At 36.8% G+C, this 72,089-nt stretch overlaps 1 non-coding gene across 1 annotated transcript; it reads left to right on the top strand.

Moving 5' to 3' along the window:
* Positions 1–54,549: 54,549 nt before the first annotated feature.
* On the top strand, positions 54,550–54,656 carry LOC145633493 (small nucleolar RNA R71). Its single transcript, XR_014112816.1, has one exon. It is a non-coding gene; the product is annotated as a small nucleolar RNA R71 (small nucleolar RNA).
* The last annotated feature ends 17,433 nt before the right edge of the window (positions 54,657–72,089 follow it).

The following is a 72,089-nucleotide window of genomic DNA, read 5'->3' as shown; positions in this document are numbered from 1 at the left end:
AGGAAGGAAAATAGGAAGCATCGCAGGAATCATAATAACAATCTAAACATGATTTCTATATCATAAAAATCGTTAAAGCACTTACTTTGATGCCTCGTACCTCTTTCTAATAACAAAATACACACGTTAATAACTTTAAGGAAAATAATAAACAAAACAATTAAATTAAATAATTGAAATAGAGATTTGGGACCAAACCCTCAGAAATTAAACCTTTCACGTCTAGGGCGAAGGCGACTTCGAATATGGCTAGGTGTTTCTAGATCTTGCGAATGCAGAATTTTGTATGTAAAAAGCGAGTTTAGAAAAAGAGAGAGAGAATAGAAAGAAAATTGATGAGAGTTGGCGAATGATTAGAAGAGAATGAAAATGAAAACTGGTTGTAGGTGAATTCTGGTTAAAACTGGTGAATGAAAACGGAGTTTTTACGACGTTATTTATAGAGAAAATCAGCGAAAAAGATAAAATTATCAAAACAGAGTCTAGCGCACAAAAAAAGAACCAGCGCCAACAGGCGCCAATGCTGGCGCCAGGCGCTACAGCTGGCGTTTGGCGCTGATTCCGAAAATCACGCATTTTCTTAAAATCAGATAAAAATTGCCGTACAGGAGGATAAAATCGTATTTCCCTCAAAAATGCTCTTTGATTTTAATTAAAACTCTGAAAAGTCAACAAAAGTCAATTTATCAATGCTAATTGAATTAGGAATGAAAAGAACCTTATAGAAGAATCTAGAAGACTAAAACCATTCCTAATTGCATTAGGAATGATAAATCTATATTAGGCCCTCCCCTAGATCATTGAGCCGCATATAAGGCTCAAAACGGGTCCAGTTTAGTAAATTGGCCATAGCTTCCTCATCATTCATCGGAATTGGGCTTATAATATATCGTTGGAAAGATCTTGTCAAGCCCCATCCAACTACACTACTAATGAACCCATATCATGGACCAACCAAACTGTATTGTCTGTTTTTCTTAAAATAAGTTTTCAAAAAAGAGAGAAGAGAAAAGAAATTAAAACTATCCGCAACATTAAACTTTCCACACTTTCACTTCATTCGATTATGATTTGACGTGAAAGGTACTCATCACTGGGTTTGGTTTTGGGGAGACACAAATGGGTTTCTACAAAGAGTTAAATAGTTTATTAAACTCTAATATGAATGATGATTGAATAGACTTAGAAAATCATGAAATGTGCTTAAAGTAGTTAAGCAAAGCATCATTTTGAACCTTAGAGAAGTGTTCTAAGGGGCTCAAATGGGAAATGTTTAGGAATATATGAGGATTTCATTAAGAAGTTATAGGCTAAAGAAATGCAAACAAGTTGCTACTTCTCAAACCTAGAACTACTTACATGCTAATAAAAGTTGTTACGAACAAATTAAAAATTGTTTCGAATTAAATGGACCAATTCCAATTGATTAGAAACTACCTCATATAGTTGGAAGGTAAAAGAATGGAAATGTTCCAATTTAAGAAGTATATTATAGAAATTGATTTAGCACATTTCTACTTCTTGGACATATGATGTCATGTTTAGTTTCCTCTCATTGAAAATGTGGTTGAACTAAATGTAGAAGTATGGCTAAAGGAGAATTAAATCTACAAGTTTATAAGCAAATGTTGCTACTTCACAAGTAGAATCTACGAGTCTAGAAGCAAAAGTTGCAACTTTACAAGTAGAACCTATATTTCACCTTACCTTGTTATTGGCTAGAATTAAATAAATGTTATTCATTCTTGCCATTATCAAAAAATCATTCAATGTTAGTAAGGACTAAGCATCGAAGATTCAAAAACGTGGAATAAATGTTATTCAATGCTTCATTTAGTCATAATGTGTTTTGAGATTGCTAAATAGGTTCAAAGTTCTATATGATAGAAATAATTAAACCATTTCTATATATAAAAATTGTCTTTGAAATGTCAATTAATTCGAATGAAAATGAACATTGCATGCGGAAGATCCAAAGGGATGGACTTTCAATATCATTGGATTATGAATACATTAATATATGTAATTATCATTCTAATTTGAAATTTTGACAATGTCACCATTTAGAGAAATGATGATACAAACTCCAGGTTGAATACATATCGATGTAAGAAAACCAAAGGTTCAAAGACTAGAGATGCACAATAGAACTTCATTTGTGATATGATTACTTCTTGTGCTTAGTTGAAGCATAAGAGTGAAAATTTTGAAAAGTTCAAAATGTTCAGTATGAAGCTCAGTATCAACTTGACAAGATAATGGTTGCATTACAATATGATTATAATTGTGAAAAAATTTGAGTCAAGACATATACTTGGCAACACATTCATAGTATTGCGATACGATCGTAATAATGAGAATTTAAGACAAGACTTTAATGAAGATCCAAAAGTTGTGAAATCGTTTTACGACAAATTCCGAAAGAAAACCCTGTGAAGTGTTTATGAAGGGAGCTATCAATCTATATGAGATATATTTTGATAATGTATAAAATTACCTATCTTCCAACCATTATTTAGTGGATATACTTTTAAAATAAGCTAAAAAACTAAAGAAACTACATAGGTCAAATTAAATTGTAGCAAAGGCTTCATATGGGATATGGATAAGAAAAGTTCTTATTAAGTCTTTCTACAAAGCAAGGAATAAATGTTGTATTTAATCGTTAAATGCACGATAAATTCCTATACAGAGCACAAGGTACTACTACACAAACCATACTTAGCACAAAATGTTTGTTGCTCAAGTAAGTGCCCTTATGGAAATTGTTCCAAAAGGTCAAGTGGGAGTAGTATAAATCTCGAAAGAGTTCGAGAAAAGTCAAAAGAGTTTGAGAAAAGCAACAAACAAACATGGCTCAAACCATGGTTGGTTCACCCTATGCTAAATTTGCCTCCTCAAAAGGCAAGTGGAAGTATAATAATCTCGAAATGTTCGAGATCCTTGAAAGAGTTCAAGAAAAGCTAATTCGAATAAAAGCAACAATATGAGCATGATTCACCTCATGTTACAAATGACAACGCGTGGTCTCATTAAGTGTAATGGGAATAATAACCATGTGTCGAAGGTAGTACATTCCAAGTGTACATCCTCAAATTGTCGTTTCTCATTGAAAACTAAACAAAGTTGTTGTATGAGTCTTAATTGTTGCATAAAAACCCACAATGATGACTAGCATATGTAAAACTTAGCCAAAGAAATATGATTTCATATTGACTAAGAGCTCTAAAATATTTATTTTGGAACATGATGATTATGAAGTAATAAAGATGATTTGACAAGTTATGACTCCAAGTGGTTTAAAAACTAGGAAATCTGAAATAGATTCTAAGTCTGTAAGCAAGTGTATGACACTTGAATAATTTGCCTAATAAGGTGAGTCCCATCTTAAGAAAAACAGACAAAAAAGAAAAATGTTTTCTAACTAAAGCAAAGACTTGGTAGAGGATTCAACTAATTCATAATATGACTATGACTACGATGAAAACTTTATATAAGTCATGTTGCAAAGATCTATTAAAGATATTTTAGTGATTACTACCTTATGAGATTTGGTAGATGGATTTCAAAACACTTTCTTGAAATTGTTCAAGAAAAAAGATTTGTATACGATACAATCAGAATGGTTTTGAAGAGACAATAATCCTATGGATGCATAAAAGATCCTTAATGGATTGAAGTTAGCATCATGGAGTTAATGTTCTTATTTTTATGAGTCAAATCAAATCGTTTGATGTTCTCGTAAAATGAAGAAAAGGTCTTGTGTGTACAAGATGTTTTAGTGGGAGCTATGAAGTATTCTTGGTCTAATATAAAGATAAATTATTCGTTGCTTGAAGGGTCAGGTAATGGCTGATGCATTTTGCATGAAAAACTTTGAAGGAGGATAATGAGTACATTTGGGATTAAAGATCTATAGAGATAGGTCTCGATGGATGTTTGAGCTTGGTTAAGAAACTTATACTGATAAGATTCTTATAAGGTTCAACATTATATTGAAAGGAGTTTCAATCCCATGTAACATGGCACGTTGCTTAATACTTCAATGCTTTGAGAAAGGTTGATGAAATTAAAGTTTTGAGTGATGACCCTCATTCAATATGCAAAGGATGCATCATGCATGTCATGGACTATACTCATCTATTTGATTCACGTGTTTTAAGAACAAGTGATGATAGATTTCAATTGAAATCCAATGTAACATTGGAAAACAAATTAGAAATTTCTAAGTTCCTTGTGAAAGGACGAAGGAAAATTCTTAGCGCATAGAGATGAATTGAAAATGATTTTAAGATTTAGAAATTGCAAAGTTCATGTTTATGAGAATGTCTCATGAACTCTACTTAGTAAACCCCTTCCATTTCCAAAGCATGAGAAACATGCTAATGTAACTTGATTAAGGGAAATGATGTAATTAGAAGTAGTGTTTGTTTTTGGAGAAAAACAAGTTACATGTGTATCACATTCATTTGCAGAATTATGTTTATCAATTGAAACAAAGTTTCAATCTTATTTAATCGTGGTTTCAATATTTAATAAAATGTCCAAAATAATTATGAATTTATGGGTTCATCAGGTTGATGACCTGGTGAATGAAACCCTACAGGTGAACTAAATTCATATATTATTTAAGTTCCTAGTTCGAAATTATTAAACTGGACATAAATGATTTCAATTAATGGACTAGCATGTAAGATTGATTAGATAGCGCAGTTTCATGGGATATAGGAGCGTAGTGAAGCTCGGTCAATCACATGGGTATGCATGAATGATGCATGATCCAACTATAGACCTAATTTGAAGTTCAAGTATAGATTTTCCGGATATATTAGTAGATTCCTTTGACATGAGTGAAACACTTATTCCATTCAATGATTGATTTAACTGTGGTACACTCAAACGTCTAGCCGTAACTGGGGATTATAAAGGGTGATTCCCGGTTACATCAAAAGTTGAGTGGGAGCTTTGGTTGCCACAAGATTGAATAGAGTCTAAGCTACCTATTGAATTAGGAATGTGTCTTGGCCCCTTGAAGAGGGAGAATTTAGAAAATGCATGGCCATGCTCAAATGCATTACATAGTAATCATTTGTTTTGTGAATCTAACTCAGTATTCAAGAAAAGATTTGTAGACTAATATGATCACGACATGAGATGCAATTATATTATCAAATCGACCACACATTGACTTAAGGAATTTGAATATTGCGCACTTATCTCGGACAAGTGGGAGATTGAAGGAGTTATGTCTTCGATAATTGCAAATACTAGATATATCAAGGATCACTATTATGGAGATAATAAGTTCATTCTTTTGGGTCGCCATTGTTAGTTGCTAAATATGACAAATGATCTTTGGGCTAGTTAAATAGTCCAAAGCTCAATAGAATGGATCCTATGAGGTCATACACAAGGGTATTGGGTTAAACAAGTAAGAGGCCCATTAATGGGCCTCATGAGATTATGACATACAATGTAGAATGTTGGGCTAGAGTAGTGTGTTTGGGATAAGGTGTTTGGGCTTGACATGGACTCTTATTTAGAGATATGATCTATAAATAAGATCCATGCCTAGGGTTGCAATAAGTCATAATTAACTTACAGTATGTTTGACATTAAAGCAACCATGTCCCAAAAACCCTATACACTCTCCTCACCTCACGGCCCTACCCTCTCCCCTCACGTCCGTACGTGCGGCGCCCCCCTTGTGGTTGCTCGTGGGGTTCGTCGTGGTATTTGTGGTTAGCTTGTGTCTCTCTTCTCCGTTGAAGGTTGATTGAAGCGTTCAATTACGACTAACTAGCATTAGTGGAGGTTTAACTTGTTCCCGTGGACCAAGTAGAGAAATCACGCTTGGGGTTCTTTATCTCCCATTGTTCTTGCTCGGTCGCACATGGAATCACGCTTCAAAGGTACGATTATATGTTCTTTATGTGTTATGCATTAGATCTTGGGATTAGGTACTGTATGAATATGATTCATGTTTTTCCGCTGCGTAGTACCTATGAACTCCTTCACATTATCCTTTGGTGGTTTGCCACCACATATTCTAAGGTTGAAAGTTGGTTCACCAATCATGCTTCTGAGAAATATTGACACAAGTAGCAGATTGTGTAATGGGACAAGGTTAATATGTTTTAAGTTAAAGGATCATGTGATTGAGGTCAAATTTTGACCGGGAGTCACAAAGGGACACGAATATTCATTCCAAGTATTCCTTTAAAAACGGTAGAAGATGTGAAGTTGCCATTTTAAATGATCAGAAAATAATTTCCAGTAAAATTGTGTTTTGCTTAGACCATAAATAAATCACAAGGGCAAACCATTCCTCATGTAGGTATACATCTTCCCCAACATGTTTTCAGCCATGGACAATTATACGTTGCACTATCAAGAGGGACATCACAAGAAACAACCAAAGTTTTTGTTAGCAAAGGAGATATTAGAGGTAGATGTGGTGTATTTACAAAAAATGTAGTTTACAAAGAAGTCCTCCTGCCTCATTTGCCACAACCCTAATTATTAGGTATTATCATTTAAATTATACATGCACACATGCATAGCTTCCATTTTCATAATCATCTATGAAATTAATTAACTTCTTTATCTTCTTATCAGGGACCAATCTAAGCGTAATGAAAGACAACGACTGAGCATCAAAACTGTATATATAGAAGGAAATTCATATCATGATACTCTTTAGGATGTTTGTATTCATGGTTTTGATTTTGTAGTTTTGCTATTGCACTATCTCCAAGTAAGTACACTTAATATGTGTAAACTGTTTCGACTCTTGATATCCAAATAATAAGTATTATACATATCTTTCTTATTTTGTGCATGCATAGCGTGTATATCTTAGCTTGTGGGAATAATCCCATGCTTCACGCACCATGAAGCTCCATCATCATTCTGCCACCGCTCATCCTCATCATCTATCATCGAGCATCAAATCAAGACCGTTTGATCTCCATTAATAATCACGTGCAAAGCTCGTGATATGGTGTTTTAAACACCCCAAAGACCACGCCCGTGGAAGAATAGGCCACGCCGGCGGTGGCCTGAGCTGCGCCTTCTCCCAGGCATTTCCTCGGCATCTCCCACTTCAAATGTTAAGCTCTAATTGAAATTGGGCCCGCTGTGGAAGAGGTTGCACCCGCGGCGAACTAGGTGCGAATTGGGGCTGATTTGTGACAGTTTGCTAGTTGAATTCGGAGATTAGGGAGCTGTGTGTGATGGTCGGTTGTTGATGGTGGTTGCTGCTGTTAGAATTGGTGTAGGGGAGGCTGATGAAATAATGTTTGGTGGTTGCGGACTATTGTGGGTTGAAAGGTTGGTTTTGAGGGCTGGAATGCGGGCTAATTTATGGTATTGTGAGTGGAGGGAGGTGCGGTGACTGGTGTTATTGATGCCGCTCCTTTTGGTGGCTGTGTTTTGCGGATGCCTCACTGGTGGGTGATGGTTAGAGCGGTTGTGCGTGGTGTGAAATGGTGGGTGAGCGAAGTGGTGGTTGTGGTGTCTGTGAGATAAGGGGGTTTGTTGTTGCGTGGGAGTTGGCTGCTTGGTTTTTTTGGGTTAATTAGTGAATGGTGACGCAGGGGTAATGAGATTTGGGGCTGATTGGGATGAAAGGAGGAGCAGGGGAGATGGTGAGGAGTGTGTGGTGGATGTTAAGAATAGGTGTGGTGTAGGTTAGGGTGGCAGCAACATGGGCAGCAAGGTCAGCAACTTGTGAAGTTTGACTCAAACCCGCAACACCAAACACGACCTACAACAAAAACACGAGGGAATAATCATGAGATAAAATAAAATAAAATAAAGTAAAATAAAATAAAATAAAGTAAAATAAAGTAAGGATAAAATTAAAGTAAAATGAAATATTAAAACTAAAAGAAATAATAAAGAAAATTAAATTAGATAAAATAAAGAAAATAAACATGGAAATAAAATAAAATAAGAAAATGAGAGAAAAGAGAAATTAATAACTAAAAATACGAAATTAAACTAGCATCCATTAAAAACTACAAATATACTCAAAATAAAGAGACAAAAGAGGAAAATAAGGAAATAAGAGAAATAAAGATTAAAAAGAGGAAAATTATTGGAAAATAAATCGGAAAATAAGCATAAAATACTTAAAAAAAATGACATAAAGTCACTTATCAAACTCCCCCAAGCTAATCTTTTGCTCGTCACCAAGAAAATTAACACGAAACACAAGAGAAAGGGAGTGAATTATTCAAGCAAAGCTAATACACTAAAGGAAATGAGAATGTACACTAACTCACTTTCATAGGAATCACGGTCAATTTTAACAATAAAAGACAAGCCATTTAAACCTCTAGATTTCCCTAGAGGACGAGTGTGCTCTCGTGAGGGTTTCCTAAGAGCTTAACCCACAACTCTTGACAAAAACAAAGGCAAGGCAATAAAAAAGAAAAGAAAAAGGAACATAAGAAAGAGAAAGAAAACACAAGTTCATATTTGGACAAGAGATAAGAACAAATATCGATGAATGCAAACCTTTCTAAATATGCAAATGTATGCACGTTCCAAGATGTCAATGGTTGATTGAAACATAATATATGCGAAGCATAGAGAACAAATGAGGACTCAATTCACCCCCGTCCCAACAAATCGGGCCGCGTTTTCTCCACTAGTTTCAAATTAACCCTCAAGCTAGCTTCTCATGATTCCTCGAAGGAACCGCAAAAAGAAAAAGAAAATGAAAAATCTTGAGAAGTTAATCCCGACATCTTAGCCATGCACACTTTCTCCAAAGGTTTGACAACTATCTCCCTCCACCGATATTGACTCAACCCTCAAGGGTCTAAGGGTCTTTTATTGGTTGTAACGTAAGGCTAAGGGTAAAAATTTGAAAAGTTTGGTGATATTTCCTAAGTGAAGGAAAAGAGGGGCCAACTCTCAAAAACAAAAAGAAGAAAATGAAAATAAACAATGCCCTTGTCCTCCCCTAGAGTGGCTCGGTCACGATCTTGGGAGCTAGAGGTCAAAACAAGGATTAAGACATGATAGCTAAGGATCCTTAATTGCCGCTAAACAAGGTGATGGAGGCTAGAACAAATGAAACTCACAAGGGATATATAGAAATTACTAACCAAGGGTTTCAAATCCACTATGAAGAGCAACTCCATCTTACCCCATTCCCGTGAACTAAGGCTTCATGGAACCCAAAAGTTCTTAAGCCGACTACCTTAGCATATAATATCCTAGAGTTAACCAATGACACTCTCAAACTGTGCACACATTTTCTACTTAGGAAAAAAAAAATCAAGAATACAACTTCCAAAATAGAATGTCCAAAAAAAGAATAAACAGAACACAATTTGCCAAAATTACCTTTAAAGTAAACAAAAATCGTTTTAGATTTTTCGAAATATAAGAAAAGACAAGGAAATGCATATACTCAAGTGCACGACATAAATGAATTAACATCCCACCAAACACGATAGAATACCCTCCCTCAAGCTTGAATGAGACAATATGCTCAAACATAAACCAAAGAGTCCAAGGGAGGGGAAAAGAAAGAAATCAATCCAATAGACCAACAAATGTCCAATAAATCACCAACCATTAGATCGAGGAAGAGTAAGGAAAGATATTACTCGATATAGGTTGGTGTAAATACCCGCAAATGAACCAATTTAACCTTTCAAAGCCAATTTCCTCTTGAATTGAATCTTGGTTTCCATATGCTAACAAAAAGAGGCGTCAAACCAAACCATTGCATAAGAGTATATCATGTCATGTACCTAGCAAGAGACACACAAACATTTCCATGAGAGAAAATCTAATATAAAAGGAAAAGAAAATGAAAGCAATAAAAACTCGGGTTACTTTCTGAGAAAGGCTTATTTAAAGTCCAAGCGAGACCGCTCTAGTAAATAATATTGCAACGAACAAGAGCTTATCAAATGCACTACTACACATTTCATAGGATAACAAGTAGGCAAATGACGAAATAAGAACGTGTAAAAAGATTATTGCACGTAAGTGAGGAGGAAGATGCCAAAAGAAAGAAGAAAAATTAAGGAAGTAGGAAGAAGAAGAGGAAGAAGAAGAAAAAGAAGAATAAAAAAAGAATAAAAAGGCAAAACCTCCTCAAAATCTTTTTGGGTGGCACAATCACCCATTTCCTCAATAATTGCAGGATGAAAAGGAAGAAGCTCTTCAAAGAAGAGAGGGTCCTCAATAGGGTAATTTACAAAAGAGGGGAGGAACATAGGATAGTAGGAGATATGGTTAAACTTCCTTGAAAAAGGGACTTGAGAAAGGGGAGGGGGATAAACAAAGGTCTCACAAAGCCTCACATCACCATTGAGGGCATGAAAATCAATCATAAAATCCTCAAAAGAACACTCATGACTCACATCTCCGTTAAACAAAAACTTTCTAAGAGAAACAACATAATCACCCTCTCTATCACATCAATAAACAACAACTCCCTCAACAAGCTCAAAACCTGGAGTCTCTAAACCGTGCATGAAAGGGTAAAGGTTTCTCTCAAACTCATCCCTTTCTCATGAAGCATTGTCAATGAACTCTCTCAAAAGGCTATAATGCTTTGTGACTCCTTCTATTCCTAAAGGTTTCTTTAGACCCTACTAATGTAGATACGGAAGTAGGGTTGAATCCATAGGGAAACAATGTCTTTCTATTCCTAAATAATAAATATAATCTAAATTTTCAAGTAACCAAGTTATTTTTTGTGAGAATTAAACTAAGAAGAATAAATAAACTAAAGCAAATGAAAATAAGGGAAATCAATAAATTAAAGCCTTAGGTTCACCAATAAATAATATTCCAAGGTAAAGCATAACAATCAATTCTTAATGCATCAATTAATCAGGTCATAAAGGATTTTCGCAACAAATTACAATCACATAATTAACTTAGCGGTATTAAATCGCATCTCTCAAATCTTAACAACCATTTATAAATATCATGCCTAAACATCAATTCTCATTTATTGAATCTCGAATCAATATTGCAAAACTCATACAATTAAACAAGGCCTAATCTGATTGCATAACATTAAATCAATCAATAGAAGATCAATCAAAGCATTGACAATCAACAATAATAAATTACTCCTTCATATTATTTATGGATTCCTAGGAACCCTAGAAATAAACTACTCACACATATTGAAATCTAAACTAAGCAAAGTAATAAAACAAGACATGATTAATCAAAGAAATTAAATTACTGGGAATAAAAGGGGAAGAAATCATTACCGAAGTAAACATAAATATTGAATTACATAAACCAAAAGTGTTGAGAGAACAAAAACACTGATGACATAAGTGTTTCGCTTAATAAAAGTTTATTTATATTAAAGCTAAGAAATCCTCATCTAAAACTAATATTAATTGTCCTTAAAACTCCTTAGAAACACGTGCCTTGTCAGGCGCCTGACCGCCTGGCCGAGCTCGCCTTAGGTTGGTGCCTTTCTCTCGCTCGCCCAGTAGGGCGCGCCCCTGGGTGAGAGCTGCTTATTTCTTTCTGCCTCGCCTGGTTGGGTACGCCTCAAGGCGAGGACACTCCCCGATCGAGCGAGCATTCATGCAAGAATAAACTTCTTCGATTGGGCTCCTTCTTGGCTCAATCCAAAATTTCTCTTTGGGTCTTTATGAATTGGTCCATTGCCTTGGTCACTTCCTCTTCGCCGAGCCCTTTATTAACGGTTTGATTACTCTAACGTGGTCTTGGGCTCTGGAATATTGTCATATGAATTAAATCCATATCGAATGCTCGTAGTGGTCCAATTAAGTCCAAGAAAATGTTCCTAATATGCAATTCCCTATAAAACAATACCAAATCTATGAAAACACTGGAAAATGCATATCTATGTTACTCTTTAAAGTGAACTCCCTTTTTTGGTTGGGATTTTTTGTTTTCTAAAAATTTCCTTCCTTATCTACACTAATTAACTGACAATACTTTTTATTGAATTACAAATATAATATAGACATAATGAAATTATTAAAAAATATCCTAAATTTGACGATTACTTTACAACTGATTATTTACATAAAAAAATAATAAAAAAAGGGAAATCGTTGAACATAGCTTCCCCACTACTATCAGTTTTTTTCACCCACTACTATCTAATTAGCAGTGAACTTCCTTCTAAAAAATAAATTAAGAGAAAGTCATTAAATGTTCAACCTTCCCTCATTCAAACTCTAATCTTTTCACTCTTCATGTAAAAGTAGATCTTTTCAAACTCTAATACAGTACAAGATTAAAGACGAAGTGTAAAGTGGGTACAAGCTAAGGTAATTACTTATTTTTTGGTTTTTGTATACAATTATAATTTCGATAAATAAAGCCTAATCATTTTCATCTTCTTTTATATGTACGATGTCGGTTGCTGACAGGCTAAAATCGTATCAATTAATCAAAAGTAATTCCTAAAACCACTAACTAATAATAGAAAGGGAAGTAGGGTTGAATCCACAGGGAAAGTGGTCTTTCTATTCCTAATTAATTCAAGCAATCTAAATTATGATGTAACCAATATTTTATAATCAAAGGAAACTAAACTGCGGAAATTATAAGTAGGGAAGAATAAGAATAAAGGAAATCAATGAATAAAACACCTAGAGCATAGATTCACCAATAAAAAACATTCCAGGGTAAAACATAATAATCAATCATCAATGCATAAATTAATCAGATCATAAAGGGCTTTCGCTACGTATTACAACCACACAATTAATTTAACGATATTAAATCTCATCTCTCGAATCTCGACGTAACCATTTATAAACTAACTTGCCTATAAAAACTAGACCTAAACATCAATTCTCATCTCTCGAATCTCGAATCAATATTGTCAAACTCATGCATAAAAGATCAGGCCTAATTAAGTCACAGCTAGAGCATTAAATCAATTAATAGGAAATTAATCTAGCATTGATAATCAACAGCAATAAATTACCCCTTCATATTATTAATGGATCCCCATAAACCCTAGAAATAGAACTACTCACACATAATTAAATCTAAACTAATCAAAGCAATAAAATAAGACATGATGAAAGAATTAAAATAAATAACTGAGATTAAAGTAGAAGAAATCGTTACCAAAGTAATTCGGAATTAAAAGTAGAGTTAAGAACAAAGTATTAGAGAGAGAAAACTAATCTAAAAGCTAAGTAGAGAGAGAAAATCTAAGAAAAGAATTAAGAAAGAGTAAAAGAAGATACTAAACTCGCTTAACGGAAAAGTTTTATATTAAGCAAGAATCCTAAACTAAAACAAACTTAAATGACGCTAATCGTCTCCTAAAGCTGACACGCGCAAGATCGGGCCCGCCTTTTTGCTCATCAAAATGTTTCTTGCGCCCGGCCGGGCGCGAGTTCGGGCGCCGACTTAACTTCCCCCGCCCGGCCGACCGCGCCTTCGGGCGGGAGCTCCTTTGGCCGGACGGCACTCTTGGGCCACTCTTTGGACTTTGATTGGGCTCCAATTCTTTGGGCCAATCCGGATTTCCGCTTCAAGTCTTGAATACTCGGTCCAAATGCCCCGGTATCACAAATACCAAGCCCTTAATCACCGGTTCAATGGCTCTAACCGGCCCTGGGCTATGAAGGATGATCATGTTTCTCCAATGCTCATAGTTGCTCCATAATATCTCGGGAAAATGATCCAAAAGCACAAATCCCTACAAAAGTCAACCAAATCTATGAAAACACCAATTAGTAAAAAAAGTTGCTCTAAAGAGCCAAAAATATTTTGACCAAGGGACGGGGGTAAAATACTATATAAAATAGACATATCAAACTCCCCCAAGCCAAACCTTTGCTTGTCCCTAAGCAAAGATCTCATCAATGAATAAATAAATATGCTTCACCCCAAAAAGTAAAAATCAAGCACAAACAATTCAAGGTAAATCTAATAAACGTGCTTTAAAGTCAACCAATCAGATCCATCCAATTACTCTTCCTCCCTAAAAATTGTCAAATACAGCAAACTACAAGAGCATATAGAATTCAATACTAGTGCTCACACACTCAACTCTCATTTATGTGGCGAGTAAAAGATGTACTCGATCGCTCTCCATCCAACCCCTTTAATGTGAAAAATGCCCTCCCAACTCACACTCTCGTGTGTATAAAAAGATGTACACTCAACCTACTAGTCGACTCGAAATATATTAAATCATAACTTGCATTGATAAACAACACTTTCACATTCATAAAACTCTATGCACAAAGGACGGAAGGTCTTTAAAGCTTGTAATGTAAGGCTAGGGTAAAGGGTAGGAAACATTTGGGAATAAGTGAGAGAAAAGCTATGCTTAAAGGGAACAAATCCTAATAAAACCCATGATCAAAATAAATAATGATCAACATCTCCTACATAACCAACTCTAACAAAATCCACCAAATATACTCCAATCATAAACAACAATCCCAACACTAACAAATTTCACTCATAAGATTGGTAATGAAAAACTGGTGTTAATAAACAAACTTTATTTTCCAAACTTGAATTTTTTCATTAATGCTTAATTTTTTTCTTTCCTCTAATTAACCTCCAACTAGAACATTTGAACATTGAATAATTTTTTTCTTTTGCTCTTTTTTCTCTTTTGAAACTCACTTATTTTTTTCACTCTTTTTCTTTTCTTTGAATTTCTCTTTTTTTCATAACATCATACTTTAATTTTTCAAGAAGATTAAACTTTCCAACTCATCAAAAATAAACATGATAAAGAAAAAAATAACTTCTCAAAACCCACCCAAATTGTGCAAATAATAAGCACATTACAAACTCCCTCACCTCACTCACTAATAGCTCCCCCAAGCCAAGCTCGGGACTAGTAACCAATGGGGCAAAATAGGCTTGTAATGTGGCTAATAAACAACAAAAAGGGCATAAGCAACAACATGGGTAGCAAGAAGGGAACTATAGACACCCATTTGTGTCTCCCCTAAACCAAACCCAGTGATGAGTACCTTTCACGTCGAATCATAATCGAATGAAGTGAAAGTGTGGAAAGTCTAGTGTTGCGGATAGTTTTAATTTCTTTTCTTTTCTCTTTGTTTTTTAAACCCTATTTTAAGAAAACAGCCTATCCTGTTTGGTTGGTTCATATCAAGGGTCCAATAATGGTGTAGTTGGATGGGGATTTAAAAGAGCTTTTCAATGATATATTATAAGCCAAATTACTAAACTGGGTCCGGTTTGAGCCTTATATGCGGCCCAATGATCTACACGAGGGCCTGATATGGATTTATCATTCCTAATGCAATTAGGAATGGTTTTAGTCTTCTAAATTCTTCTAGAAGGTTCTTTTCATTCCTAATTCAATTAGCATTGATAAATTGACTTTTGTTGACTTTTTGGAATTTTAATCAGAATAAAAGAGCGTTTTTGAGGAAAATAAGATTTTATCCTCTTGTACGGTTAAATTTTATCTGAATTTAGAAAATGCGTAAAAAAATTGATTAGCGCTTAGCGCTAAGCTTGGCGCTACCGTTAGCGTCTGGCGGTAACTTCGTTTTTTCACGTCGAAACTCTGATTTTTTTTTTCTCTATCTTTTTGGCTGATTTTCTCTATAAAACTCCGTTTTTCATCATCAACTATCATCAATTCTCACCAACTCTCAAGAATTCTCTAATTCTCTTTTCTCTCGAAACTAAAGCTTTCTTTCTCTCTTTTCTAAACCAACCCTTTTTACATACAAAATTCCGCATTCACAAAATCTAGGAACACCAAGCGTTGTTCGAAGTTGCCTTCGCCCTAGACGTGAAAAGTTCGATATTTCTGAGGGTTTGGTCCCAAATCTCTCTTTCAATTATTTAATTAAATTGTTTGTTTATAATTTTCCTTGAAGTTACTAACGCGTGTATTTTGTTATTAGAAAGAGATACGAGGCATCCAAATAAGTGCTTTAATGGTTTTTATTGATATTATGATGTAGAAATCATGCTTAGGTCGTTATTATGATTCCTAGCGTCATGTTAGGGTGTTTTGATCTTTCTAGTATCATGTTTAGGGTAACTCTAATATCAAGTATGATTAAAAGTATGATGCCTTTTATATTCTTCCTAATATTTATGATTGTTAGTATCATGTTAGGGCTAAATATTTGATTTTTATTGCTTAGTGATATGCTAGGGTTTGTTATTAATCTTGTTAGTATCATGCCTATGATCTTGCTATTAATATTATGCTTTAACATGATTTTTTTAATAATGATTATTATTATTATGATAGTTATGAACATTATGTTGCTTGATTATATTTTATTGTTATTGCTTGATCACGCCTTTTATGCATGTTTAAAGGGAATTGGTACTTGTAATCACGCTTAATAAGATAATTAATAATCTTGTTTAGGGTTAATGTGATTATAATTCAAGTGATCGCCAATAATAGTTTTATTTGTGCATTAAAATGCAACCAACATAGATTAAACAGGTTTAGGGTTAATCCTATTGATTGCATGTTAGTCAGAAAGCGCACATGAATACAATTAGAATAAAGTTGAGGCCTATTGTTAGGGCAGGTTCAATCTCTTTTAGGTTGGATTTGTACCTTCATCCCCGAACTACCAGTCATGGTTCCAGAACTATTGGAGTTGACGATCTCCTAGATCGTTAAGGGGTGTAACCTTCACCTCGTGAACGGTTTACAAGTTCCTAAAACTTGTTGGCGACTCTTTTGCTCTATCTTCTTTCTCTTTGGACGCCATCGTACTTTAGTGTATGATTACTGTGGGGTTCGAGCTGGGGGTAATGGTTAAAATATTCCCTATAGTTTTTAGCGACTCCACTAGGGAGGATTTCTATTTTAATTCCTGAAATTTATTTCGGCAATGATTTAGAATGATTGGATGAGACTCGAAAAGTTCTAAGTATTTCACGTGCGTAATTTTGATTAACATTGTTGTCATATGCATAAAAAAGATCACATTGGAAAGACCATCCGTAATGAGTTAAAACATAGGATTTTTACACGTAAGAAATTTAAGGAATATCTTTCACAACTAGGATCGAAATAACGCTGCGCGAAACTGGAAAATTTTATCGAGCACCGAAAGCTTCTAAGGCATGTAGGAACTAGCGTCAGCGAACACAGACTAGCGCCAACTTTTTAACGTTAGCGCCAGGCGACAGCTTCTGTTGCCAGGTGCTAAAGCCAAAAGGTGGCGCTGGACTCTGTTTGCTGGCGCTTCTTTAAATACCGAGCCAGAAATATGCGTTCTAATTTTAACTAGTTTTTAGCACTGTTTGCTCGATCCTACTTCCTGATTAAGTTTTTCTCACTTTTCTGATACTCGTATGTGTTCTACATATGGACATAACCCTCTGGGAATTCATGCTCCATCTACCTGATTGAACGCTCTAAGCAACAAAGGGTACATCTGAGAATGTTGAATTCACCAAACCATGGAAGCGAGTCTTTCTAAACTCGCGGTGTCCCATCCACTCGCGCCAACCCTTCATGGTTGGGCTTCTGCGCGGTGCATCCGGACAATTAACCATGGACCCTCTATTGACTAACCCATATTCTGAACTTTAGCAAACTAGAGCCATGGTTAGGTTGCAAACTCATTGCATCATGTTGTGTCTACTTGACTAATTGTGCATTATTGGTTATGCATACTCTATGTGTTTTTCCTAACCCTTTATTTGACTTGTGCTAAGAATAAATAAATTGATTTATGACTGAAAGAACTTTGCCTAATTAATTAATTAATTAATTAATTTTAGTAAATAAATTTTAATAATTTAATCAGATTTGACTTAGTACGACTTTAAGCATACCCTGTAGAGTAATAATACCGAAAGCAGTTCTAGATCGACGTTTTAGCAATGACGCCAAGATTTGACCTGCAGCGCCACTCTGTGGAGCGTAGCGCCTGGCGACAGTCCTGTCGTCTGGCGCTACACTACAAATAGAGGCGCCAGTCCTGTCGTTTTGGCGACAATTCGGTTTATCGCTCGAGTCATCACCTTATGTCTAATTGAGCAGTTTTCTAGTCGATTCAGTTAATTTTTACTGGTAATTATACCTTGTCAAGTCATTAATCAAGTCTAAGCACTAAGTCCCGTGGTCTTACACAAGAGTCAAAGCAAGTCACTTACACTCACCATATAAAGCACACACTAATGTACACTTTGACCATGTCTAAGGGAGTCTTGTATGCGTGTATTTTCCGTCATTATTTTAGGGGGTAAGTCGGATATTAATCCTCCAAATGAATCAACTTGTTTAAACCCTATACTTAACTCCCAAAAATATAAACCTTATTTTTGCCAAAAAAATATGCACTTATTTTTGCTTTTTCTCTTTCAAACCGTAAAGTCAAGGTCAATTTGAGTTAAATAACTAAAAAAAAATGGTTTAATTTACAGCGCATGGTCAAGAAAGGAAGGGCGGTTGATCAAAGACAACCTTTTTATCCAAGTCCAACTTTTCGACAAACCCATTGCTCGTAAGAGGAAAGCTAAGACAATAATGGCAACACAAGAGGAAGTCAATGAGCTCAGGAACCAACTGATTGCTGTGAATGAGGCATTAAAGGTTTTAACCCTCAAGATTGATGATCCTGTGAAACAACAGCAGATAGACCTCATGAAATAGAGTCAGAGCAAACTGTCTAGTGACTACAAGTTTCAAGGGATTAGATCACAAGGGGACTCGGTGGAAAAGGATCTTCTTCCGCAGAAGTTCAATGCCAACGACATCCCGAAATTCAAAGAAACTAACAACCCTTACTTTCATTTAAGATCCTTCAAAACAATAATGAGTATTAAGGGTATCGAAAAGAAGGTATTTCCCTCTTTGTTCTCACTATCTCTCGAAACCGTTTGCCAACAATGGTTCTTTTCTCTTGAGAAAGAAAGAACCTCTACTTGGGATGCCATAGTAAACGCTTTCATTGATAGATACAAATTCAATTATTCAAGTTGAGACTGGCTATAGGGAACTTGAAATCCTCAAGCAGAAAGAGAATGAAGGTTTCACCTTTAACAAATGGAGAGAAACCTTAGCTAAGATGATTGAGGTGCCAAGTGAAAAAGAGTCTGTAAGGTTATTCATAAAAAACCTTCAAGAAAAGTACTCTAAGCATCTCAAATACCAGAATAATCTCCATACCTTCAAGGCCGTCTACGACATTGGAATTAATATTGAAGATGACCTGGCTAAGTTGAAAGCTGCTAACAATAACTCCAACAGTTGTTGGAAAGGCAAGAAGAACGACAATCCTTCTTCTTCTAAAACCACCCACTCAAATAATGTTGGTACCTTTAACTTAAGGGAAGTCCTTGCTATGAATAATCAAGGACAAAAGAAACCATTTAGGAGGAACTTTACTCCTATTGGTATGAGTTATGACACTACATTTGACTGATTAAATGCAAAAGGTCTTATAACTCCTATTGGACCATTTAGGGACCCACCAGTCGAGAAGAGGACGACTAATTGGAACCCCAATGCACATTGTAAGTATCACCAAGGTAGGGACCATCTTACCGAGAATTGTTGGAAGCTTAAGGAGGCTATCCAAGACTTAATCGACAATAACAAGCTACCATTGCCTCCTGCTAGTAAAAAGCCAAGTATTGATAATGCGCCTCTCTCTCACTCCTTGGCCATCTCTGATGAGTAAAATGAGGTTGATCCCTCATCTCTCATCAAACCTGTCAAAGAAATCCATGCTATCGAAGAAGAGGAGGAGATCTTTTTCGATGCCGTGGACGACCTTCCAGAATTAGCAAGTAAAGAGGACATAGAATTGCTTACACTGTCCATGTTGGAAGGATCAAACTTGCTACGTGAAGCCCTCAAAGTTGTGAAGAAACTTCATAAAAAGTGTTATGAGGTTCCACCCGCGAAAAATAAACCTAGGAAAGAGTTCACACCCATGGGAATGACCTATGATGCTATCTTTGATCGTCTCCATACCTCCTGTTTCGACACAACCTATGCCAACCACGCAGCAAGTTCCCATACGTATCATAGAAGACAATGACATTGTCAAACAGTTCAAGAAAACCAAGGTTGAAATGAACGTATGGAAGCTTCTGGCAACATCTCGAGAGCATAGGTTGGCTGTAATGAATGCCTTGGATAAGATAGGGATAGATTCTGACACCACTCCTGAGGGTTTGGCTAACTTCCTTACGAGTGATCTCCCTAGTCCTATCAACTTGATCACCTTTTCCGACAAAGACTTGCCTCCAAAAGGTGACAAGCATTATAAGGCGTTAAGTCTCACAGTGGTTTGCAAGAGAATGAGCGTCCCTATGACTCTTGTAGACAATGGATCGGCCATTAATGTCTGTCCACTTAGAACTGCGAGAATGCTAGGCATAAGGGATGAAGACCTAACCCCGTCAACGCAAGGAATAAGAGCCTACGACAACACTCGTTGTCAAGCTCTTGGTAAAATTACTACTAACGTAATGGCGGGAGCAATAGAACATGCTACTACGTTCCAAGTAGTAGATATTAAGGCTTCGTTCAATCTATTGTTGGGACGCCCTTGGCTTCATGACCTAAAGGTCGTCCCTTCATCACTCCACCAACAGGTAAAAGCCATAGTTGGAGGAATTCCCATTACAATCTCTACTTCACCCATGTGGATTAAAGCTATAGAGAATCCAATAAATAATGTGGAGCACGATGAAGATGATGAAGATTTGTGGCGCTTTAATGAAGAGGTCTCCTTAATCGAGGAGGATTAAAGGATCCCTCTCTGCCACGACCCCCACTCCAATATGATCGTGAACGCTATTCTAAAGAAGCAAGGACATTTTCCTGGGATGACCCTAGGAAAGAAGAAAGGAATAGAAAAACCATTGGAATCACCTGGCCTCCCTAAATTAGACACTTTCGGACTTGGTTTCAAACCGACTAGGGAAGATTTCAAGCGAGACCAAGAAAAGTCAAAGACACGTATGGACGCTCGCATCCATAAGAAAGCAATTTCAATGGATTAGTATCCTCTTACCCTCAATGGACAATTCATAAAAGAAGGAGAGGACTATCCAGGTTACGAATTTCCTGAACCATTTGTCGCAAATGGCATAAGGCAACCGAGATTCGAGATTTTCTTAGATTACTACTTCATAGACGAAATCCCAACTCCTGTCCACAAGGAGAAAGCACCCCCATGCTTTGACTTTAATGTTATGGGATTACTATTCGGGCAAGAAAAAGATGAGCCAACATACAAAGAGGATAACTCCTCGCTCATCCAAACAGTCCTACAAAGCAAAAGCTTTGATGCCTTAAAGCTCATCACTCAAGTGGAAGGATCACTACAAGGGTGCCGCAAGACCGTCAAGGTGACTACTCCAAGCGGAAGGAAAATCTCCATCACAACGAGGCAAGGACCAATGTTCGAAGAGTCGTCTGAGTCAGAGTCAGAGTCAGAGTCTCTCCCTATAGAGTCATCAAAGTCTTTAGTTGTAGCACCCCCTCCTTCTATCTCTTCCTCTAGGATAGTTAGTGATCCAGTCCCTGAGGAAATATCTCCCTTTGATGTAATGATCTCAGAATTTATTAATATGTCTTCTTCTCCTTACTCTTTGTGTTCTTCTTTAACCCAAGATGATGAGCATTTCTTAACTAACAATGAAAATGACAAAGACCTTATTAAAGCAATGGAAACACTTGAAAAGAAAGCACTGATAATTGAAGAAACTGAGACGGTTGATATCTCAAATGATTCAACCAATAAAAGAGAAGTTAAAATCAGATTAACACTTAATGAACAAGAAAGAACCGATTTAATTAACTTGCTTAAAGAATTCATCCATGTATTCGCTTGGTCATATGAAGATATGCCAGGCATTAATAGAGAAATAGATCAACACACCATACCATTAATTCCTGGAATGAAACCTGTAAAACAAAAGTTACGTCGAATGAAACGCGACGTATCTTTTAAAATAAAAGAAGAAGTTCAAAAACAAATAACTTCAGTTTTTATCAAGGTATCCAAATAACCCGAATGGGTCGCCAACGTCGTCCCAGTTCCGAAAAAGGATGGAAGTGTAAGAATGTGTGTCGACTATCGAGATCTAAATAAGGCAAGTCCAAAGGACGACTTCCCTTTACCATACATCGATATTCAGGTGGATAACACAGCAAATCACGCCCTCCTCTTGTAGACACCCATTGGTGTCTCCCCAAAACCAAATCCAGTGATGAGTACCTTTCACGTCGAATCATAATCGAATGAAACGAAAGTGTGGAAGGTCTAGTGTTGCGGAAAGTTTTTATTTCTTTTCTATTCTCTTTGTTTTTGAAAATTTTATTTTAAGAAAACAGCCAATCCATTTTGGTTGGTCCATGATATGGGTCCAATAATGGTGTAGTTGGATGGGGCTTGATAAGACCTTTCCAATGATATATTATAAGCCTAATTCCGACGAATATTGAGGAAGTTATGGCCAATTTATTAAACTGGGCCCGGTTTGAGCTTTATGTGCGGCCCAATGATCTAGGGGAGGGCCTAATGTGATTTATCATTCCTAGTGCAATTAGGAATTGTTTTGGTCTTCTAGAATCTTCTAGAAGGTTCTTTTCATTCCTAATTTAATTAGCATTGATAAGTTGACTTTGTTGACTTTTCAGAGTTTTAATCAAAATCAAATAGCATTTTCGAAGAAATTATATTATTTTATCTTCTAGTACGGTAAATTTATCAGATTTTCGAAAACGCGTTAAAATCCTGTTTGGCGTCCAACCCCAGGCATTGGCGCCTGGAACCAGGCTTGGCGCCAGGCACTAACCATTGGCGCCTGGCGCTAGCCATTGGTGGTTGGCGCCAGCTAGCCAGGGTTGGGGCCAACCTTGTTTTCTAAGCGTCAAACTCTGTTTTGTTAAATTATCTTTTTTGGCTAATTTTCTCTATAAATATCGTATCAAAAAACTCCGTTTTGATTCACCAATTCATCATCTACATTCACCGACAACCAATTCTCTTCATTCTCAAGCTTTCATTAATTCTTTAGCATTCTTTCTTTCATTCAATCTCTTTCTTACTTTTTTTCATACAAAAATTCCGCATTCACAAGATCTAGAAACACCTAGCCATATTCAAAGTTGCCTTCGTTCTAAACGTGAAAGGTTTAATTTATGAGGGTTTGGTCCCAAATCTCTCTTTCAATTATTTAATATAATTTCTTTGATTATTATTTTTCCTTGAAGTTATTAACGTGTTTATTTTGTTATTAGAAAGAGGTACGAAGCATCAAAGTAAGTACTTTAATTGATTAATTGATATTATGATGTAGACATCATGTTTGTATTTTTATTATATTCCTAGTATCATGTCTAGGTTATATTTAATATTAAATATGATTGTTACGATGCCTTTTATTCTCTTCCTAATATTTATGATTGTTAGTATCATTTTAGGGTTAAAGATTTGATTTTTATTGCTTAGTGACATGCTAGGGTTTTTTATTAATCTTGTTAGTATCATGCCTAGGATCTTGCTATTTTTATTATGCTTTAACATGATTATGAATATTATTATTGTTATTATGATTATTATTATTATTATTATTATTATTATTATTATTATTATTATTGATTATTATTATGTTGCTTGATTATTTATTATTTATTGCTTGATCACCTTTTATTGCATGTTTAAAGGGAATTTTGTACTTGTAATCACGCTTAATAAAATAATTAATAATCTTGTTAGGGTTAATTTGATTATAATTCAAGTGATCACCAATAATAGTTTATTTGTGCATTAAATTCAACCAACATAGATTAAACAGGTTTAGGGTTAATCCTATTGATTGCATGTTAATCAAAAAGCGCACATGAATACGATCAGAATAAAGTAGAGGCCTATTATTAGGACAGGTTCAATCTCTTTTAGGTTGGATTTGTACCGTCATCCCCGAACCCTTATTTGGTTCATGACATTATGGAGTTGACGATCTCTTGGATCGTTAAGGGGTGTAACCTTCACCTCGTGAACGGTTTACAAGTTCCTTAAAAACTTGTTGGCGACTCTTTTGCTCTATCTTCTTCCCTTTTGGACGCCACCGTACTTTAGTGTATGATCACAGTGGGGTTCGAGCTAGTGGGATTTAAGGCTTGAAATTATTCCCTACAGTTTTTTGGCGACTCTGCTGGGGAAGATTTCTATTTTAATTCCTGAATTTGTTTCGGCAATGATTTAGATTGAGTGGATGAGACTCGAAAAGTTCTAAGTATTTCATGTGCGTAATTTTGATTAACATTATTTTCATATGCATAAAAAGGTTCTCATTGGAAAGACCATCCGTAATGAGTCAAAAACATAGGATTTTACACGTAGGAAATTTGAGAAATGTCTTTCACAACTAGGACTTAAATAACACCACGCGAAACTAGAAGATTTTATCGAGCACAGAAAGTTGCTGAGGCATGTGAGAAGTAGCGTCAGGGGCCAGAGCTTGGCGCCACACTTTTAACCGTAGCGCCAGACACCAGTATTGGCGCCAGGCGCTACAGTTAAAAGTTGGCGCCAGTCTCTGTTTGCTGGCGCCAATTTCCCCCAATACCGAGCCAGAAATATGCGTTCTAATTTCGACCGGTTTTTCGTATTGTTTGCTCGATCCTACTTCCTGATTGAATTTTTTCTTACTTTTCTAAAACCCATATGTGTTCTACATATGGACATTACCCTCTGGGAATTCATGCTCCATCTACCCGATTGAACGCTACGTGCAACAAAGGGTACATCCGAGATGTTGAATTCACCAAACCATGGAAGCGAGTTTTTTCTAAAACTCGCGGTGTCCCATCCACTCGCGCCAACCCTTCACGGTTACGCTTCCGCGCGGTGCATCCAGACAATTAACCATGGACCCTCTATTGACTAAACCATGTCTGGAACTTTAGAGAACTAGAGCCATGGTTAGGTTGCGAACGCATTGCATCATATTGTGCCTACCTGACTAATTGTGCATTATTTGTTGTGCATACATATTCTATATTTCTCTTAACCGTTTGTTGACTTGTGTTGAGATTAAATAAATTAATGACTTAAAGAACTTTGCCTAATTAATTAATTAATTAATTAATTAATTTGAGTCAATAAAGTCTTTTTTTTTCAGTCGGAATTGACCTAGTACGACTTTAGGCATACCCCAGTTGACTAATAATACCGAAAACAGTCCAAGACCGAAGTTCCACTATTGGCGCCAAAGTCTGAGCTGTAGCGCCACACTATGGTGTGTAGCGCCAGACGTTAACTAAATTGTCTGGCGCCAACCACCACAGTGTGACGTCAGTCCTGTCGCTTGGCCAACAGTTCGGATTATTTGTCGAGTCATCATCTAAAGTCTAATTAATTAGTCTTCTGTTTAATTCGGTTAATTTTGCTGGTAATATGCTTAATTGAATCAATTATCGAGTTTAGGCACTAAGTCCCATGGTCTTACATAAGAGTCCAAACATGTCACTTACACTCAATGCACACACCAATACACATGTTTCGATCATGATTAAGAGAGTCTTGTGTGCGCGTTTTTTTCGTCATTTTTTTAGGGGGGTAAGTCGGATATTAATCCTCCAATATAAATAATAATACTTAGTTCCCTAAAAATATGTACATTATTGTTGCCAAAAATATGCATCCTTTTTTTTCAAAAAATAAACCATAAAGTCAAGTCGATTTGAGTCAAGTAATTAAAACGCAAAATGGTTTAATTTACAGCGCGTGGTCAAGAAAGGAAGGACGATTAATCAAAGATAACCTCTTCGTATAAGTCCAATTTTTCGACAAACCTATTGCCCGCAAGAGGAAAGCAAGAGTTACAATGGCAACTCAAGAAGAAGTCAATGATCTTAAGAACCAACTGGCTACTGTGACTGAGACACTGAAGCTTCTCGCACTTAGGATCGATGATCCCGTGAAACAACAACAAATGGACCTCATGCAAGAGAGCCTAAGAAAGTTGTCCAGCGACTACAAGTTTCAAGAACTCACATCCCAAGGGGTCTCGGTGGATAAAGATCTTCTTCCGCAGAAGTTCAACGCCAACGACATCCCAAAATTCAGAGCAATTGACAACCCTTACTTCCACTTAAGAGCATTTGAAACAATAATGAGTATCAAGGGTATTGATAAGAAGGTCTTCCCTTCTCTGTTCTCACTATCTCTCGAGACCGTTTGCCAAGAATGGTTCTTTTCTCTCGAGAAAGAAAAGACCTCTACCTGGGAGTCTATAGCAAACGCTTTCGTTGATAGGTACAAATGCAACATTCAAGTCGAGACTGACCATAGAGAACTTGAAATCCTCAAACAGAAAGAGAATGAAGGCTTCACTTCTTTCTTTAACAAGTGGAGGGAAACCTCAGCTAAAATGATCGAGGTACCAAGTGAGAAAGAGTCTGTGAGACTGTTCATCAAAAATCTCCAACAAAAATATTCCAAACATCTTTAATATCAAAATAACCTCCATACCTTTAAGGCTGTTTATGATATTGGAATCAATATTGAAGATGACTTGGTTAAGTCTAAAGCTGCCAACAATAACTCCAACAGTGGCTGTAAAGGAAAGAAGAACGACAATCCTTCTTCTTCCAAAACCGCCCACTCAAATAACGTTAGCACCTTTAATCTAGGAGAAGTCCTCGCTATGAACAACCAAGGACAAAGGAAACCATTTAGGAAGAACTTCACAACTATTGGCATGAGTTATGACACCGCATTTGATCGATTGAATGCAAAAGGTCTTATAACTCCTATTAGACCATTTGGGGATCCACCAGTTGAGAAGAGGACGGTTAATTGAAACCCCAACGCACATTGCAAATATCACCAAGGTAGGGGCCATTCTACTGAAAGTTGTAGGAAGCTTAAGGAAGCTATCCAAGACCTGATTGACAATAACAAACTGCCGTTGCCCCCTGCCAGTAAGAAGCCAAGCATTGACAACGCACCTCTAGCTCATACTTTGGCTATCTCCGATCAAGAAAACGAGGTGGACCCCTCATCTCTCATTAAGCCTGTCAAAGAAATCGATGTCGAAGAAAAAGGAGAAGAGATATTTTTCGATGTCAGAGATAACCTTCCAGAACCAGCGAATAAGGAAGACATACAATTGCTCACACAGTCCATGAAGGAGGCATCACAACTATTACGTGAAGCTCTCAAAGTTATGAACGAACTTCACAAGAAATATGATGAGCTTCCATGTCCAAAGGAGGAACCTAAAAGAGAATTCACACTAGTGAGAACGACTTATGAGGCAAAGTATTTTCCCTTACAAGTCACCGAAAAACCCAAGAAGAGCAATAAAGTTTACACTCCAATTGGGATCCCATTTGCACAAATGGTCGAAATGCTCTCCGAGAGTGGCAAGGTCAAACCTCTCAAATCGAGACCATTCGAGTCATTAAAAAGGACAGATAGATATTACTGTCAGTACCATCAATCAGGGGGGCACACCATAGAAAACTGTTTCAAATTCAAGGATTTGGTGCAGAAAATGATTGATGAAAAGGAATTAATCCAAGTTCAACAAGAAGAGGACATAACAGTTAATGGAGTGTGGGACAGTGATGAAGAAGATGTCTACCTAAAGGACATAGTAGGACCTTCACCTTCTGTATCATACACCGCTGACGACATTTGGGCTGAAGAAGATTCATCAATAGACGTCCTCACAAGATCCTGGAGGATGCAACCTCCCATTTCAACACAACCTATGCCTACTATACAAAAAGTTCCCATGCCTATCATCGAAGACAACGACATCGTTAAACAGTTTAAGATTGAGATGAATGTGTGGAAGCTCCTGGCAACATCTCGAGAATATAGGTTGGCTGTAATAAATGCCTTGGATAAAATCGGGATAGATTCTGACACTACTCCTGAGGGACTAGCTAATTTCCTCACAAGTGACCTTCCTAGTCCGATTAATCTAATCACCTTCTCTGACAAAGATTTACCCCCAGAAGGTGACAAACACTACAAGGCAATAAACCTCACGGTAGTCTGCAAAAGGATGAATGTTCCCATGACTCTTGTAGACAATGGATCAGCTATCCATGTCTGTCCTCTTAGAACTACGAGGATGCTCGGCATAAAGGATGAGGATTTAACTCCGTCCACACAATGAATAAGAGCTTACGATAATACTCATCGTCAAGCTCTTGGCAAAATAACCCTTAATGTGACGGCAGGAGCAATAGAACATGCTACTACTTTTCAAGTAGTAGATATCAAAGCCTCATTCAATTTGTTGTTAGGACGCCCTTGGCTCCATGATCTAAAGGCCGTCCCTACATCTCTCCACCAACAAGTGAAAGCCATAGTTGGAGGAATTCCAATCACTATTGATGCTTCGCCAATGAGGATCAAATCCATAGAAAATCCAATCATCAATGTAGAGCACGACGAAGATGATAAAGACCTATGGGGTTTTAACGAAGAAGTCTCCTTAATCCAAGAAGATGAAAGGACATCTCTTTGCCACGACCCCCATTCCAACATGATTGTCAACACCATGCTGAAGAAACAAAGACACTTCCCTAGGATGACCCTAGGAAAGAAGAAAGGGATAGCAAAATCAGTGGAGTCACCTGGCCTCCCTAAGCTAGATACTTTCGGGCTTGGTTTCGAACCAACTCGGAAAGATCTCAAGCGAGCCCAGGACAAGTTGAAAGCACGTAGAGACGCTCGCATTCAAAAGAAAGCAATTCCAATGGATCAGTAACCTCTTACGCTTAATGGTCAGTTTATAAAAGAAGGAGAGGATTATCCATGCCATGAATTTCCCGAGCCTTTTGTTGTAAATGGCATACGAAAACCAGGATTCGAGATTTTCTTGGATTGCTACTTCACTGACGAAATCCCAACTTCTGTCCATAAGGAGAAAGCACCCCCATGCTTTGACTTTAACGTCATGGGATTACTGTTTGGGCGAGAAAAGAATGAGCCAGCTTATGAAGAAGATAACTCCTCACTCATTCAAACGGTCCTACAAAGCAAAAAATTCGACCCCTCGAAACTAATTACTCCAGCCGAAGGATCACTACAAGGGTGGCGCAAGACTATCAAAGTGACTACTCCAAGTGGAAGGAAGATATCAATCACGGCAGGGCAAGGGCCGATGTTCGAAGAGTTGTCGGAGTCAGAATCTGAGTCAAAGTATTTCCCTTTAGAGTCTTCTAAGTCTTTAGCAATAACACCTCCCCTTCCTATTTCTTCTCCTAGGATAGTTAGTGATCCAGTCCCTGAGGACATATCACTCTTTGATGTAATGATCTCAGAGTATAATAATATTTCTCGTTCTCTTTACTGCTTGTGTTCTTCCCTAACCCAAGATGACGAGCATTGCTTAGCTAACGATGAAAAAGACAAAGAAATTATTAAAGCAATGGAAACACTCGAAAAGAAAACACCAGTAATTGAAGAGACTGAAACAGTTGACGTCTCGAATGACTCAACTCAGAAAAGAGAAGTTAAAATCGGACTAACATTGAATAAACAAGAAAGAACCGATTTAATTAACTTACTTAAAGAATTTATTGATGTATTTGCTTGGTCATATGAAGATATGCCAGGCATTAACAGAGAAATAGCTCAAAACACTATACCACTAATCCCAGGAATGAAACCTGTAAAACAAAAGTTACGTCGAATGAAACCCGACGTAGCACTTAAAATAAAAGAAGAAGTTCAAAAAAAAATAACTGCAGGTTTCATCAAGGTATCCAAATACCCCGAATGGTTCGCCAACGTCGTCCCAGTTCCAAAGAAAGACGGAAGGGTAAGGATGTGTGTCGACTATCGAGATCTAAATAAGGCAAGTCCAAAGGACAACTTCCCTTTGCCACACATCGATATTCTGGTAGACAACACGGCAAATCACGCGCTTTTCTCATTCATGAACGGATATGCAGGGTACAATCAAATTCTCATGGCAGAAGAAGACATGGAGAAAACGACCTTCATCACACCATGGGGCACTTACTGCTACACGGTAATGCCATTTGGGTTGAAAAACGCAGGTGCTACTTACCAACGTGCAGCAACCGCTTTACTCCATGACATGATGCATAAAGAAGTCGAAGTATATGTCGACAACATGATTGTAAAATCAAAGGACCGTCTAGGCCATCAAGTAGCCTTAAGGAAATTTTTCGAAAGGCTAAGAAAATATAATATGAGGTTGAATCCATCAAAATGTGCTTTTGGAGTCACCTCGGACAAGCTCTTGGGATACGTCATAAGCTCTAGAGGAATAGAGATAGATCCAACCAAGATTAAAGCAATCATGTCGATGCCACCGCCCAAGACCAAGAAACAGATTCGAGGATTTATTGGCCGGTTGCAATACATAAGTAGATTCATATCAAAACTGACAACGATATGTGAACCAATCTTCAAAAATCTCAAGAAGAATGTACCAGTAATATGGGATGATGAGTGTCAAAAAGCCTTTGACAAGATCAAAGCCTATCTCGCAAATCTTCCCGTATTAGTGCCAACACTTCCTGGAATACCTCTTAGGTTACACCTGACGGTTACCAAAGAGACAATGGGAGCCATGCTAGCACAAGAGGTAGAAAGCAAAGAGAATGCAATCGATTACCTAAGTAAGAAGATGCTCGAATACGAAACACGCTATACACCGCTCGAGAAATTGTGCCTCGCTTTGGTGTGGGCCACAACTATGTTGAGACATTACATGTTGGTACATACCGTTTTCGTAGTCTCCCGATTGGATCCACTCAAGTATCTGTTCGAGAAATCAACACTCAATGGACGTATTTCAAGATGGATAGTCAACTTAGCCCAGTTTGATGTACGGTTTATGCCACAAAAAGCTATTAAAGGATCTGTGGTGTCAGACTTTCTGGCAGACTTTCCAATAGAAGACTCGACACCAATACAGGACAATGAATTTCTAGATGAAGATTTGATGGTCACCGAAGATGATACTTGGACCTTGTATTTCGACGGAGCCTCAAACCAAAAGGGATGTGGCGTCGAAGTGTTACTAGTATCACCTAAAGAAGAGCACGTTCCAATCTCAATAAAGCTTGATTTCGACGTTACCAACAACGCTGTTGAATATGAAGCATGTGTGGTAGGCCTTGAAACAGCCCTGGCATTGGGAGTAAAGAAGTTAAGGATATTCGGAGACTCTTCTTTGATTATCAATCAGATATCTAAAAGGTGGAAAGTAAGGAGCGAAAGCCTAGCCCCTTACCAAACTTATCTGGAAACTCTTACCGATCAGTTAGAGAAGGTAGAATACACATATCTACCTAGAGAAGAAAACCAATTTGCTGATGCCTTGGCAAGATTAGCCTTAATGGTTAGGATTCCCACGGAAATCGAGCAAATGCCTCTAACTATCGAAAAAAGGCATAAACCAGCATATATACAGGCTATAGAAGACGACGACTCAGTCCCAGACGAAGAAGAAGAACCATGGTACACAAACATACTCAACTACGTCACCAATGGAGAATACCCTCCTCATGCTGACAAAAGAGCAAAGCGAGCATTGAGACTTTTGGCTTCTCAATATGTACTCATAGACAACGAGCTACATAAAAGGGTACCTAAAGGTCGAGCTCTCCTATGTGTAGGAAAGGTGGATGCACAAAGAATAATGAGAATAGTTCACGAAGGAATCTGTAGAACTCATATAAATGGTAAAATGTTAGTCCAGAAAATAATGCGAGAAGGGTATTATTGGACTAGAATGAATAAGGATTGCCATCAATACGTGAAAAGATGCCCTAAGTGTCAAATTTATGCCAATTTACAACATGTCCCTCCATCTTTGCTCTACACCTACACATCGCCATGGCCATTCTCTACATGGGGAATTGACATAATTGGCAAAATCACTCCCCCAGGGACAGGAGGCCACGAATTTATTCTAGTAGCAATTGATTACTTTACAAAGTGGGTCGAGAGAAATATTATTTGTCGATATGGAGTCCCACATGAAATGATAAGTGACAATGGAACTCACTTTCAAGCCAAATGTGAAGAATTGCTACATAAATATGGTATCCAAAATCATCATTCGTCCCCTTATAGACCTCAAGCAAACGGAGCAGTCGAGGCAGCTAATAAGAATCTAAAGACTATCATCGAAAAAATGACAGAAAATTACAAGGATTGGCCTGACAAGCTCCACATCGCACTGTGGGGTTATCGCACGTCAATCCGTACATCAACGGGAAATACACCATTTTCTTTGGTATATGGAATGGATGCCGTACAACCTTTCGAACTGGAAATACCATCTCTCCGCATTGCACTAGAGAGTAAACTTGATGAAGTTGAATGGACTAGGGCAAGATATGAAGAATTGATCCTACTCGACGAAAAACGACTAGAAGCTCTACATCACACTCAGTGTTATCAAACTCGTATGGCTAGACATTTTAATAAGAAGGTCAAGACAAGAAATATCAAAGTAGGAGATTTGGTATTAAGAGCACTAAGGAAGAATGTTTTAGACCCAAGGGGAAAATTTAGAGCTAACTGGTCTGGCCCCTACATTGTCAAAACAATCCTGTCAGGTGGTGCAGCAAAACTAACTGATATGGATGGCAACGAATTCTCAAACATGACCAATCTTGACCAACTTAAAAAATACTACCCATAATTACTTGAGTAGGATACTCAAGAGAGCTACGTTCGGCCAGATTCCTTAGGAAATGATACGTAGGCAACCCTTTACGGGTGCGGCCACTTTATTTTTCGACATCTCCGCGTTCCAGAATCAACTAAAAATTCAACACAAAGTCGACAAATCGTTGGCGTCGCAGAACAGAGCCTGGCGCCAGCCATAAGTCATCAGCGCCAGCCGATGGAATTGGCGCCTGGCGCCAGATTTCAATGGCAGGCGCCAAACCCCAATTACTGGCGCCAATACAGGGATAAAATCTGGGCGAATATTGAGGAAGTTATGGCCAATTTATTAAACTAGGCCCGGTTTGAGCTTTATGTGCGACCCAATGATCTAGGGGAGGGCCTAATGTGATTTATCATTCCTAATGCAATTAGGAATGGTTTTGGTCTTCTAGAATCTTCTAGACGGTTCTTTTCATTCCTAATTTAATTAGCATTGATAAGTTGACTTTGTTGACTTTTCAGAGTTTTAATCAAAATCAAATAGCATTTTCGAAGAAATTATATTATTTTATCTTCTAGTACGATAAATTTATCAGATTTTCGAAAACGCGTTAAAATCCAGTTTGGCGTCCAACCCCAGGCATTGGCGCCTGGAACCAGGCTTGGCGCCAGGCGCTAACCATTGGCGCCTGGCGCTAGCCATTGGTGGCTGGCGCCAGCTAGCCAATGTTGGCGCCAACCTTGTTTTCTAAGCGTCAGACTCTGTTTTGTTAAATTATCTTTTTTGGCTAATTTTCTCTATAAATATCGTATCAAAAACTCCGTTTTGATTCACCAATTTTCACCAATTCATCATCTACATTCACCGACAACCAATTCTCTTCATTCTCAAGCTTTCATTAATTCTTTAGCATTCTTTCTTTCATTCAATCTCTTTCTTACTTTTTTTCATACAAAAATTCCGCATTCACAAGATCTAGAAACACCTAGCCTTATTCGAAGTTGCCTTCGCCCTAGACGTGAAAGGTTTAATTTCTGAGGGTTTGGTCCCAAATCTCTCTTTCAATTATTTAATTTAATTGCTTTGATTATTATTTTTCCTTGAAGTTATTAACATGTTTATTTTGTTATTAGAAAGTGGTACGAAGCATCAAAGTAAGTACTTTAATTGATTAATTGATATTATGATGTAGACATCATGTTTGTATTATTATTATATTCCTAGTATTATGTCTAGGTTATATTTAATATTAAATATGATTGTTACGATGCCTTTTATTCTCTTCCTAATATTTATGATTGTTAGTATCATGTTAGGGTTAAAGATTTGATTTTTATTGCTTAGTGACATGCTAGGGTTTGTTATTAATCTTGTTAGTATCATGCCTAGGATCTTGCTATTTTTATTATGCTTTAACATGATTATGAATATTATTATTGTTATTATGATGATGATGATTATTATTATTATTATTGATTATTATTATGTTTCTTGATTATTTATTATTTATTGCTTGATCACCGTTTATTGCATGTTTAAAGGGAATTTTTTACTTGTAATCACGCTTAATAAGATAATTAATAATCTTGTTAGGGTTAATTTGATCATAATTCAAGTGATCGCCAATAATAGTTTATTTGTGCATTAAATTCAACCAACATAGATTAAACAGGTTTAGGGTTAATCCTATTGATTGCATGTTAATCAAAAAGCGCACATGAATACGATCAGAATAAAGTAGAGGCCTATTATTAGGGCAGGTTCAATCTCTTTTAGGTTGGATTTGTACCGTCTTCCCCGAACCCTTATTTGTTTCATAACCTTATGGAGTTGATGATCTCTTGGATCGTTAAGGGGTGTAACCTTCACCTCGTGAATGGTTTACAAGTTCCTTAAAAACTTGTTGGCAACTCTTTTGCTCTATCTTCTTCCCTTTTGGACGCCACCGTACTTTAGTGTATGATCACAGTGGGGTTCGAGCTAGTAGGATTTAAGGCTTAAAATTATTCCCTACACCTCTCGTTCATGGATGGATACGCGGGCTATAATCAGATTCTCATGGCGGAAGAAGACATGGAGAAAACAACCTTCATAACACCATGGGGTAGTTACTGCTACACGGTAATTCCATTCGGGTTGAAAAACGCGGGTGCTACTTACCAACGAGCAGCGACTGCCTTGCTCCATGACATGATGCATAAAGAAGTTGAAGTATACGTGAAAGATATGATTGTAAAATAAAAAGATCGCCCAGGCCATCAAATAGCCTTGAGAAAATTCATCGAAAGGCTGAGAAAATACAACATGAGGCTGAATCCATCTAAGTGTGCTTTTGGAGTCACCTCAGGCAAACTTTTGGGTTATGTCATAAGCTCTAGAGGAATAGAGATAGACCTAACCAAGATCAAGGCAATCATATCAATGCCACCGCCCAAAATCAAGAAGAAAATTCGAGGATTTATTGGCCGGTTGCAATACATAAGTAGGTTCATATCAAAATTGACAACAATATGTGAACTAATTTTCAAGAAACTTAAAAAAATGTACCCGTGATATGGGATGACGAGTGTCAAAAATCCTTTAAAAAGATCAAAGCCTATCTCGCAAATCCTCCCGTAGTAGCACCAACACTTCCGGGAATACCTCTTAGATTGTACTTAACAGTTACCAAAGAGACAATGGGATCCATGCTAGCACAAGAAGTAGAAGGCAAAGAAAATGCGATCTACTATCTAAGTAAAAAGATGCTCGAGTATGAAGCACGCTATACACCACTTGAGAAGTCTCGCATTGGTGTGGGCCACAACTAAATTAAGACATTACATGCTTGTGCATACAGTCTTTGTAGTTTCCCGATTAGATCCACTCTAGTATTTATTCGAGAAATCTACACTCAATGGGCGCATATCAAGATGGATAGCCAACTTAGCCCAGTTCGATGTATGTTTCATGCCACAAAAAGCTATCAAAGGATCTGTGGTTTCGGATTTTCTAGCAGACTTTCCAATAGAAGACTCGACGCCAATACACGACAATGAATTTACAGACGAAGACTTGATGGTCACTGAAGATGATACTTGAACCTTGTACTTCGATGGAGCCTCAAACCAAAAGGGACGTGGCGTTGGAGTATTACTAGTATCACCCAAAGAAGAGCATGTTCCAATCTCTATAAAGCTTGATTTCGACATTACTAACAACGCTGCTAAGTATGAAGCATGCATGGTAGGCCTTGAAACAGCTTTGGCATTGGGAGTGAAAAAATTACGAATATTCGGAGACTCTTCATTGATCATCAATCAAATCTCCAAAAGATGAAAAGTAAGGAGAGAAAGCCTAGCCCCTTATCAAACTTATTTGGAAACCCTCACTAATCAGTTAAAGAAAGTGGAATACACATATTTGCATAGAGAAGAAAATCAATTTGCTTTTTCCTTGGCAAGACTAGCTTCAATGGTTAGGATTCCTACGGATATTGAGCAAATGCCTCTAACTATAGAAAAAAGGCATAAACCGGTTTACATTCAAGCTATAAAAGATGATGAAGTGATCAAAGGAGAAGAAGAAGAAGAAGAACCATGGTATACAGATATACTCAACTATGTCACCAAAGGAGAATACCCTCCCCATGCTGAAAAAAGAGCAAAACGAGCATTAAACTCTTGGCTTCCCAATACGTAATAGACAACGAGCTATACAAAAGGGTACATAAGGGTCGAGCTCTCTTATGTGAAGGAAAAAAGGACGCTCAAAAAGCAATGAGGATAGTCCACGAAGGAATTTGTTGAACTCACGTAAATGGCAAAATGTTAGCCAAAAGATAATGCGAGAAGGATACTATTGGACTACAATAAATAGGGATTGCCATCAATACGTAAAAAGATTCCCTAAGTGCCAAATCTACGCTAATTTACAACATGTTCCTCCATCTTTACTATACACCTACACGTCGCCATGGCCATTCTCTACATGGGGAATTGACATCATCGGCAAAATCACTCCCCCAGGAACAGGAGGTCACGAATATAACTTAGTGACAATTGATTACTTCACAAAGTGGGTCGAAGCACAATCATACACCAAACTCACTGCAAAACATGTAGCACTCTTTGTCGAAAGAAATATTATTTGTCGATATGGAGTCCCACATGAAATGATAAGTGACAATGGAACTCAATTTCAAGTCGAGTGTGAAGAATTGCTATAAAAATATGGTATTCAACATCATCATTCTTCTCCTAATAGACCTCAGGCAAATGGAGCAGTCGAAGCATCTAATAAAAATTTGAAGACCATCAACGAGAAAATGACGGAAAATTACAAGGATTGGCTTGACAAACTTCACTTTGCATTGTGGGGTTATCGCACGTCAACAGGAAATACGCCATTTTCCTTGGTTTATGGAATAGATGTCGTACAACCTGTAGAGCTAGAGATTCCATCTCTACGCATTGCATTAGAGAGAAAACTCGATGAAGTTGAATGGACTAGGGCAAGATATGAGGAGCTAATTCTAATTGATGAAAAAAGACTAGAAGCTCTACATCACACTCAATGTTATCAAACTCGTATGGCTAGGCATTTTAATAAGAAGGTCAAGACAAGAAACATCAAAGCAGGATATTTTGTGTTAAAAGCATTAAGGAAAAATGTTTTAGATCCAAGGAGAAAATTCAGACCTAATTGGTCTGGACCCTACATTGTCAAAACAATCTTATCAGGAGGTGCAGCAAAATTAACTGACATGGATGGCAATGAGTTCTCGAACATGACAAATCTTGACCAACTTAAAAAAAACTACCCATAATCACTTTAGTAGGACACTCAAGAGAGCTACGTTTGGCCTGATTCCTTAAGAAAGGATACGTAGGCAACCCTTTACGGGTGTGGCCACTTTACTTTTTTTTTCAAACCTCGCATCCCAGACTTAATAAAAAATTCAAAAGAAGATCGACGAAATATCGGCGTCACAAGAAAACTTCTGGCGCCAACCCTTGAACCTTAGCGCCAGACGACAACCCCTGTCGCAGCTGGCGCCAGTTGTAAAATCGCGGCGCCAATTTTCTACAAAGTATCTGGGAATATTTCGGTGTTTTTCGGAAAATTTTCGACTTCCGTACTCGGAAAAATTTCTGGAAAATTAAATTTTTGATTTTCATTGCTTTAATAAATTAAATTTCAAGGAGATAATTTAATTAAAAAGCTTGAATCTCATTGATAAAATAATCTACATTATTGATGGAATTTAAATAAATCCTAAATAAATTAACTTTGAATTTAAAACTACGTCTAATAATTGAAAGTTAAGCAATGCTTTTAATTTTTTTCTCTTTCTCTGCCCTCTTCCAATTCTTATCTGCGTCTTCTTCCTCATCCATAACTTTAGCCAGTATGCATCCTTTAGAGGACCTACATTCAATTTTTGAGTAAATAGTTTCTCCTTTAGCTATGACCCCATGTTTTTTTTTTATCCAAGCCTTCTTCTCTATAGTGTCAGCTTTCCTTTTTTCCTTTATCCTTCGCAGAGCTTTTCTTCTTAGGCATTGTAGGTGTTTTGAACTCAACTCTTTCACCCAAGCGTTCCTTAACAGGAATCACTTTATCACCTAGATGACTCTTCACATCAGTTTTACTCTGATTTTTCTTCTTGTCCTTTGAAGGTTTCTTAAGAAGCCACCTTTTCACATCATTGGGCAAGGAAGGAGGAACCTTTTGGGTAATCACTTCCCATAAAGGTCTAGCGCTCCAATAAGTATCAAATTTGTCTACTTCTTGAGAGATAGGGAACTCATAGGGATGACGAAGATCCCCGGAAGAAATTGTTTGAAGTAGGTCGTACTGTCTTTTTACCCTGCAGGGGTAATAAAAATTCATTCGGGACAAGCTTGGAAGACGGCAGAAAGGCTGCTTGTTGACACCAACCATCTTTTCTATTTTCCACCAAGGGATGACCCACTTGATGGAAAAATTGCAAGAACCTTCTTCCATTCGTGGCGCCCCATCTTAGAGAAGCGTTTCTTCCTTTATCACAAAGCAATTTGGAGTGTATTTCTCGATATTGTCTAGAGGACTAATTAATTCTAGTCTTTCCATTAGCCACATCTGTAAAAAAAAAATTCAATGCAAATAAATTATTATTACTATACAAAAATATGTTTTTGATTTCTGTAATAAAAAATATTATTTTTCTACCTGTAGTAAAATTAGAGAGCCCCGAAAAGGCGCTTTTGGATTCTTCTTTAATTCGTCAAGACTAAGCATAGTCTCTCCAACTATTAATGGCATTGGATTTCTCCCATATTCTATCTACTCTAAAACAGTTGATATGATTGCTGGACCCTCATTAGTTTTACCACTAGTGAGAAGATATTGATTAAGCATGCAAAAAAGAAAAGCTTTTCTTCTATAAACATGAAAAGACTCAGAATAAGGTATATCAAAATAATGGCGGGCAAATTCTTTCAAATTAACTATGCTATCATCTACTATTTTTGTTAGATCTTTGTCCTTTAAATTGAAGAAATGTTCCAAATCCTTATATTAATATTCGTTTATTCTAGGGATTACTACAAGATCTAATGCAGGGAAGCCTAAAATAGCACCGAATTTTTCCTGCAAAGGGCTAATTTCATCATACCCTAATCTAAAGCAATGAGTATCCACATCCCAATATTCTAGAGCGGTATGAATAAAGTCTAAATCACCTTTTGACACCATAAATACCCCCCATGTGAAACACATCTAACTCTTTTCTCTCCTTGGCAGTAAGAGACCGACACCATTCATGAGTGAAGTTGGTAAAACTTTTAGAGACTAGAGACATGATTATTATTTCAAAAGCTAAGAATATATTTAATCTACTGAAATTATGAAGAAAATCGGCTGGGCAGGGGGCTATTTATATAAAAAATCGGCGCAGTTTTAATCTGGGAAGGATTCGGAGTCAGCGCTCATCAGCGCCAGACGCCAAATATTAGCACCTGACACCAAAGCCTAGCGCCAAACGCTAAGCGTAAAGCCTAATGCTACACCAAAACGCGTGGCGCCAGGTGGCGCTAACGTTTCTTATTATACGAGCTTCCCAAAAACCGCATTTTTTGGCCTGATTCGAGTCTGACCAATGACTTTACGTTCTTTTTTATTCCTTTTTTCTAAATTTTATTTATTTCTTCTTCTTAATTAATATAACTCTTGTATTAATTATATTATTTTTCAGATTTTATTTACACTTAACTTCTAAGTTCTTATAAATCCAATATTTTTTTACTTTTATTTTTTCATTTTTTCTTTTTGGGGGAGAAAGTCGGACACCCTCCATCAATAATAAAAATGACGGAATTTTTGCGCAAAATTAATTTTCACAATTCTTTGCACACACAAACATGCACATTAAAAAATGAAAAAATAATAAATAATAAATAAATACTGAATAAACTCATAAGTAATATGTATATACAAGCATACCTAAATAAAGAGTCCAAATAGAGGCAAAGTTCTATACAAAGTCAAAATAAAATAAAAAGCACAGGAACAAACTACGGCGCCGGGGGACGTACACCCATCATCTCATAAAACTGCACCGTACGAGGAGTAACCTCTCTACCAGCTCCAGCTCTAGCTCCGGTCTCTTCGAGAAGCGGAAAAATCAGGTTGCGGAGGCTGCTGCAATGACGAGTCGACCTCGTACATCCCACCACCTCAAAGAGCCGAAGTTGCCTCTCCTTGGCCCACTGGCGCAGCATATGCACCCTCAGATGAAGAGCCTGAGCCCTCTACCGCCTCGGTGCGGGCAGTCTCAGAACGATCGCCTCGACCACCAGAACTAGTGCGGCGACATCTCGAGCTAGACCTCGCTGGCTCCTTCCGCACCTCAAGTCTCGTACGGGTACGAAGAAGGAATGGGCTGACCCTTCAAAAGAAACTAAAATCATAAACATGCAAAATAGAAGCAGTAATGCAAAAACATAAGAATGGAAACTACCTCCTCGACGGCGTCGTCACGGCGACATGTAGCCACGTTCCTCATCCAAACGAGCTAGCTCCGGAAGGCATCTATGCACCGTGCCATCGCCGTGACCACCTCGCGCGAGAACTGTCAAGAAAATAAAGTCAATAAAGATGCATAACATATATGGACAAAAGTTGCAAATAATTAAGCTTACTCGAGTCTAGTGGCGAGGAATCGACCGCTCCACGAAGCGCTCAATCGGCCCGTATGTCCCCTGATAATGAATGGACATACGAGGTGGCACGAACTCAGTAGGTTCAGTCTGACAAAAGCAAATCAAAGTCATTAAATGTTACTTAGGGGCTACTTAACGAAAGGTAAAAGCTACAAATCATACCGCCACATCCTCAGCCAGTACAGGGACTGGAGCTAACAGCGGCAGTAGCTCCTCCTCATAGCACCGCCCAGGGATCGTATAAGATCGCCAAGGGGTACCAGCTCTCTGACATGCTCACCAACCTCACGACGTCGAACATGTGACGTCGTGGAGGCGCAAGAACGACAAAGGTGTCCGAGGAATGCTGAATAGCAACCCTCTCTCCAAGATACGCGATCGCTCCATATGTCCCCAAGAAATAGCGACGCTCAGCAGTATACTGCGCAGCTAGCCCAGGGATAACCAAGCCAACCCACGGCCAATACAGCACGTCAGGCTCCTGCAAAGAACGCCTATCAGATAAGAATCTATCGAAGGTAATGCAAAGTACCCAAATATACAAATAACAATACCGAGATGATCCAATCTCGGACGTAAACAGTGGGCATCCCAGCACGGCGGCTTCCCCAGTAAACACTCACTGGAAACCTGCGCGGCGATGGTCTCGCCAGCGCAACTGAGGGAAAGTACTCGTGAAACCAGATCTACAAAAGGCAAAAATTATCAGCAATTGCTAATCAAAGCTTAGAGATAAATTTTACGGGATATAAAGTATACCTCTATGACCCTCCAAAAGCCGGATAGAGCAATGTTCCCCGTGAAGGACCGGTGTCGACACGAGTCTCGTAACGCTCGGATGAAGTCAGCATAGGCCAAGCTGGCCCAGTCATAACTCCCGATCAAGTGTAGATCACGGATTGCGGGCAGGTAGTAAAGCAGCACTCTACTACCCTTGTCAGGGGAAAACATCCCTGACATCAAGATAAGTACAAAGATGCGCACCCGCTGCTCTCGGGTGGTTGCATCGTCATCAAAAGCCGCTGCTATAGTCGAACGGCGAATCCCCTTCGCACTGAATCGGGTCGACTCTACCTCAGCACGAGCCCGACCAGCAATCGGACCCAAGAGCTCCTCGACCTCGGGAGAAAAGACGCTGATCTCGTTGTCAAACGGCAGCGCAACAGAGCTAAACTCCAGTCCCGTAAAGAGACTGAAGTTGGTCGGGGTGACCATTTTCTCACCCCAAGGAAAGTGGTATATGTTGGTGGTGTCCCAAAAGAACTCCACCAGAGCACGAACCACATGGTGACCACCGCTAGAGGCAATCATAGCCTCTGAGGTCTCGTAAAGCGCAGCCAGTCCGTAAGACTCCCATAGAAGTCTCGCCTCTCCATCATTGGCAATGTACATCTTGTACAGGTCTCCCAAGGTGTCGCAACCTGAACCATGGCAGCGCGTCCTACCAACTGTGATACCCCGTCGCACCCTCTCAGAAATGTGGTGAACAGGAGAGAATTACAGAGGCCGCTCATCCCACTCAGGGAGTCGTCCGAGAGAAGTGGACGGGTCGGCATCGTCCTCTACGGGCTCGTGCTCCCGTTGAACGTCTCGGGACCGTGAACTCGAACCTCGCTGTCTAACCATGCTAAATTGTTAAAAATTATCATAAATTAAGGTTCTATAGTATCTAAGGTTCACCTATCCGCATGATACTATGTTCGCAAAAAAACAGAGTACGTATTACTAAAACAGAGCACAAATTCAAATTGAGCATATACGACATTTTTCAAGCATTCAAACAATTTCTTCCAATACTATAGTAATTATTGTGACAAATTGGACAAGAATTGCTTGCAACAACGTCAAGAACAAGCAACATTGTCTTCCCGACCTTAAGAGGTCCAACAATGGTGATTTGTTCGTTTCTTCACCAAATTGAGTCAAACAAGTCTCAAATTACTCCCAAGGCAATATATAAACATAATCAAGCAATTTCATGGCATAAAATTTGACAAACAAAGAGAATTAAGCAATTTAAGTTTCGAATTTTTAAGAAATTCGTGAACAAATATGTGCAAAATTCATTAAAACCAGGGTGAGTTTGAAGAAAAATTACATAGATCGGGAAAATGGATAGAATAAGATTTGATTTGCAACAAATTTGAGCGAATTCTGTTGAGAAACGAGCAAGAACGAGCCAAATGAAGTTTTGAGTGATTCTCGAGTGAAAATACGAGTAGCAGCAGCGGAAATGAAGAAGAGAAGGGTATTTATGGAAAACCTGACTCTAGCGCCAAGCGACTAACCTTAGTGCCAATCGATAAGGCTTAGCTCCTGGCGCTAGTACCAGCGTCTGGCGCTACAGCCAAATATGCGGCGCTAGCAATATTTCAGTGGCGATAGACTGTCCAACCACTCAGTGCGGTTATTCCAACCTCTTGCAATATATTTTGGGTTCCTTGGTACACCAGTTAACCCCTATAAGCAATTTGACATGATTTTAGTAATCGGCTTGATTACAATTACATAAAGTGATCGACCTGATGAATGATCGTCTCACTTAGCTTAAAGCGCCTAATCATTGGCTCATTGCAAAGCACCGACATAATGGTTCATGTAGCAAGGCACCAACATACTGGTTCATTCAGCGAAAGACACTGACATACAGGTTCAAAAGCAGCAGAAGCGCCGACGTACTGGCATAACGGAAGCAAAGTTCAAGCGAGCTTTTAAAGATCGACAAGCGTGGGTTTTTGGTAATATTCCTTGGAGTATTATCGCAATAAATAAGGATAGCTTCAAGCGAGGATATCTTCGGCAACTTTCCCTAGCTTGTAGAGAGTTGTCACAAACAACTGGAGGTGATTTCAAGTGAAGTTGTCTTCGGTCGTGATCCCTGGCTTGCGAAAGATGGTCACAAAATGCTAGAAGGTGGTTTCAAGCGAAGCAATCTTTGATGGGGTTCTCTAGCTTGCAGAAGTCTATCATAGCGGAATTGGAGGCAGTCACGAGCGTAGCAGTCTTCAGGCGGCATTCTCTAACTTGCATGAGGTCGTCAAAAATACAAAAATGCAGCAATGCGGCAGCAAATCGGTTACTACAGAGACGTGTGCTCGACGGTGAAAGATACGTGTTTCTTAACTCTTTTATCTGTTTAACTAACGCTAGTTTGCAGGTATCGGAGTTACAAGAGTGGTTTAGGATCGCAGAACGTTCTAAATCATTCTCCGTCCCTATCGATACTTTGACTTTTGTTTTTGAAACTTCCGTTTCTCCAAACTCAGTCAAAGTGGGGGCTTTTGTAGACACCCATTTGTGTCTCCCCAAAACCAAACCAAGTGATGAATACCTTTCACGTCAAATCATAATTGAATGAAGTGAAAGTGTGGAAAGTATAGTGTTGCGGATAGTTTTAATTTCTTTTCTTTTCTCTCTTTTTTTGAAACCTATTTTAAGAAAACAGCCAATCTTGTTTGGTTGGTTCATAGCAAGGGTCCAATAATAGTGTAGTTGGATGGGGCTTGAAAAGAGCTTTCCAATGATATATAATAAGCCCAATTCCGATGAATAATGCGGAAGTTATGGCCAAATTACTAAACTGGGCCCGGTTTGAGCCTTATATGCGGCCCAATGATCTAGAGGAGGGCCTAAGATGGATTTATAATTCCTAATGCAATTAGGATTGGTTTTAGTCTTCTAGATTCTTCTAGAAGGTTCTTTTCATTCCTAATTCAATTAGCATTGTTAAATTGACTTTTGTTGACTTTTTGGAATTTTAATCAGAATAAAAGAGTGTTTTTGGGAAAATACGATTTTATCCTCCTGTACGGTTAAATTTAATTTAATTGTTTGATTATTATTTTCCTTGAAGTTACTATTTTTATCTCTCTTTCAATTATTTAATTTAATTGTTTGATTATTATTTTCCTTGAAGTTACTAACGCGTGTATTGTCAAGAGGAAAATTTATGTCGTTATCTACCCTTCCCCCAAGTCAAACAAAATTTGTAAACACCTAACCAACCTTATATGAATATAGGGCAAGTTAAGGGTCGATCCCTAGGGAATGCAATGATGAAAACTAGAGTCTAAGTCAATCTACCTCGAAGATGGAGTTGAGATTATGGTTGGCACTACGGTAAACTAAAACAAGTCTAATCAAGTAACACAAAGGTCTAAACACTAGGGATATGGGTTCCACATGCAAGTTCAATGATAATGCTAATTTAGAGCTCAATCAATTAATTCAAGTAGTGCAATGGACAAACAATAGTAGCAATGAAGAGAGTTCAAATGCTATCTCCTATAGGCCAATCTAGGTGTCACTATGAAAGGCAAATCAAGAAGAATCACAAGCAAACCCAATCAGTTAGAGCAACTTTCAATTCAATTGTTCATGTCATTAAGAGTTGCAATGCAATCTAGATTAATCTTATAGGTTGATCACTCCTAGTCTAATCATTCACATGCAAAACTATGTCAACCAATTTAATTGCAACAAATCAATCAATCAAAGAGCATCAACTAGCAATTTCATTAATCAAACATGCTTCCCCCTTTCCCTAGCAACTAATCTACTCACTAATCATGGTGAAATTCAAGAACAAATAACTAGAAATTGCATTAATCTTCATTCTATATCAAAATCTAAGAGAAATCAAAATATTCAACAATATCAAATTCAAATCCAAAGAAGAACAAGCAACAAGAAAAAATCAAATAGCAAGTAAGTAAAAGATGAAAGAAGGAAAAGATTCTCACTAATATTGATGATTGAAAATGAAGAAATCCAAACTTGATTGATCAAATGTTGAGTTACAAATCCAAAACCAAGAACTTCTCTCTAACTTCTCTCTAAATTATCTCCCTAAAACTAAGCAAATAAAATATCATCAAAAAGTTGGTTTCAAAAAGGAATTACAATTCTATTTATAGGTAAAGAAGAAACCGGCAAATCCCGCGGTCTCTCTCGATGAATCCGCGGCCGCGGAGAAATGGGTACGGAACCCTCCGCGGGCTTTCTGGGCAGCACCCGCGCCCGCGGCAAGATAGACCCGCGCCCGCGGCCAAAGATGTTGCACCCGCGGCTAATCCCCTGCTCCCAAAACTCAATCAGGGGGTCGCGGTCTCTCTGAGATGGAGAGCCCTCTCCAGATTTCCCGCGCCCGCGGAGAGCCCGCGGGGCAACCGCGGGAAGCTCCTGCCAAAATCTTGCAATTTGCTCTTCTTAAGCCCGCGCCCGCGGCTCTATTGACCCGCGCCCGCGGCCTGCTGGAAATACCTTGGAAACCTCTCCGAGGCCTCTCTAAGCCCTCTCTAGCCAAATGCTTCTTCCTTACTTGATCATTAGGGCCCCAACTCGATTCCTTTGCAAAGGTAATTCTCCAAATACCTACACAAGCAAACAAAGAAAGGAAATAAAAGGAAAAAGAGCCAAATAAAAGGAAAACACGAGGAAAACACGAGAACCATAAAGAAAAGAGGAGAAAGAGAAACCTAAAGAAAAAGGACCAAAAATAAGAGAAGAAAGCATGAAAAAGGGAAAGAAATAACCCTAAAAGACTACCCTATGAGTGCCATAAACGACACTCATCATGTATTTTGTCATTAGAATGAGATACGAGTCATCTAAGTAAGTGCTTTAATGGTTTTTTATTGATATTATGATGTAGAAATCATGCTTAGGTCGTTATTATGATTCCTAGCGTCATGTTAGGGTGTTTTGATCTTCCTAGTATCATGTTTAGGGTAACTCTAATATCAAGTATGATTAAAAGTATGATGCCTTTTATATTCTTCCTAATATTTATGATTGTTAGTATCATGTTAGGGCTAAATATTTGAGTTTTATTGCTTAGTGATATGCTAGGGTTTGTTATTAATCTTGTTAGTATCATGCCTAGGATCTTGCTATTAATACTATGCTTTAACATGGTTATTTTAATGATGATTATTATTATTATGATTGTTATGAATATTATGTTGCTTGATTATATTTTATTGTTATTGCTTTATCACGCCTTTTATGCATGTTTAAAGGGAATTGGTACTTGTAATCACGCTTAATAAGATAATTAATAATCTTGTTTAGGGTTAATGTGATTATAATTCAAGTGATCGCCAATAATAGTTTTATTTGTGCATTAAAATGCAACCAACATAGATTAAATAGGTTTAGGGTTAATCCTATTGATTGCATGTTAGTCAGAAAGCGCACATGAATACGATCAGAATAAATTAGAGGCCTATTATTAGGGCAGGTTCAATCTCTTTTAGGTTGGATTTGCACCTTCATCCCCAAACTACCAGTCATGGTTCCAGACCTATTGGAGTTGACGATATCCTGGATCGTTAAGGGGTGTAACCTTCACCTCGTGAACGGTTTACAAGTTCCTAAAACTTGTTGGCGACTCTTTTGCTCTATCTTCTTTCCCTTTGGACGCCACCGTACTTTAGTGTATGATCACAGTGGGGTTCGAGCTAGGGGTAATGCTTCAAATATTCCCTACAGAAACAAATGTATCTAAATCATCTGAAGGCCACCTAAAAGAACAAATGCCTTCGTCCTCCACAATGTGCATAATAATGAGTCATATAAACATTACTAATAGTTGCAAATCAATACTCAAATTCCTTGACATACCAGGAACTATCACACATTCCTAACCAATCAACTAGTTAAGCACTATATTCACAAGTAGTTGGACAAAATGGACGCATGTTAGGACATCTAAGAAATCAAAATTCAAATCATGATCAACAAATCCACAATGCTTATCATCATTTTCCAAGAATCAAAACAATATTTTCCAAGTATGGGGCACAGGGAAGCATGATTTACAATTCATTGGAACATATTTTTGGATTTTATTTTTATTTTCTATTTTTTGTATTTTTTCATATAAGAAGGCAATAAAACTAACCTAGAAAGCAATAAATCTAAACTAAGAAAACACACCAAAAACAAAAGAAAAGAGAAAAAGAAAGATACCAAATCCAAAATCTCCCCCAAGCCAGAATCAGACAATGTCCTCATTGGCTCGGGAACTAGCCCAGCATAGCTAGTCCTCATCATCCTCATTCATGGAGCCGAAACCTCCACCTCCACTTCCACCTGCACCACCTGCACCAGAAGAGCTACCACCAAAATAATCAGCGTGAAAACTCCCCCCCCCCCCCCGCCGGTCCCCCGAAAGGAATATCCTAGTCGTACCCATGGAATGCAGAATAGTCAGTATAAATACCATGGGCAGTGGGATCCCTATCGTATCCCTGGGGTGGAGGCTGAAACTAGTCAGGGTAAATGGCATCGTCAAGGATGTTGCCCCGACTAGCATAATCATCATTCATAGGGTAGAGAGCTCTACCCTGGTTCCTCTCAAGGTACCCTAACCAATGGTCAATGGAGCCTACCATCCTCCTAAGGTCAGTATGGAAATGCTCAATACGGCCTAAAGCCTGACCTATACTCTAAAGGTCCCAAATTGGGTCAGAGTCAACATGGGGGACAGAGTGAGACATGCGAGGTGGTGAAAGCGCTACCTCGGGCTCAGGTTGGGGTGGTGGAACTGGTGGTGGTACTGGTGGTGTTTGCTCCCTAGCATGGGAAACTAAAAGGTCGTACGTGTAGGACGCTTACCCGGGGGGAAAGGCGGTCAAGTTAGGACTAGGTAGGGAAAAGATGGGCAATGGCTGCTCGGTCCCAGTCCTAATACACCAGTGGGGGGTCTGCTCACTATCCAACCGTACCCAACCCATTTCCTCAAAATACCTAGCAGTCATATAGGTATCCGGTCCACATTTAGTCATATGGTGGGGTCCACTCTCAACAAAATCGGCCTTTTTAACTATTATCCTAGTGATAAGGCCTCCTATACGAATTGGGGTACGAGACTAGGTACTGGTTGTGGCATGTCTACTTAGGTGGTGGATGATGTATCTACCTATGTTCAGTTTACCAAACCCATACACATAGTGTCCTATAACAGCTAGTTCGTTGGTTTGGGCGTTATGAGGCTCGTTCCTACCAAGAAAACACAATCCTGCAAATCTTTGCCAGATTTTTGGGATAGGGTGATGGATAGGTTTTGTACTAGCATGTTGGGGGTTAGGGGTCGGTAAACCAGTCAAAGCATGATAAATATCACCCATTTTATAATCAGCATGCCATTAGAAAGGTAATTCAGAGTTCAATTCAAATAATTTACAAAATTCAACATATGTCAAACTAATATTCCTATTATTCAACCTAAAAATTAAGTTTGGTCTATTTCTACTATTTATAACTATCAAAGAAGACAAAAATTCACATTTTAATTCACGGTATGTAGGATAGTGCATGTCAACGAATTTTCTCACTCATATATCATTCAAAAATCGTTTAACAAAATCATATAAACCATAACATTCAAGAGTAGGGCGGTGTAACCACCGTGAAGGAATTACCTCCTGCCCGGCAAGGTTTTCTAGCCATTCCTTTTTCTCCTGGCTAGCAATTCGGATTGTTGTCCAATAGGATAGTTGCAAATCTGGATCGTACTCCTCCCTCGAACTAGAACTCCTCCCAAAAATTGATCGAGCCCTCTTTTAAGCCATAGTAGAAAAAATGGGTATGAAAAATATTTGATTGAAACTTGAAAATTTTTATGTAGGATTGTAGAGGATGAAGAGAGGATTAAGAATATGTAAAAAATTATTGGATTTGGGTAAAAGATGGAGAAGAAAACTTAGAGAGAAATGAAGAAAGAAAGAAGAAGGAGAAGAAGAAAAGAAGCACGGTGGTGTCGTGCCTGGCCAGGCGAGCTGTCGCCCAGTCGGGCAACTTGGGCATAATTTCTTTGCCGCTCTCGCGCCCGGTCGGGCGAGCTTCGCCCGATCGGGCGATTTGGTTGTTGTTGACACTTAAAAAATGTCTCCCCAAAACCAAACCCGGTGATGAACAACCTTTCACCGCCATTATTGGTCGGGTTGAGTATTTAATCTTGGATTGCTTAAATCCATGTTTCCATTTCATAAACCAACCCAACTTCTAGCCCATTTCCCCAAACCATAACTTATTTTCCTCTTTTCGTGCCTTTAAACCCAAAATAATTCATTTCGTGTCCTTTAAAATCATTCATTTCGTGTCCTTTTTATAAAAACGTTTAATCCAGTTTATTTTTGTCCATAATCTGGCTCCAATGATTGAATAGTTTTATGGGTCTTTAAAATAGATTTCCAACGATATATTATAAGCCCAAATACGAGTTATAACGAATAAGTTATGGCCAAAATATTAAACTGAGCCCAAACCGAACCTAAGTCCACCTTAACTACGACCCAATGATCATGTGGAGGGTCCAAATGATTTAATCTAATTCCTAAACCAATTAAGATTAATTAGAAACTTCTATAATTTTCTAAAAGATCTTAATTATCCTTTTTGAAAAGATAAGATTAAAGAGTTTAAAATTGAATAAAAATTTTCTTTTTGAAAGTCATAATTTTATTCGAATTGAAAGACATTCAAAGATAGACAGATATTATTTTCGTGCCTCATATTTTTATCCAAATTTTATATGGTTGGATGGCCCTTGAAATTATCTTTCCAATGATATATTATAATATCAATTCCGAGTTATAACGAAAAAGATATGAATAAAATGTCAAACTCTATCCAAAACTGACACCATCTCACTATTTCAGCCATATCTTTTATTATATAAAATATTTTAATCTGATTACAATTGGTTTAGAAATTAGACTTCAAGAGCTTTCCAAAAATATCTTATTCATCTTATTTCGATTTCTGGATCAAAAGATATGATAAAAACAAAAACCGCAAAAACTGCTGTCTATCGCAAGAGTTTTATCCTTTGAATTCTTATCTTTTCTTAATTCTTTGACCCCTCTTTTTTTTCTCTATAAATAGAGGTCATATCTCCCCTTTTCCAATCATCAACAAGCCTGATCATAAATTAATTCTCTTCTCCCTTTTTAGCCTAAATACTAGCCACCCTATTCTCTAAAAATACTTCCCCTAATTAAGCACTCCAAGGAGTTCATACAATACCCAAAGTTCTATACTTAAACCAAGGCATGAAAGGTATAATTAACTGAGGATTTGGACCAAATCAAATATACATTTATTTAATTTAATTTTCATTTGATTTATATTTTTATTGAAGTTACTAACAGTTTATTCATGATGTAGCAATTCAAGGAAATGTCGGAAAGTGAGTAGTTAATCATTTAATTACTCTTATTTTTATTCTTGTTGCTAGCATATCATCATGATTAGGTTATTTTATATTTAATTTGACTAACGATATTATGGTTAAATTTCTTCTAATATTAATGTTTATTCTATTATTTTTATGATCACCATATTACATGTTTAAAGGGAATATGTAATTGAAAATCACGCCTAATAGGATAATTTGGACGACCGGTTTAGGTTCCTTTTTAATCTTGTTGTTAATTTAAGTGATCACGATGTTTTAGGCGTGATTAAAAAGGAACCTAAACCGGTCGTCCAAATTATCTTATTAGGCGTGATTTTCAATTACATATGTGTGAAGAGTCAAAGATGATGACTCTTTAGGATGGGTAAGCTAATGTGATGTGGGTTCAAGCCCCCAAGTCTAGCTTTAAATGGGTAGGGATATAGAGATAAGCATTGGATATTCTTTGACTCGATCATGCATGGATATGAATATGAATGTGGCTGCACCTTAATATGAGGTTGCCTACGTATCCGTAGCTCTAACGGAACTTTACACAAGTGTGTGTACACCTCAAAGTGGTTTTCAAGGGTTGTAAGGTGGTTAAGCTGAAGGTTTAAGGAAGAAAGGGTCAAAAGGCTCAAGACCCGAGAGAAGTCCCTAAGATATGCAATTGTGTATTAGACTTTGCAAGTTTTATTTTTCATATTTTTTTTGTTTTGAATTTTGCAAGTTTATTTTCATTTTTTCTTCTTTTTTTTTGCTGTTTTTTTTTTCCTTTTGGATCAATGCGGGCAATCTCAGATTATACGGTCCATCACTCTTTTAGCATTCATGTTTCTCAGGCACGGTACCAAGCACTCGATGAGAGACGCAATTCGAGACGTGTTTGTATCAAAGACATTGGAACACTTGCCCTTAGACATTATTTTATTGTTGCTTTTCTGCTTTTTTTTTTTTACTTGCTTTTTGAATGTTATACAATTACACATCTTCTAATCCCAGGATTAAGTAATGCCCAAATTTTCTTCTCCTCTCGCGCCCGGTCGGGCGCCCTTTGCCCGATAGGGCGGTAAAAATGTCCGTATACGTCAAATTTTCGCGCCCGGTCGGGCGGCATTCGCCCGATCGGGCGAAAATTCCTGATTTTCTAACCTCACTCTCGCGCCCGGTTGGGCGATCTTCGCCCGATCGGGCCTGAAGATAACATGGACAATTTTTGTCCTCCTTCTTTTCTTCAATTTTGGCTAACTCTTTTCCTTCAAACCTGTACAAAAACTCATAGGACTCATTAAATTCCCTCCTCTCTCCTCTCACAAGAAAAAGAAAGAAAAACTAGACTAAAAAACATTAAAATACGGGTTGCCTCCCGCAAAGCGCTGGTTTATCTAGGTCCCGCACGACCTTTGTACCAAGTACAAGAACTAGGACCCTTGGCTTAACGCTTGGTCGTGTGGTTTCTCACCCGGTCGAGCGGTGTTTAGGCCACGACGCGGCTTCCTGACATACCCTGTAGGACGCCAATTCTTCTTTTCCGGTGGATCTTCCTTGACTTGGACTGGGGGTACTTCAATGCTACGCACTAAAGATCCCTCTTCGATCGATGGTTTCTTAAAATTGTCACTACATTTAGTATTTGCAACTCGATCTGGCGGAACACTTACCGTAGGCTCAATTTCCACAACTTGCTTGTTTAATTCCACCTTCTCATCTTCGAAGCCAAGACCGATAGTGTAGAGGGCTCTTTCTATTGCATCAACTTCATTTTTCCATCTGTCTATTTCATCTGTAAAGGATGCAACACAAGATACCGCCTCCAAGGGATCTTTTACAAGAGCTTGGGGCTTGTTAGAATAATTTTGAACCACATCAACACTAAAACACTTCTCCTCTATCATGGTGATTTTAGGGGTATTATTAAGATTAAAAATAACTTTATCATCCCCTACTGATAGTGTCAATTTTCCACATCTCACATCTATAATTGCTTCTGCAGTGTTAAGAAATGGTCTACCCAAAATAATTGGGGTTTGCATATCCTCAACCATATCAAGAACAACAAAATCAACAGGTATATAAAATTTACCTACTCTAACAGGAACATCCTCTAAAACACCTAAGGGGTATTTAAAAGAACGGTCGGCCATTTGTAGAGTAATATTGGTAGCTTTTAGTTTACCCATATTTAACTTGGAACACACAGACAATGGCATAACACTAACGCTAGCACCCAAATCACACAATGCATTATCAATCATTAGATTGCCAATATGACACGAGATAGAAAAACTACCCGGATCTTTCAGTTTAGGCGGAGATTTATTTTGAAGTACGGCACTACATTCTGCATTGAAAACTACTGTCTCTACGTCACTAATAGACCTTTTTCTTGTCAATATTTCTTTCATAAATTTTGCATATGCAGGAATTTGTGTAATTAATTCAGTGAAGGGAACTGTTACCTGCAAATCTTTTACCATCTTTAGAAACTTACCAAACTGCTTATACAAATTTGTTTTCAAGTGACGATTGGGGAATGGAAGTTTGATAATTGGCTTTGGCGCATTATTGCTCTTATATGGAGTTGCCACCTTCCCTGGAGTCGTACCCTGCAATGTAAAATCAGATATATTAGTATTACTCTTTAGCCTTGCAGGGCTATTATCTACATTGTCAGGTTTAATGGGATCAAGATAAGCATTATTTAATAAAACATGTTCAACATCTCTGGGCATAGGGGGCCCTTCATAGTGTGAACCACTCCTTAGAATAATTACATAGGCTTGATCCGTAGGCCTGGTTGGCTGTGCTGGCAGGGCTCCCTGTTGACGGGCTTGAAGAGTAGCAGAAATTTGCACAATTTGATTATCTAAAATTTTATTATGTGCTAGGATCGAATCAATTTGGGCATCTCTACTCTCCATGTGCTTCTGCATATTAGCCAGCATCGCTCTAATTTCTACCTGAGCAGGGTTGGAAGATAAGGAGGGTTGTTGTGGTTGGTTCTTCTGGCCAGCATTGGGGTGGTAATATTTCTGCTGAGTTTGTTATGGCGCCTGTGATTCTTCTTGTGGTGGTGGATTTTGAACATTGGTGCTCCGGTAGGAAAGGTACGGATGATTCTGGTACCTAGAATTATAGGTGTTGGAGTATCGGTTGTTCTGCCTATAAGCTTGAAAGGCATTGACTTGCTCCACGGAACTCCTGCAATCTTGCTCCCAATGACCTAAAATTCCACAATTTTCACAGAAAGCATCATTAGCATTATTATTCATTACAGAAACATTAGCTACATTTGCAGTACTAAGATTATCTAGTTTTTGGCAGATAGAGGATAATTGAGCTTGCAAAAAGGATACGGAGTCAACACTATGCTTCCCCTTGTTAGCAAAGCCTCTACGATTCCCATATTGAGAATTATGTATCGCCATATCTTAGATAACTTGACCTGCATCATCAACATTAAGGTTCATAAACCTCCCACTAGCTACAAAATTCAATATTATTCTAGATGAATTTCCAATCCCATTGTAAAAGGCTTGGATCAACTGCCATTGTGCCAAATTATGGTTGGGGCATTCTCTTTGTAGATCCTTGAACCTCTCCTAAGCCTCATATAAAGTTTCATCGGCCTCTTGAGCAAAGTTCTAAATAGCACTCCGTAGTACAGTTGTTCTCCCTACAGGATAATATTTGTTATAAAAATTCAAAATAAGAGTTTCCCAGTCAGGTATACCAAGTGCAGTTCTATTTAAACCATTAAACCATAATTTGGCTTTTCCACTTAAAGAGAAAGGAAAGAGAATCTCCCTGATTTGGTCTTGTGTGACCCCAGCTTGCCTAATGGTATTACAGTACTGACAGTAGTCTTCAATATGAAGATTTGGGTCTTCACCCTTAGCTCCACTAAATTACTTCCTTTCTATCATCGTTATCAATTGGGGTTTAATCTCAAACTGTACCCCATCAAGAGCTGGAGTGGGAGTAAGGTGTGGAAAATCTGTAAGCTTTGGTTGTGAGTAATCACTAAGCTTCTTAGGAACCGCCATCTCTGATTCTGGATCTGAAGATACCTCTGAATCGCTAGAATCAGTTGGAGGGTCTCGGTGATTATTATTATCACCAGAACCCGCCAGGATTTGCTTGTAGAAATTCTTTTGTCTATGGAAGGATCGTTCGATCTCCGGATCAAATGGGATGTAACCTGATCTAGAACACCTAGGCATAAACAAAGAACTAGAAGCAAATATGAGACTTGCCTCAAAAGAATTAACGTTCTCTAAGACAAAAAGAAATAACCTAGACTACGAAAATAATCAGAAATAAAAAATAAAATCGTTTCCCCGGCAACAACGCCAAATTTTGACAAGCAAAAATCGTATCACCTAATCAAAAGTAATTCCTAAAACCACTAACTAATAATAGATAGCGAAGTAGGGTCGAATCCACAGGGAAACTGGTCTTTCTATTCCAAATTAATTCAAGCAATCTAAATTATAATGTAACCAATATTTTATAATCAAAGGAAACTAAACTACAGAGATTAAAAGTAGGGAAGAATAAGAATAGAGGAAATCAATGAATAAAAGACCTAAGGCATAGGTTCACCAATAAATAACATTCCAGGGTAAAACATAATAATCAATCATCAATGCATAAATTAATCAGATCATAAAGGGTTTTCGCTACGCATTACAATCACACAATTAATTTACCGGTATTAAATCTCATCTCTCGAATCTCGACTTTACGTTTATAAATTAACTTGTCAATTGAAACTAGACCTTAACATCAATTCTCATCTCTTGAATCTCTAATCAATATTGTCAAACTCATGCATAAAAGATCAAGCCTAATCTAGTCATAGAGCATTAAATCAATCAATAGGAAATTAATCTAGCATTGATAATCAACAACAATAAATTACCCCTTCATATTATTTATGGTCCCCATAAACCCTATAAATAAAACTACTCACACATAATTAAATCTAAACTAATCAAAGAAATAAAATAAGACATGATGAAAGAATTATAATAAATAACTGAGACTAAAGTAGAAGAAATCGTTACCAAAGTAATTCGGAATTAAGAGTAGAGTTAAGAACAAAGTATTAGAGAGAGAGAAAACAAATCTAAAAGCTAAGTAGAGAAAGAAAATCTAAGAAAAGAATTGAGAAAGAGTAAAAGAAGATACTAAACTCGCTTAACGGAAAAGTACTTATATTAAGCAAGAATCCTAAAACTAAAACAAACTTAAACAACGCTAATCGTCTCCTAAAGTTGACACGCGCCAGATCGGGCCCGCATTTTTGCTCATCAAGTATGTTTCTCGCGCCCGGCCGAGCGCGATTTCGGGCGCCGACTTTACTTCCCGTGCCCCGCCGGGCGCGCCTTCGAACGGGAGCTCCTTTGGCCGGGCAGCACTCTTGGGCCACTCTTTGGACTTCGATTGGGCTCCAATTCTTCGGGCCAATCCGGATTTTCTCTTCGGGTCTTGAATACTCGGTCCAAATGCCCCGGTATCACATATACCGAGCCCTTAATCACCTGTTCGATGGCTCTAACTGGCCCTGGGCTATGAAGGATGGTCGTGCTTCTCCAATGCTCGTAGTTGCTCCATAATATCTCGGGAAAATGCTCCAAAAGCGCAAATCCCTACAAAAGTCAATCAAATCTACGAAAACACTAGAAAATACCAATTAGTAATAAAAGTGGCTTTAAAGAGCCAAAAACACTACTAATTATGACCAAGGGACGGGGGTAAAATACTATATAAAATAGACATATCAGTTGCATACGCTCCTTTCGTGTATCTGAATCTGTGCTCTAAATTTTGGAATGTGAAGGAAAGGATTATAAGATTGTACGAAATTCAACATGTCAAAAATAATAAAAAAAATTTGGAAGATGGTTCTTCTAGATGCTACGGTATATAAACATTTATTTTATACTTTTCTTTACCATGCATTCTTATTTTATTCTTTTATAAAATATAATATATGCTTAAGTGGTTAAGTCAGGATCTATGAAGTTTTGCCGTTCATTTATTATCTTAAGATAATTATCTAAGATTTTTGATCCATATCATCAAATAATCTATCAAACCAGGTTTTACCTTGCATTTGTTATATTAATCCACAATTACATAATTACTCTTTTTTTTTAAAGGATGAAACCATTCAAGGTATTATATTTACGAAGGATGTTGATAATTTTATTGGCAAATTACAAAAAGGTTTTGTGTATTGCTTTAAAAGGGTTCAAGTTATTCCAGTGGATGATTGGCTACGAATAGTACATAATACATATCAACTCAACATAACTACAGAAACAGAAATATCCATTGTTGATACTGACATCGAAGGCTTTCCAAAGTACTCTTACAACTTGGTGTTTTTACATGGTATCAACTCATTCAAACGCACTAAAGGAATTGTGATATATATGCAAGTGAGATTCATCGAAATGAAATTACCGGTATCATTAAATAGGAGATATATATTCTAATAGATCAAAGGTATGTATACACATTTTTTTTTTGTAAAGGAATATAATATATATATTTTTTATATGATTGTTTTACGTAATTAGGGGATGGGGGGTTATGGTTTTATTTTTTAATTTTTTGGAACGTATTACTATATTATATCAGCTTTGATAAATATATATATATATATTTTAAGGATTACATAAATATTTTTGTGGTGAACAATGTTTTATGGAATTAGGGGTTGGGGAATTAAGCTTTTTATTTTAATTTTTTTACTATTTGAAAAGATAACTACACGTAAAAGGATATGCATACTGGCTTCTTATTAATTTATTTATTTTCTTCTTTATTTTATAAATTAAATAGATAGATACTTTTTTTTTTCTATACAGTTGTTTTGCTATGAGATTGACAATATGGAATAAATTTGTCAACGCAATTGGTGCACGAGCAATCGAAGAATATGATCAAAATCTCACTTTACTTGCATGTAGTGTCCAACTTCAAAATTATAATGGTAAAGTTAAATATACATGTTTTTTTTTAAGTCTACTGTGTCCCAATTGAAGGACTTGCATGAACAGGTTTATGTATACAACATACTTTTGATTTGTGACTTTATTTAATTTATTTCTCTTTCTAACTACTGTATATGCTTACATTATTTATAGGTAAATGTGAATGAAATGTCAAAGCTACTATATACACGTTGTGATAGCTCATATGTTTTTACTTTACATCTCCTACTTCTCTATCGTCACCCTACAAAGTTATTTATGTGACATTTGTTAATTGGGAGGAAGAGTGTGCATATTTACTTAAAAGGTGAGCATATCCAAAACTTATATTTAAATTCAACTAAAATATTATACTATTTTCATTATATTTATTCAACCTTTTTTTTTTTGTAGGAAAAGTGAAATGACTAAAGCTTAATAAGGAAGCCAACCCGTTAGCAAATTTTACACGAGACAACTTTTGTAAATTATGTAGTATGTAAATATAGAGTTTATGTATGAAATTAGAGTTATATGCAATTTATATTATAATACCCATTCAGTAATCTTTTTTCCTTTCCAAAAGATTTTTAGCTATATCAAAAACTGTGTAGGATAAAATGCTATCTCCTATATACATGCTCATTGAACTATCAACAATTAATACGGTTAGTTTTTATCATATTAAATTATAAAAAGGAGGATAGATACACTTTTATCATTAAATCAATGAAGTTAAAACTTATCCTTATACCGTTTTTTATTTTTTATATCTTAAAGTTCAAATTTATTTTAAAGGCCAAAAAAAAAAATTAAAAAAAAAATCCTAATCTTGCAAACAATAGATATTGTCATTCAAAAATACTACTTGTTTTTTTTTTTGGATAACATAAATTTTTAATTACTTTTTTTTTTTTTGGTAACATAAATTTTTAATTACCTAATAAAAATTACATATATAAAAAAATACAATCATCAATATATGTCAACAAAGAAAAAAAAAAACCAACGTTAATATATGAATTTTTTATATTTTGTTACATTAATATTTTCTACTAATTAAGTTGGGAACAATATATTACTAACAAAAATATCTTTAAATTTTATTTTTTAATTAAAAGATTTTTTATTAATTTTTTTTTTTTACAAAAATATCTTTTAATTAATGTGTTGACAACTTCATAATTTAGAAACAAAATTATTTAAAAAATAAACTACCCACATTAATTCATTAAACATACGGTTACCAACAACCCCTAAATATATGCCCCTTTCTATGTATGCACTACCTACAGTTATCCACTTTGTTTTCATTAAATTTTTTTTTATTATTCTTTTAAAAAAAAAAAAAATAACCACTATTTTTTTTAGCAAAAAACTACCCACTATTTTCTATTTTCCTTATACAATTCTGCCATTATTTTTTGTTAGCATATCCAGTTTTCTTCCTACATTATTATCTTCAATTATCACTTAATTGTTCAGTAATATACAAACATCTTCAGTCTCACAAAAAAAATATATATAAAAAAATCATGTACTTATGAACCGTACTATCAGTTGTCATGCCTTCAGCCAAGTAATCATCTTTTCATTCAAGTTGTCTTCTATTTTTTCCTTAAAAATAATAGTTGTCTATTTCGTAATGATTCATAATGATATTATATTGGTTGAATTTGCATGGATTTGATTGTTTGAATATGGTAAACATCAACAATTCTACTCTATCCGTAGTGAAGTAGCTAGGATTACTAATTCACAAACACTTTATTCATACACAAGTGACATTATGCTCACAAAGGTAAATCATTTACTGTTATTCTACGTTTATGGCTTCAGATTCAACTATAAATTAATTTAGATCAAATCATCCACAAAATAAATATAATAAATTTTGATCAAATATTGATGGGACTGAATTTGCTCTTAATGTTTGAAACTTTATCTCCTTAGTTGATTTACGATGATGATTGTATAGGGAAAAAAGTGTCAGTTATCTCCATAGTTCAACAACTAGCTTCGTATGATTTTTTTTTCCTATACACCATAGTTACATCATTTTTTTAGTATAATAAAATCAAATATGTTGAATAGTTATTTGATTGGTATAAATCAATTTGGTTGAATAATTTTCAATCTTTGTCGCTTTTTTCTGAAGAAAATTGAGGTTGTTGTTATATAGATGACAATTTCAGAAAGTTGTGGTTTATTAAATATAATTACTCTTATTTCCTGTATGACAAGTATGCACATATAATATATAGATAATTTAGATTTTTAAAGCTATCAATCTATCTGCCGAGTAACTTTAATTCGATTTTGTTGGAGTTGCTCTATGTAGAGCACTTCTAGCTTTATTTGATTTTTAAGATGTTGTGCTTGATCTTTGATCATTTTGATAGCTACTCACATATTCTAAGAGTTTTAATTCTAAGATATTTCTGTAGTAGTAGTAGTTTGAGTGATTGACTATATTGCTTTATATTTTATGCTATCAAATTGTGAAATTGAATATGTTGCCTATAATGAATTAATGATCAATATAAATCATTTGCATTAGTCCAATTGATTTAAAGTTTGTAAATTAGATATTACATGAATATGTAATTCACAAGATAGAGTAGCAACTGCAATGGACTAAATAAATGGAGTAGTAGCTAACTATGCATGCTACACTTCGTACATATAAATCTATCATTTTAATGTTATTTTGTTTTACTACAATTTTCTATAATATCCACCTTTTTCAGTAGAATTTAGATATTGTAACTTAAATATATTTTTTTTTCATTTTTAATTTCTCTAGGTATGGAAAATCATAGGTCATTTACGTCATACTATTGCCCAAAATGCTCGAAGGCGGTCTACTTATAATTTAAGGAGAAATGCTCGACAACAAGACCGTTCTTCTACTCTATTGGATATCACTAATCAAGACATCACAACTAACACATACACTACTTCAAATCATGCTTCAAGATGCACACGTGAGTTCTATAATCATGTTTGTAGCCTATTGACATTGTAATTAAATATAGTTAATCTTTTATATGACATCAATATTGTTGATTACTGTAGGAAATATTTCAAGCATTACCCAAAACTTGAACCCCACTGTGATCATACACTAAAGTACGATGGCGTCCAAAGGGAAGAAAGCTAGAGCAAAAGAGTCGCCAACAAGTTTTAGGAACTTGTAAACCGTTTACAAGGAGAAGGTTACACCCCTTAACGATCCAAGAAATCGTTAATTCCAATAGGTCTGGAACCAAGACTGGAAGTTCGGGGATGAAGGTACAAATCTAATCTAAAAGAGAAGGAACCTGCCCTAATAATAGGCCTCTACTTTATTGTTCTCGTATTAATATGCGCTTTGTGACTAACATGCAATAATTAGGTTTACCCTAAACCTGTTTATCTATGTTGGTTGAATATTAATGCACAAATAAACCTATTATTGGCGATCACTTGAATTATAATCAAATTAACCCTAAACAAGATTATTAATTATCTTATTAAGCGTGATTACAAGTACAAATTTCCTTTAAACATGCATAAAAGGTGTGATCAAGCAATAACAATAATACATATCAAGAAACATAACATAATCATAAATTATAACAATTATAATCATAATTAAAATAATCATAACCATAATCATATCAACGCTAAAGCATAATAATAGCAAGATCCTAGGCATGATACTAACAATATTAATAACAAACTCTAGCATGTCACTAAACATATAAAGATCAAAGCTTTAGCCCTAACATGATACTAACATGCTATTAAGAAAGAAAATAGGAAGCATCATAACAATCATACTTGATATTAGAAATTTTAGTTATTACCCTAAACATGATACTAGGAAGCAATAAAACATCCTAACATGATACTAGGAATCAAAATAACAATCTAAGCATGATTTCTATATCAAAAGATCAATAAAGCAATTCAATTACTTACTTCCATGCCTCGTATCTCTTTCTAATAACAAAATACACGCGTTAGTAACTTCAAGGAAAATTATAAATTTAAACAATTAAATTAAATAATTGAAATAGAGATTTCGGACCAAACCCTCAGAAATACCAAACTTTTCACATCTAGGGCGAAGGCAACTTCGAATTTGGCTAGGTGTCTAATGCTAATGTATGAAGAATTTTGTTTGTAAAAGGGTAGGCTAGAAAGAGAGACAGAGAATCAAGAAATTCTTGATGAGAGTTGGTGAGAATTGATCTCTATTTATAGAGAAAAAAGAGGGTCGAAAAATAAAGAAAAGAATTCGAATTCGAATCGAAATAGAATTCGACGGACAACAATTTTGGCAGATTTTGTTTTTATCATATCTTTTGATCCAGAAGCCCAAATAAGTCATAAAATATGTCGTTAGAAAGCTCTTGAAGTCTAATTTTTAACCCAATTAGAATCAGATAAAAATAATTTATAGGTAAAAAGATATGGCTGGAATAGTAGGACGGTGTCAGTTTTAGATAGAGTTTTGTACTTCATTCATATCTTTTTCGTTATAGCTCGGAATTAATATTATAATATATCATTGGAAAGAAATTTCAAGATCTATCCAACCATATAAATTTGGATAAAGATTATGAGTCACAAAAATAATATCTGAATGTCTTTGAATATCTTTAAATTCGAATAGAATTAGGATTTAAAAAAGGAAAGTTTTTATAAAAATGAAAGTTTTTATAAAAATGAAAGTTTTTATTTAACTCAAATTCTTTAATCTTATCTTTTCAAAAAGGATAATTTAGATCTTTTAGAACTTATAGAAGCTTCTAATTAATCTTAATTAGTTTTGGAATAGGATTAGACCTTTGGACCCTCCACATGATCACTGGGCCGTAGGTAAGACCCGGTTTGAGCCCAGTTTAGTATTTTGGCCATAACTTCCTCATTATTCAGCAGAATTGGGCTTATAATATATCGTTGGAAAGTTCTTTTCAATCCTCATCCAACTACACTATTAATGGAGTCGTATTATGGACCAAACTAAATTGGAATGCACGTTTTTCATAAATAGGGTAAGAAAAGAAATATTTTGAAAAAAGAAAGAAGAGATATTTTAATAAAAACATCCTCATCACTAGACTTTTCAAACTTTCTCTTTGTTCAATAATCAAATGACATGAAAGATATTCATCACTAGGTTTGTTTTTGGGGAGACACATTTGGGTGTCTACAATTACAAATTTAACAACATATATAATTGTTTATTATATAGTAATCCATTTTTTTAACATAGAGAATATATATCTTTTACTACCTCCGTCCCTTAATACAAAGCCTCTTTCTCCTTATTATGTGAGTAATAAATGCTAAAAAGAGGCTTTGTATTAAGGGACGGAGGGAGTACTATTTTTAGTATAAATTGGTTAACTTATGCCCAAAAAAAAAACAAAAAAATAATAATTAGTTTCTCTACTACTTTAAATAAAACAAACAATAAAAAAGAAAACATAAAAATGCGTATACTATATAAAATTAGATTACTAATGATCATTTGTTAGCTAATATTAAAAAATTATTAGCTATATCACATAATACACAATAAATTTGGCATCGTGGACCCATGAATGGTTGAGAAAATTATTGTTGTCGTAACACATGTTCTTTTATTATGCACTACATTTTGATTGTCAAACATCCAACAGGTGTAAGTTTTTTGGCAAGATGACAAAAACATTAACTAAGTACGAAAGCTTGAAAAAAATTAAATATAACCTACAAAATAAAAATCATGTGGCATGTATAATTTTTTCCGTTCCCTAAATCATACTTATTAAATAAATTTACTTTATAAACAGCACTTCAAAATGGTCAAAGTGTTATGTCGCACAATTCTACATGTTTTGGTCAACGAAGTATCCAAGATGGTAGTAGAAGTTTTGGTGACAGTGGCATTCAAGAGGCCTCTCATTCTAATTTCATGCAATGCAACAATGTTCAAAGAAGAAATAGGGAAAGAGTATGTTATCGTTCTGCAATAAACTTTCATGAACAAAGGGGAGTCCTGATCGTTCAGCTATCACCTCTAAGAACATGTGAATTTTGCCTAGCTCGGCTTTTTCATAATGAAACATCCCAAATATGATGTTTGTCTAGGAAGATTACCTTGCCAACCTTACATGTTCCCGAAGAACTACGTTCTTTATATATTGATCAAACACCTATTGGAATACATTTTAAGAGTGATATCAAAAAAATTAATCACTTGTTCGCTTTAACTTCCATGGGAGTGCACTTAGATGAGAGCTTAGCTAATTCTCAACACAGAGTATACACATTTCGAGCTCAAGGTTCTATATATCATAAGATAGGTGGGCTGCTCCCAACTACATCTGAAGCTTGGCCGTGATTCCTTCAATTGTACATATATGACACGGATCATGAGATTGAGAATCGTCTTGCAGAGAATAACACATTACGACAAGATATTGTAGAAAAAGTTAAAGCAATTCTTGATTAGTGCAACCCTTTTTTCCATAATCTTCGAAGTTTGGCTCAGCAAGGAAACATACAAGATTGTGCACTCCGTATTAATGAATAACCTTTTGATCGGCCACAATATTGTCTTCCTACTGCATCTCAAGTTGCAGCTATTGTTGTCGGTGGAGAAGAAGTTGCGAACTTAAATCCAAGAGATATTTTAGTTCAATCAACTTCTGGACAATTAATTAATGTGTTGGATATTGCTGGATACTATGATCCCCTTCAATATCCATTACTATTTCCATATGGTTCTTATGGATGGTCGATAAACTGTCTTGATAATAATGGAAGAACCATACCTTGCCGAGCTTTGTACGCTTATATCACTCAAGTAATGTACACTACCCTTTCAAATTATAACACACACACACGAATATATATTCTTTTTTTAAATTTTAATGGAGTTTAATTAATTGTGGGTATGACAATATGCCATATCCATCATCTTAATGGTCGGACGCTTATTTCAATAATTCATTGTTGACATGTTTGTAAAAATTGAGGCAAATAAGCTAAGGTGGATTCGAGATAATCAATATACAATTAGAGCTGAATTTTATCAAGGACTTCGAGATTGTTTAGATGTCGGAGAACTTAATCCAGGTTCTTTTCCTAAGTATTTTGTTCGCATTTGATTTCTACTATTATTATTATGTACAAACATAATTAACACTACATTATAGCAATATTAAATGCTGGAAAATCAATCATTCTACCTTCTTCGTTTGTCGGGTGTCCAAGAGACTTGAATCAAAGATTTCAAGATGCAATGGCATTAGTTACTCATTATGGAAAACCAGACCTCTTTTTGACAATGACATGCAACCCATCGTGGAAAGAAATTATAGACAATTTATTGCCCTGCCAAACAGCACAAGATCGCCCCGACTTAATCACTAGAATATATTCCATGTAAAATTTGAGGAATTCAAGACGGATGTTGTAGAAAAAGACGCTCTCGGGAAGGTTATTGCCTATGTCTATGTCATTGAGTTTCAAAAAAGAGGCTTGCTACATGTTCACATGTAGCTCATTTTGAAAGAAAAAGAGAGACCAAAATCTCCGAAAGAGTATGACACTTTTGTGAGAGCTGAGGTACCTAATAGAGATGAGGAACCACGATTATACGATGCTGTTTTAAAGCATATGATCCATAATCCGTGTGGTGAAGGTCGTCGAAATTCTTCTTGCATGGAAAACGGGGTTTGTAAATGTAAATTTTCTAAACCCTTTGAAGCAAGCACAGTCCAAGGCATTAACTCATATCTTATTTATCGTCGTCCTGGTGATCGTCCGCTAGTACCTTTATATGAGAATAGTACAACCTTCGTTGATAATGGTTGGGTTGTTCCATATAATTCATGGTTGCTACTAAATTATGATTGTCATATCAATGTGAAGATATGTAGTAGCATCAAGAGTGTCAAATATTTGTACAAGTATGTGCATAAGGGTGTAGATCGTGTTTCAATGGAAGTTCGAGCAGGGGCTGAATACAATGAGATTCATCAATATGTGGATGCTAGGTGGGTATATGCACCAGAAGCATTATGGAGGATATATCAATTTCCCATTACTCGAATGTCTCCATTTGTTGATCGATTACAACTACATTTGCAAGATAGGCAAATGGTTAGATTCAGTACAAATCAATCTAGTGAAGACATCCTTCGAATGCAACAAACTCTTGAAATATGCTCACAGAGTACTTCAAGATAAATGCCTCTGATCCGGAGGCAAGAACATTGACAAGGGGATAATCGCGTCGTCAAACGACTACACCTAGATCAAATACAATTTATACAACCTAAACAAACCTAATACGAGTATAAGGCAAGCATAGGGGTCGAACCACAGAGAACGGTTAAACACCACCAAATGTTATCAACAATTAAGCTAGTCCGGAATAAGGGAAGGTAAACTAAAGGTCTAAACAAACTAAAACTAGAGATAAAACATTAAGGGAAATAGTCTAGGAGTAGCATTCACTTGAACATAAACAAAGGCATAGGAGTTGAATTAATTATGAACTAAACATGCTTGAATATCGAAGTAAAGTCCAATCTAGCCACCTTCCGGGGTCAATTGGCTTCTCCTAACATAGCCTCTATGCTTCCACATTAGAACCATATACTAGGAGGTACTATCAAATAACAATCGATAATAATGAACCTTAACTAAGTCAACTTCCGTTTCATGTTAGCAAAGAGTCACTCCCAATCAACTAACAACATGCATTTTGCAAGGAGATTGAAGAATATCAAGCATATAAAGACTTTAATCACAAATAAATCAATTCTAAACCTAGAACATGCTCAAGATCCAACTACACCACAACCATCCCCTTAATGGGGGAATTACTCACTAATCATGATAAAAACAAGATTAATCAACAAATAACCAAGAATCAACATGATTAATAAGCAATACCAACAACTAAAACAATAATAAAAATAAAGCAATAAAAATAGAGGAGAGAGAGTTAGAGATTCTCATTGATTGAAGATGGAAGTCTACAAACAAGATGATCAATCTTCTTCTTCAAAATCCAAGCTACAATCAACAATGGTGAAGCCCTCACTTTCTCTCTCTAAACTACACTAATCCTAAGCTAAACCTAGAGAGAGAAGCTCTCCTAAAACTATGGAAAAAGATCTAAAAGAATGAAGACGTCTTTGTGCAAAACAAGCCCCGCAATATATAAAGAATCGCGCAAAAACGCTGAACAGGACTCGCTGCGCGCCCGCGCGAGGAAGCTGCGCGCCCGCGCATTTGAGGGTTGCGCGGCTTGTGCTTTGGTGTGTGCGCCCGCGTTGCTGGCTGCGCGCCCGCGCAGTGTCGGTGTGCGCCCGCGCACATGTCGCGCACAGGCCGCGCAAAACTTTCTGCCTTGCTTCTGCTATTTTGCCAGTTTTGCGCGGGTTCTCACAGGGCTGCGCGCCCGCACACTCTGGCCTTTCTTCGATTCTTCTCTCATGCTTCCTTGGCTTCTTCTTTGCAATCCAAGACTTTAAATACCTAAGCACAAACACCAAGGGAAGCAATAAGGTAAAGGGAACGGTGCAAACACGCAATGAAAGCAAGCATTAAGGAATATACGCGATTTCATTAAAAACACATCGAGACATGCATGCACGCATTATTTGAACAAAACAACTACAAAACACCCTAAGACAAGCTAAAACAAGGCATAAACACTATCCTAGGAGCGACATAAATGTCACTCATCAAATTCCCCCAAGCTAAACCTTTGCTCGTCCTCGAGCAAAGCTAGAGCAAAAGAGAACAAGAGGAAATTATTGAAAGCAAAAGAAACAAAATAGAAACAAGGAGAAAGAATGTACACTAACTCACTGTCGTAGGAATCACGGTTGTTTTTAGCTACAACAAGCCCTTAAAACCCCAAAGTCGCCTATGAGGACGAGTGAGGTCTCGTGAGGGTTTCCTAAGAGCTTACCCCACAACTCTTGAGAAAAACTAAGGCAAGGCAACAAAACCAAAGGTAAAGAAAAAGAAACACGGAAAGAAAAAGCAAAACACAAGCTCATATATGGACAAGAGATAAGGACAAGTACTAATGAATGCAAACCTTTCTAAATGGACAAATGTATGCACGTTCCAAGATGTCAATGGTTGATTGAAACATAACACATGCTAAGCATAGAGAACTACTTAGGACTCAATCCACCCTAGCCCCAACCAATCGGGCCACGTTCTCTCCACTAGCTTCAAATCAACCCTTAAGCTAGCTTCTCAAGATTCCACGAAGGAACCGGAAAAAGATAAAGAAATGAAAGACTTTGAGAAGGTAATCCCGACGTCTCAACTATGCATACTCTTTCCATAGGTTTGAAGTCTATCTCCCTCCACCGTTCTTTTGACCTAACCCACTAGAGTCTAAGGGTCTTTTTATTGGTTGTAACGTAAGGCTAAGGGTTAAGGCGGGGTAAAAATTTAAAATTTGGTGATATTTCCTAAGTGAAGCAAAAAGTGCGGCCGACACTCAAAAACACTCAAGAATTCACTAAATATCAAACAAAAATACCAATAATGCCATTCCCCAAAGCTTATTCAACACAAACACAATATTCCCCCCAAGCTTGAACAAAGCATTGTCCTCAATGCTTAAACTAAGGAAGGAAATGAAACCATCTAAAATATTTTTGGTGTTTTTGTTTTTGTTTTTTTTTTTTTTTTCACTTTTTAAAACTTTATTCATTGTCCTTGCCCTTTTTTTTTAAATCATGGACGGCTTTTTCTTGAAACTTCATTTGATTTTCATAAATTTGCATATTTCTTTACAAGCTCAACTCTAACCAAATCTCAAAGTGCATCTTGTCTATGATCAACAACTCAAAACTCAAACCTCACATGCCAATGCTTCACTAACTAAAAGGTTGGTAAACATAGGCCATTAGGTTTGTAATGTGGTTTAAACAAGAGCGGGAAACATAAGGCTCAAATTGGTTAGCAAGTAGGTTTATGCAAAGTAGAAAATCAAATTTGTAACAAAATAAAAAGAAGATAAAGAAAAATGAGAAAGAAGTGCCCTTTTCCTCCCCTAGAGTGCTTCGGTCACGATCTTGGGAGCTATAAGTCAAAACAAGGATCAAGACATGCATAGCTAAGGATCCAAATGTGCCACACAACAAAGTGATGAAGGCTAGAACAATGTTACCTCACACGGGATTATAACTAAGCAAATACCAACTAAGGGTGCCAAATCCACTATAGAGAGCAACACCATCTTACCACATACCCGTGAACTAAGGCTTCATGGCGCCCTAAAAGTTCTTAACCCGGCTACCTTAGCATGTAATATCCTAGAGTCAACCAATGACACTCTCAAACCGTGCACACATTAACCACTTAGGAAGAAAGGCATTCAAGAGTAAACAAATCCAAAAGATATAATGTCCAAAATAAGAACAAACAAAACACAATTTGCTAAACTTGCCTTGAAGTAAACAAAAATATTTTTGGATTTTCCAAAAGCATGAAAAACATGGAAATGCATATACTCACGTGAATGGCATACATGAATCAACATCCCACCAAACATGATAGAATACCCTCCCCCAAGCTTGAATGAAACCAAGCTCTCAAATCATAAACAATGAAACCAAGGAGGGGAAAACAAGGACAAATTAATCCAACATTACCAACACATGATCTTCAAGTCACAATAAGTAAGAGAGAGAGGGAAAAGAAGGATATTACCGGATATGGGATAAATGCAAAATCACACAAAAAAAAACCGAAATAGCCTCATATGAGCCACACTCTCTACAAATAAGGCTTGAATTCCACATGATAGGTAAGTTGAGGCACATTTCCTTGATTCTTGATCATCACCAATGCGCAAGAGTATATCAAGTTGTGTACCTAGCAAGGAACACAAACACGTCCATGAGAGAAAATCTAAGCTAAAAACAAAAGAAAATGAAAGCAATAAAACACGGGTTACTTCCCGCAAAGGCTTGTTTAACGTCCAAGCGAGACCAATCTAGTAAATATCCCGACAAAGAACGCAAAAGCTTGTCATATGCACCGGCAAACATATCAAGAAATAGAGCATACGCGATGCTCATATGACAAGCAAACATAAAGTACAAGGAGACTTTATGTTTGAAAGAAGGGGGAAAAGAAAAAGTAAAAGAATCAAAAGAAAAATCAACAAAATAAGAAGAAAAAGAAAGATAGGGAGGCAAACTATCCTCACAAAAATCTTTTTGATTGGCATTATAACTCTTTTCCTCATCAACAATAAAAGAGTTGGGGGCTTCGAAAGCATGGATAGGAGGAGGATTCCTAAGCGGTTCTTTGAGAAAAGAAGGGAGGAACATAGGATAGTAGGGGATATGGTTAAACCTTTGAGAGAAAGGTGTATGAGAAAGGGGAAAAGGGATAGCTACTCCCTCACCACAAGGTCTCACATCACTAATGAGGGCATGGAAATCAATCATGGAATCCTCAAATGAAGAACCCTCACGATCTACATCTCCCTCAAGCTCAAAAACTCCAAATGATTCAACCTCAACCTCCTCTTCATCATCTTGAACAACATCTCCCATACATTTCTCAAGTCCTACCATCTCAAATCCAAGAGTGAACGGGGGCAAATTCCTCTCAAACTCATCTCTTTCTAATGAAGCATTATCAATGAACTCACTCAAAAGGTTATGGGCTTTCGTTTGAAATGCAAGAAATATTTGGGCCATAATCTCAAATGAGTCCAAATCATCGTGGATAGACGAATCAAAAGCTTGCTCATTGGAATCATCTAGGGAACTATGGGGCACACCTTTAGAATTCATGCAAAAATTTGATGCAATATGAGAAAGAACATGCACTTCATCATCATTAGAATGTACCTCATTACATTGAGCTATAGAGGGAGGGGAGTTAAAATCATGCATTACATGGTCACTATGGGGAGCATCAAGCACATCATGGGAATTCATAATAGACAAATCATGACAATTAGCATCAACATTAAAAGCATGAGAATCCCGAACATAAGTCTCATGATTGGCCCTCTCCCAATCATAATTATCCCTAGCTAACCATGAATAGAAATCCCAAGCTTCATCCGAAGACATAGTTTCAAGATCACCATTTAGCATATTATCAACCACTCCTCTAAAATGCTCATTTAATCCCAAATTAATGATTTCACAATAATCACCCTTGGTAAAACCCTTAACACCATCCAAGAAATCCTCAAGTCTATTAAAATACACCCAAAACGGTTCATTATCAAATTGAGGAATAGAAATACAAGCCATTTTTCAACAACAAAAACAAAACAAAGAGAACAAAAATAAATCAAAGGCAAAATATATACAATGGACTAGTCTCAACAAGATAACACAACGGTAATGGAAGCCGTTCCCCGGCAACGGCGCCAATTTTGACAAGGGGATAATCGCGTCGTCAAACGACTACACCTAGATCAAATACAATTTATACAACCTAAACAAACCTAATACGAGTATAAGGCAAGCATAGGGGTCGAACCACAGAGAACGGTTAAACACCACCAAATGTTATCAACAATTAAGCTAGTCCGGAATAAGGGAAGGTAAACTAAAGGTCTAAACAAACTAAAACTAGAGATAAAACATTAAGGGAAATAGTCTAGGAGTAGCATTCACTTGAACATAAACAAAGGCATAGGAGTTGAATTAATTATGAACTAAACATGCTTGAATATCGAAGTAAAGTCCAATCTAGCCACCTTCCGGGGTCAATTGGCTTCTCCTAACATAGCCTCTATGCTTCCACATTAGAACCATATACTAGGAGGTACTATCAAATAACAATCGATAATAATGAACCTTAACTAAGTCAACTTCCGTTTCATGTTAGCAAAGAGTCACTCCCAATCAACTAACAACATGCATTTTGCAAGGAGATTGAAGAATATCAAGCATATAAAGACTTTAATCACAAATAAATCAATTCTAAACCTAGAACATGCTCAAGATCCAACTACACCACAACCATCCCCTTAATGGGGGAATTACTCACTAATCATGATAAAAACAAGATTAATCAACAAATAACCAAGAATCAACATGATTAATAAGCAATACC

The sequence above is a fragment of the Chenopodium album genome, chromosome 5 (genome assembly GCF_948465745.1).
Source record: "Chenopodium album chromosome 5, dcCheAlbu1.1, whole genome shotgun sequence".
NCBI lineage: Eukaryota > Viridiplantae > Streptophyta > Magnoliopsida > Caryophyllales > Amaranthaceae > Chenopodium > Chenopodium album.
This window is presented reverse-complemented; position numbering and strand designations above follow the sequence as displayed.